This window comes from Gossypium arboreum, chromosome 1 (assembly GCF_025698485.1).
Source record: "Gossypium arboreum isolate Shixiya-1 chromosome 1, ASM2569848v2, whole genome shotgun sequence".
Taxonomy (NCBI): domain Eukaryota; kingdom Viridiplantae; phylum Streptophyta; class Magnoliopsida; order Malvales; family Malvaceae; genus Gossypium; species Gossypium arboreum.
In genome coordinates, this window is record NC_069070.1 from 102,398,837 (window position 1) to 102,467,237 (window position 68,401).

The following is a 68,401-nucleotide window of genomic DNA, read 5'->3' on the forward strand; positions in this document are numbered from 1 at the left end:
TTGCGCAAGGTAGCTCGTTTGTGGCTGACTATGAGACAAAGTTTGTGCGCCTTAGTCAGTATGCTTTTGAGATAGTTTTGACTTAGAAGGATCATTGTAAGAGGTTCTGCTCTGGGCTCAATCGTGAGATTAGGGTTTATTTAGTGGCCCAAAATACAAAGTTGTTTGATGAGCTTGTGGTGGGAATTTTTGGATCTTGTGCAAGGTAGCTTGTCTGTGGCTGACTATGAGGCAGAGTTTGTGTGCCTTTGTCAGTATACTCCTAAGATGGTTTTGACTGATAAGTATCGCTATAAGAGGTTTCGCTTTAGGCTCAATCGTGAGATTTGAGTTTATTTAGCGGCCTAAAATACAGAGTTGTTTGATGAGCCTGTGGAAAAAGCCAAGGTTGTAGAGGAGACTTTGGCTAAGCCAGCTCGTTTTATAGTGGCTAAGACTGGTAAGAGGGATTCTAATAGAGCTTCTAGATGTCCGCCCAAGAGGGGGCATGATAATTACGGCTTTGGTAGGGATGCGAGACGTGGGTCTCGACTGAATCAGTCCAAACAACAGAATAATGTTATGACTAGCACTGGTTGTTCTGAATGGCCGCTTTGTGCTCATTGTGATCGTAGGCATCTTGGAGAGTGCCGTAAGTTGACTGGTGGCTACTTTAAGTGTGGTCCAAAGGAACATTTTCTGAGCGATTGCCCAAATAAAGTAGAGGTTTTATAGACTCAGAGTTCAGCACCTGTTTCTACACCTATTAGAGGCTGAAGTTGTGGTAGAGGTAATGAGAGACTGGTTGGGCAGTGAATTTTTGCTCACACTGTTGCCTCACAGGTTGAGTCTGGTGGTCCCGCTTGGGTTTATGCTGTTAGGGAACCCGAGGATCAAGATCCAACTGATTTTATTGCAAGTACTTTCACTTTGCGATCTATCCTATTGTTTGCCTTAGTTGATTCTGGATCTACACATTCGTACATTTTGAGTGAATTAGTTAGTCAACTAGGGATTCCTGTAGGGATAATTTATTTGGACATGGCTGTAATTACTTATTTTGGAGATAGGGTTACTGTGAATAGTGTAATACCCCTACTCGTATTCATTGTCGGAATAGGGTACGAAGTATTATCGGAGTTTACGAATTAAAATTTTTTTTAACTCAATATAACCCCTTTATAGATATCTAACCTTCCTTGAAATTTTAAACCAAAAACAATCTACATCAACCAATCCAATTCAACATATTTTCAAGATAAATTCATGCATATTTATAAAATAACGTCATCACATACCCAAAACCAGGTTTGTTAACCATACTAATGGCTAACTTTACATTCATTTCACGTTAACATTTACTTTATTAGCTTATACATGCCATTGATTTTCAAAATAAAATTTCTTTATATACCGAAATCCTGAGGTTGATAGTATGATGTGTCTCCGACCAAATCCGACCTCCGAGCTCTAAACACTACAAAACAAGGAAAAAAGAAACGAGGTAAGCACTTTGTGCTTAGTAAGCTCATGTAACAAGAATTATACTTACCTAATATTTTCAATACAATATAATAAACATTCATATATCCATTCAATGCATCATTACCCTAATATGCACAAACTCAACATTCAAGTTAGTACAATAATTTCCATGTACCAATAATATATACCATGATTGATGAGCTCATCAATACCATGATTTCCATTTCCTTGTTATTTTTCCACATTTATCCCGTTGAATTTATCGAAATTTCGATGGATTTTTTAGAGGTACACTTTTAGTGTACAATTCCGGGTCCGTTAATTCATATTCATGCGCACATTTCCATTTCGAGAGCACACTCATGAACCTCAACCTTGCAAATGGATTACCGGTCGAGCTAAATCCTCGCAATATAAACTCATAGAGTATTGTCGGGATTACCAGTCCAGGCTAAATCCCCTACAACAAAAATTACTCTAATGAGCTTGGATCTGAATTACCAGTCCAGGCTAAATTCAGACCCTAATTCGGATTACCCGTCCGGGCTAAATCCATTTTACACATATTCTTCGGGAGGGCTATATCAAGATAGGATCACTCGTCCGGGCTAGATCCTTTTTACCGTCAATTCCTTTTCAGAGATCCATCAAATTTTCCTTTCATTCAACCGGGATTTCTTCCCATTTTATCAAATATATCAATGTTTCATTAATTTTCATACAATGAACATTCAAATCATATTCACATCAATAACATACAATCTCAAGCATTTAAGAATATAATTCAAGTTACACGAACTTACCTTGATACTTGTTTGTAAAAAAAATCTACTAATCCCGAACTTTTTCCTTTCCTCAATCTAGCTTCGTATTTTAATCTACTGGATCTAAATAAATAAATTTAATTATCAATTTAATACATTTCATGTTCATATGCAACATTCTCTATAATTCAACTATTATTATTTATAGTTTATTCAAAGCTATCTATTTGAGTCATAGTCACTAAATTATTTATAACTCGAGCTATGGAACTCCAAATTAAGATCTGTTAATTTTTCCTGAAACTATACTCATATATATTCTTACCATAAAATTTTCAGAATTTTTGGTTTAGCCAATAAGTACAGTTTATTCTTTATAGTAACCCCTTATTCTGTTGTCTGACAGTTCTGACCCTTCTTCACTAAAAATTAATTATCTATTCATACAGGATTCAAATAATGTTTTTGTTTATTTCTATTAAAAATAGACTCATTCAGGATTCTATACATATAAATTTAAGCCTATAATTATTTTTATTCAATTTGTTATGATTTTTCAAATACAGAACAAGGGAACCCAAATTCATTCTGACCTTGTCTCACAAAATTCATTATATCTCAAAATTTACAAATCCACTGCTTAAACTATTTCTTCTATCCGAAACTAGACGAAATAAGCTTTAATTACATATTTTTTTCATCTTCTAATTCGATTTATACAATTTATGGTGATTTTTCAAAATTAGTCTACTGCTGCTGTCTAAACTGTTTTTGTGCAAGCTGTTTATTTCCATTTTTCCTTTAAGCTTTTAATAAATGATAATTTCGTCCCTACTCAATTAGCCTCTCAATTGTGCTGATTTTTCTCAATTAACATTTTATTCTATCATCTTAAACTAGTTTAAAACCTTTAGGAATCAGAATTTCAGCAATAGACTTTAATTCTGAGCATTTTTACAATTAGGTCCTAAAAATTAATTTCTATTGAAATTACCTAGTAAAATCATATCATAAACAAATTAAAGCTTTAATTTCATTCTATTTCATCATAAACTTACAGCACTCAACCATGGTGACTTTCAATTTCATCCATGAAATCAAAAACTAATGAATTTAATAGTAGGACCTAGTTGTAAAAGTCTTTGAAACACAAAAATTACAAGAAAAAGGCAAGGATTAACTCACTTGGTGCAAAATTATGAAATACCAGCTTAGAGAACCTCCTATGGCGTTTTTAGCTGCTGGAATTGAAGAGAAATGAAGAGAAAACTAGATATTTCCTATTTAGTCCTAGCTTTATTTAGTTAATTTTGCAATATTCCAATTTTGCCCTTAATTTATCAATTTTCCTGCTGATTTCATGCCCTTGCCGTCCAGCCCAAATAAATTTTGGGTCTAATTTCCTTTTAAATCCTTTCTCATTAGACTCTTAAGCTATTTAATCATTCTAGCAACTTTTACACCTATTACAATTTAGTCTTTTTTATTTAATTGACTACCCAAACATTAAAATTTCCTAACAAAATTTTAATACCACATTACTAACATTTCATAAATATTTATAAAATTATTTTCGACTTAGTTTTACGAGATAGAGGTCTCGATACCTTGTTTTTACCCAATTACTTCAATAATTTCTTTTTCTAACTAACCACTAAATCGGTAAAATTTTTCTATCAATATTTTCATACGATTTTCCTATCATATCAATTTTCATGCAAAAATATTAAAATAAATTTCTCTTTAAATTAGATTTGTAGTTACGAAACCACTGTTCCGATAACTTTGAATTTAGGCCATTACAACTCTCCCCCCTTTAAGGATTTTCGTCCTCGAAAATCTTACCAGTAAAGAGATTTGGGTATTGTTTCCTCATTGCCTCCTCCGGTTCCCATGTCGCTTCCTCAATCCCGTGCTTTTGCCACAATACTTTCACCAAATTTATCTTCTTATTTCTAAGCTCTTTTGTCTCCCGTGCCAATATCTTGACCTGTTCTTCACTGTAAGTCATATCCGGTTGAATCTCCACTTCTGTCGGAGAAATAACATGTGAAGGATCTGATCGATATGGTCGTAACATAGATACATGAAAAACATTATGGATTCTATCAAGTTCCGGTGGTAATGCCAATCGATAAGCGACCGGTCCAATTCTTTATATGATTTCATATGGCCCGATAAATCTTGGACTCAGTTTACCCTTTCGACCGAATCAGAGAACTTTCTTCCAAGGAGACACTTTCAGGAATACTTTGTCACCGACTTGAAATTCAATCTCTTTTCGTTTAAGGTCGGCATATGATTTTTGACGATCGGAAGTTGCTTTTAGACTATCTCGAATAACCTTTACTTTTTCTTCTGTTTCCCGGATCAAATCAACCCCATGTATCTTCTTTTCACTAAGCTCTGTCCAATATAACGGTGTTCTACATTTTCTACCATACAAAGCTTCATACGGAGACATTTTAATACTAGACTGATAACTATTATTGTAACCAAATTCAATCAAAGGTAGATACCTCTCCCAATTACCTTCAAACTATAGTATACAACATCGAAGCATATCTTCCAATACTTGAATTACATGCTCAGATTGACCATCTGTCTGAGGATGAAATGCAGTGCTGAAATACAACTGTGTACCTAAGGCTTCTTGCAATTTGTCCCAGAAACGAGACGTAAATCGGGGATCTCTATCTGATATAATGGAGACAGGCACTCCATGTAGCCTGACAATCTCAGATATGTACAGTTCAGCTAGTTTATCTAAAGAATAATCCATACGTACTGGAATAAAGTGAGCTGACTTTGCCAATCGGTCAACAATCACCCAAATAGCATCTTTTTTCCTTGGAGACAAAGGTAACCCTGATACAAAATCCATAGTGATTCTTTCCCATTTCCATTCTGGTATAGTAATTGGTCAAGTAACTCAAGGTACCGATGTTCAACTTTAACTTGCTGACATATTAAACACCTTGATACAAACTCAGAGATATCACGTTTCATTCCCGACCACCAGTACATCTTTTTCAGATCATTATACATTTTATTACTCCCCAGATGTACAGACATAGTACCTCTGTGAGCCTCACGTAGAATCTTCTGTATAAGCTTTGAATTCTGAGGTACACATACCCTACCTCTGAATAATAAACAACCATCAAAATCAATCTGAAATTCAGAATCATTACCTGACTCACACTATGCCCGTTTAACCTGTAACTTTTCATCATTCTTCTGAGCTTCACATATTTGCTGTAAAAATGTCGGTTTAGCTTTCAATTCAGCTATGATTGAATCATCATCAGTCAGTGACAACCGGGTATTCATAGCTCTTAAAACAAACAGAGATTTTCGGCTCAAAGCATCAGCTACAACATTAGCCTTACCCGGATGGTAATCAATAATCAAATCATAGTCCTTTATCAGTTCAAGCCACTGCTATTGCCTCAAATTCAAATCTTTCTGTGTCATCAAATATTTCAAGTTTTTATGATCAGTATAAATATGACATTTCTCACCGTACAAGTAATGCCGCCATATCTTCAGCGTAAATACAATAGCAGCTAATTCAAGATAATGTACTGGGTAAATTCTTTCATGTGGTTTAAGTTGTCTTAAAGCATAGGCTATTACTTTACCTTCTTGCATTAAGACACAACCTAAACCATTTAATGAGGCATCACTATAAATAACAAATTCCTTACCCAATTCAGGCTACACTAATACAGGTGCTTTCGTTAGTAGATCTTTCAATCGGTTGAAACTCTGCTGACATTCATCAGTCCACTCGAACTTTACATCTTTTTGCAATAATCGAGTAATCGGAGAAGCTATCATAGAGAATCCCTGTACAAATCTCCGATAATAACCAGCTAAACCCAAGAAACTTTTAACTTCAGATACACTCTTTGGTGGATTCCAATTGACAATAGCTGAGATTTTACTTGGATCTACCCTGATGCCTTCGGCAGATACAATGTGTCCAAGAAAACCCACTTCTCGGAGCCAAAATTCACATTTACTGAATTTAGCATATAACTACTTCTCTCGCAGAATTTGCAACACAATTCTCAAATGTTCTGCATGTTCTTCTTCATCCCGAGAATAAACCAAAATATCATCAATGAATACTACTACAAATCTATCTAAGTACGGTCTGAATATCCGGTTCATCAAATCCATGAATACTGCAGGTGCATTAGTTAGCCCAAACGGCATAACCAGAAACTCATAATGCCCGTACCTGGTTCTAAAGGCTGTTTTTGGCACATCTGAATCCTTTATCCGTAACTGATAATAACCTGATCGAAGATCAATCTTTGAAAACACAGTAGCACCTTTCAGTTGATCAAATAAATCATCAATTCGGGGTAACGGGTACTTATTCTTTATGGTTACTTTATTAAGCTGCCGGTAGTCGATACACAATCTCAAAGACCCGTCTTTCTTTTTCACAAACAGAACCAGAGCACCCTAAGATGAATGACTCGGTCGGACAAAACCCCTGTCAACAAGTTATTACAACTGTGTCTTTAGCTCGTTTAATTCTGTAGGAGCCATCCGGTACGGAGCTATGGAGATTGGAGTAGTTCCCGGAATCAAATCTATAGAAAATTCCACTTCTCTTTCTAGTGGCAATCCTGGTAATTCCTCCGAAACACATCGGAAAATTCACATACCATTAAATCGCTCAGTATTTTTACTCGATACTTTGGTGTCAAGTACATAAGCCAAGTAAGCATCATACCCTTTTGACATACCTCAGGCGCCATTATCGAAATCACATCAAATAACCCCTCTGTCTGATCAGATTTAACCCGGAGCAACTCTCTATTCTGACATTTTAGCACAATATATTTTTGTCTACAATTTACTACTGCATCATGCTAGGTTAACCAATCCATGCCCAATATCACGTCATATTCATCAAATGGCAGTAACATCAAATCAACCGAGAAACAATAACCTCTTACCATCAGTGGACAATTTTTACAAATTTTATCCACCAACACAGACTGGCCCAGGGGGTTTGAGACTTTAACCACAAATTTAGTAGGTTCAACTGATAAATTTTTAACAATTGCAAGTTTAACACATATATATGAATACGTAGAACCAGGATCAATCAATGCAGTAATATCAGTATCAAGTAAAGAAAATGTACCAGTAATAATATCAGGTGCTGAGGCATCTTCTCTGGCACGGATGGCATATGTCCTAGCAGGTACTCGTACTTTAGACCTGCCTGCAATATCTTTCGTAGCTCCTCGGCTACCACTGACATTACCAGATGGTCGAGGTGGTCTACTTTTCAAAATTGGATTACTCGGCTTCGATATTTGTTCAGCTTCTTTTTCACCCCTTTCTGGACAATCTCTGAGGAAATGATCAAAAGAACCACATCGGTAACAAGCCCCGCTCTTTAATCGACATTCACCAAAATGAGCTTTATTATAGTACTGGCATCTCGGCTTAGGAGTGCCAACACTGCCAACACTGGTCATTGATGGAGTGGAAGGTCTTGGATTAATGCGTTGAAAACCTCGCTCTCTACCCGAATACCTAGTGGCTGAGATAGAATGATCCTGGTACTTCTTCAATTTCTTTGAAGCAGGAAACTGGATTTTCCCATCGGTCTTTTACTAAAAATTCGAGCTTCCCTCTCAGCCTATTTCTTTTCTTTGCTCAATTCTTCTACTTTATAAGCTCTCTCTGCCAATGTAGCAAACTCTCGAATTTCAAGAATTCCAATCAATATCTTAATGGCTTCATTCAACCCTTCTTCGAATCTTTTACACATTTCAGCTTCTGAATGTACCCATTCTCGAGCATATTTACTTAATCGAACAAATTCTCTTTCATACTCAGATACCGATCTATTGCCTTGTTTCAGCTCAAGAAATTCTTTTCTTTTCTGGTCAAGGAACTTCTGGCTGATATATTTCTTTTTAAATTCATTCTGAAAGAACTCCCATGTAATTTCTTCTTTCGGAACAACTGAAGCTTTAGTATTCCACCAATGATAAGCTGTGTCTTTTAGCAGTGAGACGGCACATTTCAGACATTCTTCTGGTGTGCAAGATAATTCCTCCAAAACCCGAGTAGTGTTTTCTAACCAGAATTCAGCCCGTTCAGAATCATCATCAACTGCTGCTCGAAATTCTTCGGCCCCATATTTTCTAATTTTATCTACTAGAGCTTTCCCTTTTCTGACAGATTCAGTACCTGTACCTTGTGGGATTTCGGGAACCGGTGGAGGAGCAGGAGGGGGAGCTTGAACTTGCTGCACTACAGGGTTAGTTCTTAAGTATTGACTAAACCATTTATTCATCATTTGAAAGAAGGCTGTTTTTGCCTCTTCCCCTCGACCTTCTATCTCGGGCCTTCTACTGCTAGTTTTTTCTCTTTATACTGAAGCCGGAGCATGACTCCCATCTTCCTCAGATTGAGCTCGATCGGTAGACATTTACTATAAGAAAAACACATTTTAAATGGTCAGGAGATATCACACTATCAATAATAATTTAAATGGCACGTATAGCTAATCCCGTATTTACTACATCGGTCTTAGAACTGGCTAAACCGTAGCTCTGATACCAATAAATGTAATACCCCTACCCGTATTTATTAGGAATAGGGTGCAGTATTATTAGGAGTTTCTGAATTAAATTTTTTAACTCAATATAACCCCTTTATAGATATCTAACCTTCCCTGAAATTTTAAACCAAAACAATCCACATCAACCAATCCAATTCAACATATTTTTAAGATAAATTCATGCATTTTTATAAAATAACGTAATCACATACCCAAAACCAGGTTTGTTAACCATACTAATGGCTAACTTTACATTCATTTCACGTTAACATTTACTTTTTTAGCTTATACATGCCATTGATTTCCAAAATAAAGTTTCTTTATATACCGAAATCCTGAGGTTGATAGCGTGATGTGTCTCTGACCAAATCTGACCTCCGAGCTCTTAACACTACAAAACAAGGAAAAAGGAAACGAGGTAAGCACTTTGTGCTTAGTAAGCTCATGTAACAAAAATTATACTTACCTAATATTTTCAATACAATATAATAAACATTCATATATCCATTCAATGCATCATTACCCTAATATGCACAAACTCAACATTCAAGTTAGTACAATAATTTCTATGTACCAATAATATATACCATGATTGATGAGCTCATCAATACCATGATTTCCATTTCCTTGTTATTTTTCCACATTTACCCCGTTGAATTTATCGAAATTTCGATGGATTTTTCAGAGCTACACTTTTAGTGTACAATTCTGGGTCCGTCAATTCATATTCATGTGCGCACATTTCCATTTCAGAGAGCACACTCTCGCGAACCTCAACCTTGCGGGATTACCGGTCCAGCTAAATCCCGCAATATAAACTCATAGAGTATTGTCGGGATTACCGGTCAAGGCTAAATCACAACGACAATTACTCTAATGAGCTTGGATCCAATTACAGTCCAAGCTAAATTGAGACCTAATTCGGATTACCCATCCGGCTAAATCCATTTTACACATATTCTTCTGGAGGGCTATATCAAGATAGGATCACTCGTCGGGCTAGATCCTTTTTACCGTCAATTCCTTTTCGAGATCCATCGAATTTTCCTTTCATTCAACCGGATTTCTTCCCATTTTATCAAATATATCAATGTTTCATTAATTTTCATACAATGAACATTCAAATCATATTCACATCAATAACATACAATCTCAAGCATTTAAGAATATAATTCAAGTTACGAACTTACCTTGATACTTGTTTGTAAAAAAATCTACTAATCCCGAACTTTTCCTTTCCTCGATCTAGCTTCAGATTTGAATCTTCGGATCTAAATAAATAAATTTAATTATCAATTTAATACATTTCATGTTCATATGCAACATTCTCTATAATTCAACTATTATTATTTATAGTTTATTCAAAGCTATCTATTTGAGTCATAGTCACTAAATTATTTATAACTCGAGCTATGGAACTCCAAATTAAGATCCGTTAATTTTTCCTGAAATTATACTCATATATATTCTTACCATAAAATTTTCAGAATTTTTGGTTTATCCAATAAGTACATTTTATTCTTTAAAGTAACCCTTGTTCTGCTGTCTGACAATTTTGACCCTTTTTCACTAAAAATTAATTATCTATTCATACAGGATTCAAATGATGTTCTTGTTTGTTTCTCTCAAAAATAGACTCATTCAGGATTCTATACATATAAATTTAAGCCCCTAATTAATGTTTTTCAATTTTTTATGATTTTTCAAATTCAGAACAGGGGAACCCAAATTCATTCTGACCTTGTCTCACAAAATTCATTATATATCAAAATTTAAAAATTAATTGCTTACACTATTTCTTCTATGAGAAACTATACTAAATAAGCTTTAATTCCATATTTTTTTCATCTGCTAATTCGATTTATACAATTTATGGTGATTTTTCAAAGTTAGTCTACTGCTACTGTCCAAACTGTTTTTGTGCAAGCTGTTTATTACCATTTTTCCCTTAAACTTTTAATAAATGATAATTTCGTCCCTACTCAATTAGCCTTTCAATTGAGCTGATTTTTCTCAATTAACATTTTATTCTATCATCTTAAACTAGTTTAAAACCTTTAGGAATGAGAATTTCAGCAATAGACTTTAATTCTAATAATTTTTACAATTAGGTCCTAAAAATTAATTTCTATTGAAATTACCTAATAAAATCATCTCATAAACAAATTAAAGCTTTAATTTCATTCTATTTCATCATAAACTTACAGCACTCAACCATGGTGACTTTCAATTTCATCCATGAAATCAAAAACTAATGAATTTAATAGTAGGACCTAGTTGTAAAAGTCTTTGAAACACAAAAATTACAAGAAAAAGGCAAGGATTAACTCACTTGGTGCAAAAATTATGAAATACCAGCTTATAGAACCCTCCTATGGCATTTTTATCTGCTGGAATTGAAGAGAAATGAAGAGAAATCTAGATATTTCCTATTTAGTCCTAGCTTTATTTAGTTAATTTTGCAATATTCCAATTTTTCCCTTAATTTATCAATTTTCCTGCTGATTTCATGCCCTTGCCGTCCAGCCCAAATAAATTTTGGGTCTAATTTCCTTTTAAATCCTTTCTCATTAGACTCTTAAGCTATTTAATCATTCTAGCAACTTTTACACCTATTACAATTTAGTCCTTTTTATTTAATTGACTACCCAAACATTAAAATTTCCTAACGAAATTTTAATACCACATTACTAACATTTCATAAATATTTATAAAATTATTTTCGACTTGGTTTTACAAGATAGAGGTCCCGATACCTTGTTTTTACCCAATTTCTTCAATAATTTCTTTTTCTAACTAACCACTAAATCGGTAAAATTTTTCTATCAATATTTTCATACGATTTTCCTATCATATCAATTTTCATGCAAAAATATTAAAAGAAATTCCTCTTTAAATCGAATTTGTGGTTACAAAACCACTGTTCCGATAACTTTGAATTTAGGCCATTACAAATACAGTTTACCATAGATGTCCCTTTATGATACAAGGGCGCGTTATCTCTGTTGGTCTTTTAAAATTTTCATTTTATAGGTCCGATGTTATTTTTGGCATAGGCTGGTTAACTGAGCATAAGGTTAAGGTAGATTTTGAGACTAGGCAAATTACCTTGAAAGATAGTGATGGTTTGAAAATAGTTGTAGTGGAGGAAAGACTGGGTTTTATGTCTAATATGGTTTCACCAATGAACGCTAAAAAGATTATGGGAAAAGGCTGTAAGGCTTACTTAGCCTACGTGATGAATTTAGTTAGTAAGGAGTTGAGAGTTCAAGATATTCATACTGTTAGAGATTTTCTTTATGTTTTTACTGAAGAGTTTTCTTGTTTGTCACTAGATCGCGAAGTTGAGTTTGGTATTGAGCTCTATACTGGTACTGCTCTAGTGTCTATTGCGCCCTATCGCATGGCACCAAAAGAGCTCAAGGAGTTAAAGATTCAATTGCAAAAGTTGTTAGATAGAAGATTTATTTGACCGAGAGTATCTCCGTGGGGTGCACCAGATTTGTTTGTAAAGAAAAATGATAGTACGATGATGATGTGTATTGATTATAGGCAGTTGAAGAAGTTAAATATTAAGAATAAGTATCCCTTGCCTCGAATTGATGACTTGTTTGATCAGTTTCGAGGTACCACGGTCTTATCAAAAATTGATTTAAGATCTGGGTATTAACAATTAAATGTGAAGGAGTCGAATGTGTTGAAAACTGCTTTTAGGACTCAGTATGGGCATTATGAATTTTTGGTAATACCGTTTGGATTAACTAATGCCCCTGCTACATTCATGGATTTAATGAACTGAGTATTCCATTCATACTTAGATCAGTTTGTGGTTGTCTTCATAGGTGACATTTTGGTGTATTCTCGTTCTAAGGAGGATCATAACGAGCACTTAAGGATTGTTCTACAGATTCTTTGAGACAAGCAATTGTTTGCAAAGTTAAGTAAATGTGAATGAAGTGGCATTATTAGTCATGTGGTTTCAGCAGAAAAGATTCGTGTGGATCCAAAGAAGATTGAGGAAATTTTAGAATGGAAGTCGCCTAAGAGTGTTACTGAAGTTCAGAATTTCTTAGGTTTAGTTGGTTACTACCATAGATTCGTTAAAGGGTTTTCTCTCATTACTGCACCCTTAACAAAACTACTTTAGAAGAATGTGGTGTTCGAATGGACTGATGAAAGGCAGAAGATTTTTTATCAACTTAAGGTAGTGTTGATGAATGCAGCTGTGTTGGTTCAACCGGAGCCTGGAAAAGTTGTTGTTTATGCTCCAAGGTAGTTGAAGACGCACGAATAGAACTATCCTACACATGATTTGGAGTTAGCTGCTGTGGTGTTTGCACTTAAGATTTGGTGTCATTATCTTTATGGAGAAAAGTGTGTAATTTACACTAATCATAAGAGTCTTAAGTACATCCTCTCCCAAAAGAAGCTGAATTTAAGTCAAAGGCATTGGATTGAACTTTTAAAGGACTATGATTGTGTGATTGAATATCACCCTGTTAAGGCGAATGTTGTTGCCGATGCTTTGAGTAGGAAGTCGATGAAGGAGTTGAGAGCTATGTTTGAGCGATTGAGTTTAGCTAGTGGTGGTGGTTTGTATGGTAAACTTCAAGTGAGGCCAACTTTGTTGCAGCAAATTAAGGAAAAACAACTGTTAGATGGAGATTTGTTGAAAAGGATTCGACAAGTGGAGCAAGTGTTAAGGGAGATTTTGATATTAATGCGGAATGTATTTTGAATTTTCGAGGTAGATTGTGTGTGCCACAAGATGTGGATTTAAGGCAAGTGATCCTTACCAAGGTGCATAGTAGCCCTTACGCTATGCATCCCGGTAGTAGTATAATGTATCACAATTTACGTGAAATTTATTGGTGGCCTGGGTTGAAGCATAACGTTACGAATTTTATGGCTCGGTGTTTGGTTTTTCAAAAGGTGAAAGCTGAACATCAATTTTCTTCAGGGTTGTTGCAACTTATTACGATTCTTGAATGGAATTGGGAAAAAATTATTACGAATTTTGTTTCGGGTTTGTCATTGACTCCGTCAAGGAAAGATTCAGTATGGGTTATAGTTGATCGGTTTTTAAGAGTGCGTATTTCGTAGCACTAAGAACCAATTATTCATTATAGAAGTTGGCAGAGTTGTATATTATTGAGATTGTTCATCTTTATGGGGTTTCAGTTTTGATTATTTCTGATAGGATCCGAGGTTTACTTCAAGGTTTTGGAAGAGTTTGCAAAAGGCTTTGGGATCAAAGCTTACTTTCAGTACGGCTTATCACCCTTGAGCTGATGGTCAATCTGAGAGGGTAATTCAAGTTCTATAAGGTATGTTGCGAAGTTGTGTGATTGAGTTTAGTGGTAGTTGGAAGTGATATCTACCCTTAGTAGAGTTTGCTTACAATAACAGTTTTCAAGCGAGTATTCGCATTGCACCGTTTGAGGCGTTGTATGGTAGGAAGTGTAGAAATCCTTTGTGTTGGATGGCGTTGGATGAAAAGTGAGTTGTTGGACTAGATTTAGTTTGAGAGACTGAAGAGAAAGTGAAGTTGATATGCGAGAGGTTGAAGAAAGCAATAGATAGGCATAAATCTTATGTGGATTTGAAATGTCGAGACATCGAGTTTCAAATTGGCAATAAAGGTGTTCTTGAAAGTTTCCCCTTGGAAGAAGGTTTTGAGGTTTGGAAAGAAGGGTAAGTTAAGTCCAAGGTATGTTAGACCAAATGAGGTTGTCGAGAGGGTTGGACCGGGAACGTATCCAATCAAATTTCCACCGTAAGTTGAGCAAATCAATGATGTTTTCCATGTGTCTATGCTTCAGAAGTATTGTTCGAATTTGTTGCATATTGTGCCAGTAGAAGAGATTGAGGTTCAAACTAATCTTACTTTTGATGAGGAACCAATAGAGATTTTAGATCATGAAATGAAAGTGTTACGAAACAAAAGAGTCCCATTGGTTAAAGTTTTGTGGTGCAACCACAAGGTGGAAGAGCCCACTTGGGAAATTGAGGAAGCGATGAGATGTTAATATCCGTATTTTTTTAGCTCAGGTAAATTTCGAGGACGAAATTCTTTTTAATAGGAGAGAGTTGTCACACCCCCAAAATAAGGCCTCAGAGTTTTAGGGGTCTTTTAGGAATTTTGGCCTATATGAGCTTGGAATTTTGAAAGGTTGGTACTCAATAATGTTTTCGGCAATAGTTTTCATAAAGTTATGTCAATTTTTGGAAACGAGTTTTAAAAGTCTTTAATTTTAGAAAAGGGACTGTTTCGTAAAAGAGTCAAATCTTAGAGAATTGATGTTACGGTTTAGCCAATTTTTGAAATTGAACCCATAAACCCTCCATTCCCAGTTTTGTTCACGATAGATTTCTTCCCCATTGTCGCACCTGCCATCCCTTACTCCTCTTTACTCTCTCAATTGATTTTTGACTTCTAAACTATAATACTTTGAATTTCTATCATTTCCAAGCATTAAACCTCTCTAAATCTTTAAGAAATTACCCAAAAAGTCACCAATTCCATCATCTTCTCCATTTGTGGGTTTCCAGATTTGCATTGAAAACTCGTTATTCCTCTTATTAAATGTAACCATTCGCATTCTCATTAGTTTTTAATGTTATTGGGTCCTTGAAACTGAGTTTTTAGCCATTAAAATGTATGTTTTGATTAAAAGCCAAAAATCGGGTCTTTAATGGTGAATTTCGAGTTTGTGGATAAAAACTTGGTTTTTTAGTGTTGTAGTTTTAACCTAATTAGAAGCTTTCTAAAGTAACTTTGAATTTTCGTCAAGCATTTCTCAGGTTTTAATGAATTTTCTTGTAATGGCCAAAACTTGTCAAAAAATTTTGATATCTTAAAATGCGTAGTTTGGTGAAGTTTAAAGGTTGGGAATTAGTCGTAGATGAATATGTAAATGAATGGAATCTGTTTCATACGAAAAGACTAGACATGAACTGTCACACCCAAAAATAGGGCCTAGGAGTTTTATGGGTATTTTAGGAATTTTATCCTTAAAGTGTTTGGAATTTTGCGACATGGTTTATTAGTATTTTTTTTTTACTATGGTTATTAGAAAATTAAATCAATTTCTAAAAATGAGTTTTAAATACCTTTAATTTTTAAAATATGACTGATTTGCAAAAAAGTCAAAACTTTGAGTCTTTATTAAGCAATTAAACCAAATTTTAAAATTCAACCTAATACCTCCCCCACCTACATATATTTCACGTTAACTCTTCCCCTCCTATTCTTGTTGCAGTCCCTTTGTTTTCTCCCACCCTCTCTATTCGATTTTTTATTCCGAACTCTAGTCTTTTGATTTCTATCATCCTTAAAACATTAAACCTCCATAATACTTCAAGAAAAACACCCAAAAACAGCATAGATTCCTCCATTGTCAAGCTTGTGGGTTTGTTCCGGTTTTTGATCAAACACTTGGTTTTTAGTCAACTAAGGTAACGATTCATCTTCCTATTAGTTTTAAATGTTATTTAATCTTTAAAACCAACTTTTTATCCAATAAATTGCATGTTTTAAATAAAAGCCAAAAATTGGGTTGTTAATGGTGGATTTCGAGATTTTACATAAAAACATAGTTTCAAAGTGTTTTTCAACTTATTTTAACATGATTGGAAGGTTTCTAAACTTACTTTTAAGTTTCGTTAAAGAATTCTTATGTTTTAATGAATTTTAAAAAAAATAGCCATAAAACATGTCAAAAAATTTGATACTATGATTTGAGTATTTTATTGTATTTTAAAGGTTGAGAATTAGTCGTAGGTGAATTATAAGATGAACGGATTTAGTTTTAGGTTAAAAGATTGAATATGGACCAAGATATTTAAGTTTTAAGTTGGCTATGTTAAAGGTTTCAGTTACATGAGAACTTAGTTTAGGCTTATGTTTTGTATGCTTGTAATGAGTCCTTGACTGATTTTTAGATGTATTTTTGTGTGAATTTTTTGTTTTGAAGTTTCAAATTCGATAAAACCTTCTACGAGTAGAGATAAAGGCAAGGAAAAGCTAGTTTGAGCTTTCTGCTTTTTCGGCGAAAGTGTAATTAGTGAGTTGTTTGGAATTATTACTTGTGGACATGATTCAATGCATTATTTGGGAATTTAGTAGTTGCCTAAGCCTCTACACCAAATTTTGAGTGTAAGCTTTCTCATACCAATGTTATCTTGTGAACATAGTGCTTATGTGTTTGTGAATATGTGAATTAAGAGGAGATGCTATTACACGCGATATGTGGTTATGATAACTATTGTAAAAGTGAAAATATGTACATGTTATGTATATGTTAAATGTTAGTGACAATGTTTTGCTAAAGATGCAAATATGCAATGATTATGCACGAATAATCGGTAAGTGATATGTGTTTGACTTCGGATATTTTAGCCTTGTGATCTTGAAACCGTTGGATATAGTTGGTATGCCATAAGATTGTGAGTAATCACCTATATGTACAGTGATTTTGGGCATTGAGGCCCTGAGACATGTTGAAGGGATAAGGGAATGTAGGCTAAGCTCCATTCAATGGGACATGTGAGGGGAAATAAGGAGAGTGTTAGCTTTATGTTTCATTTTTGGGACATGTTTGACTCTATGAGTCTATGTTTGGTGTATTGGAGATCTGTGTATCCGATGAGTGATAATAGAGTTCACTTTTATGTTTTATACCTCAAGTGCCAAATTATCTTAAAATATATATATGTAATGTGATGTACGCCTAAATGTGTATATGACCATTATGCAATTTATCTATAAACCTGTTTTTTAATATTGTGATATATGCTTGAATATTAGGTGATTATATGTGTAATAGGATATATGCTTAAAAGTGAATATGTTTACCATGTAAAAGAACTAATAATAATGCACGAGTAAGTACATTATGAAACTAACATTGGAACTGTTAATGTTATATAGTTGTTTCGTTAATGCTTGATGAACTGTTTGCATGGTAGTTTTTCTAAGCATTCGCTGAGCTTGTTAAGCTCACCCAGTCCCTTCTTTAACCATTGCAGATTAGTTGTGTGCCGGTGTGAGCGATGTGGTTCCTAGAGGTGATCCAAGCAAGACTTTTGCATTATTTCATAGGTGTTCTATATTTATTTATGTTTTGAGGAATTAGGCAATGTGGTAGACTCGTTACAGCCCTGTTGACTTCTAGACATTATGCTGGTTTTTGGTTTGATTTATAAGGATTACATGTTATTGTGATGCTTGGGTTCATGAACATGAGAATGGATTGACACTACTTGCTCGAACTGATAATTAGGCTGTTGAATGATTATATGTCGAAGTAATTGATGTATGATGTTTAGAAACTAAATTGGAATGGATTAATTACATATGTATGCTATATTTTTTATGTCTAGAGTAGAGGTATTGATAATCAGGTTTTAAAATCGGTACCTCTGTGTTTTGAAACGTGCAGGAAGTCAAAAATAGAGATTTGGTATTGATAGCTTTGCTCGAGTATCGATACTTGAGGTAAATTTATCAATTCTTCACGACAGGTACCGATAATTTTTGAGACTTTGATTTTTACTCGAGAAACAAAATACAAGTTTGGTATAGTTTTTTCAGGTGGTATCGATACCATTTAAAGAAAATATTGATACCTTTTGTGTCAATATCGATACCTACGGACCTGGTTTGAGACTTTTGCTGTATGGACCTTATGCATGTATTAATATGTTTATAAGACTATTTAATATAAGTTTAGTTCGTGATAAAGATAACTAGCTAGTATGATTGACATAAAAACAATGCGAATAGAAAACTGATGGATGTTTTGTTGGAATGAGCTTTTACTTGTTGGTTACGACATGAGAGGGTGGTGTGGCATCTTGATATTCGGGCTTGGCGACCAGGCCGGGTAAAAGTTTTGGTTAGAGAAGAGTACAGCTTAGGCTTGTGTTTGTGGTTGTGGCTATTTGAGGTGAATTTTTGACTAATTGTTGACTAAATATATGTGTGGTTTGTCTTGTTGAAGTGTCGGAGTCGATAGGACCTTCAATGAGTAAAGATAAGGGAAAAGGGAAGCTTGTCTAAGCTTTTGGTTTTTTGGAAAAAACGAATATTTTGGTGAGTGTTTTAGAATTGTTGCTCGTAGATGATTCGTTGTGTATTTGGGAATTTAGAGGTAGCCTAAACCCCTACCTTAAATTTCAAGTGTAAGTGTTCTCGAACTTGTGATTAAATGTAAGGTATGTTTGTTTGTGAATTTGTGAAAATGTGAAATCATGAACATATGAGATGATATGATATGTGCTATGAGTTTATGTTGACTGTTGTGGAAGTGAATATGAGAGTATATTATTCATGCCATGTGATCGTAAATACGAGGGCATGTTCTCATGCCTTATGACAGAGATTACATTATGTTAATAATACGAAAATACAGCGAATATGTATGGAAAATCGGCAAGTAAATGTGTGATATTAGTATGGACATTTTGTCCTTGTGACTTAATGAGACCGTTAGATATAGTTGGCATGCCATAGGATTGTGAATACTCACTTATTTTTTATTATGATATATTGGCGTTGAAATCCAAGGACAATGTTGGAGAGATAAAGGAATGTGAGCAAAGCTTCATTCATTGGGATATGCATGTGTGTAGTGTGAAAAAGATCCGTTTATTCGATGAGTGGTAATAGAATCCACTTTACATTTCATAATCTCAAGAGCCAAATTATCATACACTGTGACTAAATGTGATTGTATGTAATTATATGTGCTTTTATGTGATTGATGTGTGTCAAAATATATATGTGCCTAAACATTCATATAAATAATGTGTAAAAGAATGCATGAAATATGGCTAAATACGTGAATTATGGAACTTAGTTAATGACATTTTGGAAATATGTTGTATGTTGTTTGGTTGATGCATGACGACTTGTTTGCGTAGTGGTTGTTCTAAGCATTTATTGAGCTTGTTAATCCCACCCACTCCATTTTACCTTTTGCAGAGTAGTTGCGTCCTTGGTGTGAGTGGTGTGGCTGTCGAGGGATTGATCCAAGCCATTCTTTATTCATTATAGTAGGTGTTTTGCTTATTCTAGTTTTAGGATATTAAAAGGCAATGTGGTAGACATTTATATAGATTTGTTAAGATGTATTTGGGATTATTTGCATATTATGTATGTTTAGAAGCATGTGGACATTGATATGGTATTCGAACTATTGTTTTAGACATTTTGATGCTTATATGACTAGGTGAATGAAACGCGATGTTTAGGGATTGAGTTTGAAAGATTTAAATGCTCTTATATGCTAAAATTTTGTAACCTGAAGTAGAGGTATCAATATCAGGGCTTTTAAAATGATACCTCTGTATTTCAAAAGTGCAGAGAGTCAGAATTTCAATTTGGTATCGATACCTTGGCCCAAGTATCGATACTCGAGGTGTAATTATCAATACCTTACGAAAGGTACTGATAGTTTCTGATGTTTTAAAATTTGGCGAGAAATAGAATGCTAGTTTGGTATCGATTTTCCATGTGGTATCGATACCACTTAAAGGAAATATCAATACCATAGAGGTGGTATCGATACCTATGTAACACTCTTGGGAAAATTTGATAAGTGATCCTAATGCACGATTAATACCTATGTTATGCTATTTTCTGAATTCTTGGCATGGGTTATCAACAAAAAGTGAATGTATAGTTTATAATTCATGATAATGCTATGTTATTATTAATAAAAAAAAATAGATGCATGAGAAATAACATGTTGTTTTAGATGAACAAGTAGTAAGACAGTAGTGTGGCATCTCAATATTCGGCTTGGCATCCCGACTAGGTATAGGGTGTTTTAGGTGGACCCCCAGGTGATCGTTCACAAGTTGAATGTGCTCCTAGAGGTAAAACCAGTTAAGTAGAATATGAGGAAGTTAGCTTCGCAGGTGGTGGAAGCAGTAAGACAAGAGGTAGCTAAACTATTATCAGTAGGTTTTATTAAGGAGGTTGAGTATCCAAATTGGGTGTCGAATGTGGTTATGGTGAAAAAAACAAATGGAAAATGAAGAATGTGTATTGATTTCACTAACCTCAACAAGGTGTGTCCTAAGGATAGTTTCCTTTTACCTTCGATTGACCATTTAGTTGATGCCTCTGCAGGTCATAGGTTTATGAGTTTCATGGACGCTTTTTTAGGCTATAACTAGATTCTGTTGGATCATGGTGACCAGGAAAAGACAACTTTCATCACCGAAGAAGGGCTTTTCTATTATCGAGTTATACCTTTTAGTCTCAAGAACGCGGGAGCAACCTACCAAAGATTAGTGAATAGAATTTTCAAAACCAGATAGTGCACGGACTTAAGGTGTAACACCCTCTACCCGTATTCCGAGCCTAGAATAGGGTACGAGGCATTACCGAACTTAATATGATCAATCATGTAAAAATCAGCCATAAAATTTCTTCTAAATTAAAAACTTTCATACATATGTTTAACGTCCCTTATATGGGCCTACGGGGCCCAAAACATACATTCAGGGTGGTTCGGGACCAAAACGTAAACATATGAAACTTTTGCAACACTTAGAAAATTTTCACACTTTAGAGAGTCACACGCCCGTGTTTTCAACCCATGTAACTCTCTGTTTATAACTTCATCACCCTTGTCAGTCGTACACTTCATATAAATAACAAGAAACGTGTATGGGCTCAATTCTCATTAAATTTCTCATATATATACACAATTTCACGTTATGTAATCATACAACATATATCAGCCATATCTCTGTAATCTAAATATATTTTCATAACAACTTATCTTGATTTCATACTATTTCATATTTAAGCTTAAATAACCAAAGTATTTGAAATATCATCTTTATGCAAATAGTACACATGAGGTATATAATTCCATAATTATAAATAAACACATTTATCAAACATTTTCCATATTCATATATCAATGTCTCATGTCTCCATATATCAATAACCGTGATTTTCATGAATTTCGAGTTCAATTTCATTATTATTTGTCTCGTGTTCAATTTATTCCATGTCGGAACTTTATTCATTAAAACATTTGAATTATCAATAAATATGGACAGTACATTCAAGATGAACAATTATATAATCATAAATGAATTTATTTATCAACCAAGTTCTATACTCATATCTTATCAACTCGTACTTCCTTGTATCACATAATTCCATGTAACACTTACCAAACTTTGTCAAATTAGTGAACGTCTTACGGAATTGAGTAATTCGTTTTCTCAATGCCATAGTTCAACTATGGTCTTACACATCTTCACATAATGATGCCATAGCCCAGCTATGGTCTTACACATATTCACATATCGATGCCATAGCCCAGCTATGGTCTTACACGTAATGACATATCACATATCGATGCCATAGCCCGCTATGGTCTTACGAATCACATATCTCATCGATGCCATATCCGGATATGGTCTTATACGAAATCACTTGTCACTTGTAGCCGAAGCTACCACTATTCACTGATCAGGTAGCTGGAGCTACCATTTTTCACTGATCAGGTAGCCGGAGCTACCACTTTTCACTGATTAGGTAGCAGAAGCTACCACTTTTCACTTGTTATTTGTCCTTGATCAGATAAGTGTAGCCGAAGTTATCACTTATCACTTTCACTTGTCCTTGATCAGATAAGTGTAGCCGAAGCTATTACTGATCACTTTCATTTGTCCTTTATCAGATAAGTGTAGCCGAAGCTATCACTTATCACTTGTTGCCATGGTCCAACCATGGTCTTTTCCTTCAATTCATCTTGTCATTGAACTGAAATGCTCAATTTGATCATTTATTCAATTTTCATGCTTTTACATTATTCACGATTTTATCATCAATACATATGAAATAACACGTCATGAAATTCATAAAATTAACAAATAATCACTAAAATTTAGCCATATAAACTCACAAGTTCAATTTTTGTATTATAACGATAATCATAATTTCATAATAAATATTCCAAATAAAACATTATATCATTTCTAATCCAACACTTATCGATTATAATCGGGCATGTGATCAATTTATGCACGAGTCATTCATATATTTTTCCTCCTCCTCCTCCTCTCCATCCACATCCTTGGTATAGATAACACACTTGTAAGTAACCTTATCCATAATTTTCACTAATTACTTATGTGAATATTCAAGCTATGCACCCATGTCATAGTTACTAAATTATTTATATCTGAAGCTACGGAACTCCAACTTAAGATCCACTAATTTTCTATGAAACTAGACTCACATATCTTCTTACCATAAAAATTTCATAATTTTTGGTTGGGCCAATTAATACAGTTTATTCATTGAAGTCTCCCTTGTTCTGCTGTCTAACAGTTTCGACCCTTTTTCACTAAAAATTAATTATCTCCTCGTACAAGATTCGAATGATGTTCCTGTTTATTTCTCTTGAAAATAAACTCATTCAGGATTCTAAACATATAAATTTAAGCCCCTAATTATTTTTATCCAATTTTTGATGATTTTACAAAGTCAGAATAGGGGAACCTGAAATCATTCTGAACTTGTCTCACAAAATTTATCATCTTATGATTTACAATTCCATTGGTTACATAATTTATTCTATAAGAAACTAGAGTCAATAAGCTTTAATTTCATATTTTATTCATCCTCTAATTCCATTTCTAAAATTTTTGGTGATTTTTCAAAGTTAGACTACTGCTGCTGTCCAAAACAGTTTTAGTGCAAAATATTAATTTCCATTTTGCCCCAAATTTCACAATTCATACAATTCAGTCCTTACTCAATTAACCCTTCAATTAAGATAATTTTCTCAATTAATAATTTTCATAGACATTATAAGTTATTTCATAACTATTGAAATTCAGAATTTCCATATAAAACTCTAACTTCAAACTCTTTTACAATTAGGTCCCAAACATTCACTTTCTATTCAATTCTTTCAATAAAATCAGCATATAAACAATTTAAAGCCCTAATTCCATGACAAATAATCATATACTTCCATCACATATTCATAGCAACTTTCAATTTCTTTCATAGAATCAAAAACTAATGAATTCAACAAGTGGACCTAGTTGTAAAAGTCACAAAAACACAAAAATTTTAAGAAATAATCAAGAATTGAACTTACTTGAAGTAAAAATATGAAAAACCAGCTTAAGGGAACTCTTCCATGGCATTTTTACTGATGAGAATGCAGAAAAATAAAGAGAAATCTAGATAATTCCACTTTAGTCCTAGCTTTATTAAGTAAATTTTGCAATTTTCTAATTTTGCCCTTAATTCTCCTTATTTTCTTGCTGATTTCATGCCCTTTCCGTCCATCCCAAAGATACCTTGGGTCTATTTTCATTTTAAACCCTCTTTCTTTTATCATTTAAGCTATTTAATAATTTCCCATAATTTTGCATTTGATACAATTTAGTCCTTTTTGTTTAATTAACTATCAGAACTTTAAAATTTCTTGACGAAACTTTACTACTAACTTATTAACACTCCATAAATATTTATAAAAATATTTATGGCCCGATTTAAAATTCTCGAGGTCTCGATACCTTATTTTCGATTCTAATTATTTTAAAATTCATTTTTAGTACACTATTCACTATTTCAAAATTTTTCCTAACTTCACATTTAACTTATACTCACTAAATTAATAATATTTCCTACTAATTTTTTGGATTTAGTGATCTCGAATCACTGTTCCGACACCACTGAAAATTAGGCTGTTACATGAGGTCTATGTGGATGACATGTTGGTGAAAAGTGGATCTATGGAGGAGCATGTGTGAAACTTATTTGAGGCATTTGCAGTTTTGAAGGCCCACAACATGAAACTGGATCCTAAAAAGTGTGCTTTCGGTGTGCGAGCTAGCAGATTCTTAGGCTTCATGATTTCAGAAAGGGGAATAGAGGTAAACCCGGACAAGAACTATGCGATCTTGGAAATGCCTCCCCCACAAATAATAAAAGATATTCAGCGCCTCACAGGTAGAGTCGTGGCACTCAACTGGTTTATTTCCAAGATGCCAGACAAATGCCTCCCTTTCTTCAGGGCCTTAAGAACCTCTTTCTGATGGATTGAAGAATGTTAAGTAGCCTTTGAAAAACTGAAGTTGTACCTTACCTCCCCATTGATTCTGAATTAACCACAAGTGGGAGAAACCCTTTATCTATATCTGACTACCTCGGAGGAAAAATTTTTAGCAGTGTTAGTCAGAGTTAAGGATGTTCGTCAATTTCCAATGTATTACATCAACAAGGTACTCCAAAACGACAAATTAAGGTACTCAAAAATAGAAAAGTGTATCTTCACTTTAATTATTGCAACTCGCAAGTTGCATTCGTACTTTTAGGCTCATCCAGTTGTTGTCATGACTAATCAACCTATGAAGAAAGTATTATCCAAAGTTGATACCTCAGGAAGGGTAACAAAATAGAGTATCGAATTGGTTGAGTTTGGAGTACAGTTTGCTCCGAAAATAGCGATAAAAGAGGAGGTGTTTGCTGACTTCATGGTAAATGTTCTTTTGAGAAAACTGTTGACACAACAAGTAATATAGTTTGTAGCTTGAAATATTGGATAATGAATATCTTATAAAGTTAAACATGTATGTTATTTACAACTTCATGTGAACATTGGTAAACACCAGCAATTCAATCTATTATATCTATAATGACATATGATGAGCTTTGTGATTTGTTCTAAGATCTCTTTTTCACTTGTTGAACACAACATAATAGTTAGCCCACATCAAGAATGTGTACATATAGCTGATAGTTCGAAAGGCTAGCTAGTTTATGTTGACGGTTTCGCAGGGTCGAGAGCAGGTGTACTCTTAATTGATTCCAGTGGCAATGAATGGAAATATGTACTATCTTTTGGGTTTCAAACATCCAACAACACTGCAGAGTATGAAGCTTTGATATCGGGACTACAGATAGTACGCTAACTAGGGGTGAAGGATCTGGCCATCCACACAGATTCACAGTTGGTGGCAAAGTAAATAAATGGTGAGTATGATGTAAAGGGAGCGATGCTAAAAAAATATCATGCAATTGCAGCCCAATTGCTCGTAGGATTTAATAAAGTCCAGATTAAGCAGCTCCCAAGAAGTGACAACACGCATGCAGATGCTTTATCCAAATTAGTATCCTCTATTGTCATTGAGCAAAGAGGAAAAATCCTCCTCGAGCATAGGGATACCTCGAGCTATGATGTGCTACAAGTTCTATGCGTAGATCAAGAGGAAACTTGGATGACTCCCATAGTTCCAAGGCACATAACATAATCTAGAAAAAATAGAGCTCATAAAACTACAATGCAAAGTTACGAGGTATGTCATTATTGCAAACTAAAAATATCTAAAAAATTCCTACTGAGTGAATTAGATATCTGAACACTATGTAGATATTTGTCAATTTATTCAATTACACAATAGATTAAAATAATTTATTCAATTACATGATAGATTAAAACAATTTATTGTGTCCTGCAATTGCTAGGTATACCCTTTTAGAAGGTGTACTATATAGAAAAAGGTTTTCGTATCCATTGCTACGATGTCTATCACAACCTGAGGCTAAATATGTGACGCAAGAAGTTCATGAGGGTATTTTTAGTGATCATTTAGGTTGAAGACTACTTGCCCAGAAAATCTTCAGACAAGGATATTACTAGCCTATAATCCAAAAGAATACATATCAGTTGGTTCGCGCGTGCGACTCTTACCAGAGATATGCCAAGGTACAGCGGCAACCACTAGAGCCTCTTTAGGTTATGTCAAGCCCCTAACCATTCGCGTTCTGAGGAATAGACATCCTTTGTCCATTTCCAATAGCCATGGCATAGAAGAAGTTTATAGTAATGGTTGTAGATTATTTCACCAAGTGGATTGAAACTGAAGCTTTAGTAACCATTATAGAGAAACAAATGGAGTATTTCCTCTGGAAGTCAATTGTCTGCAGGTTTGAGATACCTCGTTTGATCCTTACAGACAATGGTACACAATTTTAGGGAAAATTCAAAAACTTTTGTACTAACCTTCAAATAGCTTTGGCTCAGAGTTTAGTTAAAACACTACAAATAAATGGGCAGGTAAAAGCGATGAACAAGAAAATTCTAACGACCCTAAAAAAGAAAGTTGGTATGGCCAAAGGCACTTGGTTGGAGGAGCTACCAGGAATTTTATGGGCTCTGCGAACTACACCCCATACTGTAGCAGGAGAAATAACTTTTTCCCTTGTTTATGGCACAGCGGCTGTAATCCCCTTTTAGATTGGCATAAGATCACATAGAACCCAGTATTTTGATGAAGAAGTCAATTAGGAAGTCATCAGGCTTAACCTTGATTTGATCTATGAATTCAGAGAAGCAGTAGAAATCAAGAATGCAGTGCATGCTCAACAAGTAGCTCGTTATTAAAACTCTAAGGTAAAAAACAAACAGTTCCAAGTAGGCGATCTTGTCTTAAGAAATACTGAGGCTAGTTTTCCAGCTTTGTAGCAAGGAAAAATAGCTCCGAATTGGGAAGGGTCATACAAGGTCATAGAAAAGATTGGCTATAGAGTGTACAAGCTAGCAAAGATAGAGGGCACGGTTCTACCATAAACATGGAATGCTCGCCACCTCAAAAAGTACTATGTGTAATTTTTCACTCTTTGAATAAAAATATTTTCCTCGCATACACTCGTCTTAGTATTATCCAAAGGTTTGTTAGTTTATGATCGCATCCTCTAAAAATAACTAGCAGACCTATATTCCTAGCTAATATTCTAAGAGCTCGCAGCTCCAACACAGCTACCGGACCTATGCTCCCAACTAATGTTATAAAGGTTTTTCAATTTATGATAGCAACCTCTAAAAACAGCTAGCGAACCTATGTTCCCAAATGATATTCTAATAGCTCGCAGAGTTAAGTCACAGCTCCAACACAGCCAGCGGACCTATGCTCCCAGCTAATGTTATAAAGGTTTACTAATTTATGATCACAACCTCTAAAAACAACTCTAAAATCTTGCAGGCTCAAGCTCGCAACTTCAACACATGTAGCAGACCTACGTTCCTAACTTACAGTATAAGAGTTCACAAATCCAAGCTCGTAGCTCTAATGCAGTTAATGACTCAAATTGTACTAAGTCATTTAAGGATTTTAGATAAAGCAGTTTGAAATTTACTCAAATTCAAAATTTACTTAAGTTCAAAACATGCTTAAGTTCAAAATTTCACTTAAGCCTAAAATTTCTTTAAGTTCAAAACATTCTTAAGTTCAAGGTTTGATTAAATGAAAATTTTGCTCGAGTTTGCAGAATGATAGAATGCCATAACACTAATAACTAAACTTTAATTTTTTTTCAAACTTCAAATTTTCTTATTCAGATCATAATAAGAGTAATACATATTTACAATCATTTAAGGCAAATCCTCTCCCCTTCAAGATCCCTAGTGATATCATCTTCCCTCTCTACAACTTCAATATTTTCAGTAAGCGTGGTGGTGATATTTTCATCATTAGGCATAACGATTGACTCAGGAGGGCCTTCATCAAGGTAAAAATCTTTTAAGTTCTTCCACTTGGATGCAAACTCATCCCAACCAACTCCCGAAGGGAAGCGACCATTAAAACAAGATTTATCCATATCTATCTCGTAAAGGGCGTCAAAGTCAACTTGGGGAGCATTGAAGGGTCCAACAACAACCTGAATATGCAGAAGAATGTTGGACTTGAGCTCAGAAGTGAGACTACTCAGGGTTTCTAAAGTCTCCTTCTTAAATTTTTCAAAGGCTTCTTTTTATTTTTGCTTTAACTCTCCATTGCAGCTTCATACTCTACACCGACTTGACTCACAGTTGCCTTGTACTCTTCAGCAATTCTCCTTAACTCAGCATCCAAGGCCTCATTTCTTTCTTTTTCAACCATAACCTTGCTATATAATTCATCATTTTTCACTTGTACAACCTCTAATTTCTCAGTAAGCTTTTCTTTTTGCTTATAAAGCACTTCATTTTCATCCCTTATTTTCAAGTATTACTCACGAATGCTCTAAATATTTTCTTCAAGCTCTTTCTAATTAGCCTCTGCCCCAACAACATTTTTGTCAAGGCCCAAACTAATCACAATAGCGTTGGCCAAGAGAGCTTGCAGAGAGGAATTGAGTTTCGATAAAGTAGACTTCTGCGAACTCTCTAATGACTCACTGGCACTTTCTGCCTTTTTACAACTTTTGACACAGAAGCTTTCCACTTTTCAATCATGTTTTGCAACTCTCTTTTGCTTGAATTCCCGCAGCCTGGGACCAGTTTTCGATCATCTTCAGTAGATGGCTCATCAGCGAGAGGTAGAGGAAGAAAAGAGATACAAAGATGAGCAAAATGAGGGGAACTGCCACGATAACAATAGGAGAACTTTCATGAGCCGTAGAATGTGAGCTTGCTGAGAAAGAAGTAGGAGTGGTGGCCATCACAACAGAAGGCCCAGCATGGTTTGCCCTCCTTTTGCAACGAGTCTCTAACCTGCCACTATATGTTTCCTCTTCGCTGTTGGTGACCATGTTAACATCCCCGATATCAATCTTGCGCTTCTTGCGCATATCCCTCAGAGCAGCTCAAAGGTTCATAGCTTCGTTAATTTCTCGTGATATGCTGGTAGTTTCCTCAAAATTGTTTCCTAAACTGAAAGTTGTGTCTGCACCACTAACAATTCCAATATCAATAGGAGCAGTTATCAAATTAATATTGGCATTGCTTTTTACTCGCGATAAGACCACTAGAATCTGGGGTCAACGCCTCATCCTATAGTAATTGTAAAAGAAGTTCTTGGATTCCTCTTTAAATTCCACCAGGATTAAACCTAAGTCATCGTAGGCATCTTTGGCTACATAAGGCCATGTCCGTCTTTCAAGGTTCACACCTTAGGCCTCAGCAACTTTCCTGTTGTCACCTCTTTTGTATCTATTAGGACTAAGGCCCTCCAAACAATATCAAAATATGTTCCTCACGGTTATAAGATCTTCGATAACCAATGAACTACCAGCACGAAGCCTTTCCAACTGGGCTAAACAACCATCTGTCCCAACGGTTCGCCTGAATAAACACATGTCCATACTCGGTGTGGACCACTCTGTAAGAAATCCAAATCCATTTACAAGCCTACATCTCACCTTGATATATTTTCCTCAGTTCGGCCGAAGATTAGCACATTTGTTCACAATTATGGTATTGCCTTTATCGCAAGGAGAAAAATAATAAAAACCTGATGCGCTCCCTCGATTTTGGATCTTTAATAGATGTAAGCTTTAGAACACTGCGAACTATGGTGCTTCGTTATGTCGGCAGCAATCAATAAAATAAACCATTGCAATCCGCCAAAAGAACCCGCAGAGTTGACCGCGAGCAATCTGGTAATCTTGAAGAAGATGACAGAAGAACAGATGTAAAGGCAAGTGGAACCCCACTTCCAGAGCATGGAGAGAGAGCATGTAGCACCCCAAACCCGGCCTAGATGTTATGACCAGATCCGACATGCCACATCGAAACATTCAAAACATTTTATATTGTTGATCCAAAAAAACTTACTTAGTGTTTTAAAAGATAATTTCATTATAGGTTAAAGTGAATAAAAGCTGTGCACCAGGTAGGAAACTGGAAAAGAGGTGGTGAATCCATCGGACTGCTTAAGTACCAAACTCCCTTCAGATCCAATCCTAGACATGCATACCGCCATTGCCACACCTTAACGTAATGGATATTTCATAGCTTCGTTAATTTCTCGTGTTATTTTGAAATCAATTGTTGTTTTTGAAAATGCGCCCTAAAGGTATCCAATTTCAAAAGTTAAAATAAGTAATACTTATCTTAGTAATACATATTAAAACCATCAAAAATAATTAAGCGGCCTTATTACATTTAAAAACCCAAAACTTCAAACGTAATAAAAGGATGTCCAGTTCACGGAAGAAAATCAAACTTTGAGCAGTGGCCACTCGAATTCCCTCATGACTCCAAGCCCACTATGGTTGGGGATTTCTGCGTGGATGAAAATAAAAGGGGTGAGTTTGGGGAAACTCAGTGTGTAAGGAAAACCCATTCAAAGCCCAAGTCAGCTCAAGCCTATTGGGCCTAAACCCATTCAGTAAGCAGTGGTCTTGGGCGAGCCCTTTTGATTACAATAAACCGGGCCTTAGCCCTTATTCAGATACCGGTATGGCCCATAGGCCCATTTCAAAATACATGCAACATCAATAACATATGCAAGCCCATTTGGGGAGACTACTCAACCCACCAACCACTACACTCCACCCGTACCAGCCATACACTCCATGTGGGAATAGCTCAACCCACCCAAACCCAACACTCCACGATTGCGACCTTCTTTGCTCGATTAACGATAAATTGAGGCAAAGCCTCCGATCGTGGACAAGCCACTTTCAATACTTCCTCCGTCAATATCCCATCCGTGCATCGATAATAACAACATGACATGCGATAAATAACAACGATTAAACATGCATTTAGGTCAATTTAACCACAGGGGTATTTGGTAATTTATCTCCTAGGGGTAAAACTATAAATTTTCCACTTTTAAAGGTATTTCAGTAATTTATCTATTTTAGGGTTTTCATGCATATTCCTACCTTTCACGTACTAACGAGAATCACGCATCGAGGGTTCTTACGAATTGGGCAGTTGGCCCATCATTCCAATTTTGGCCCATTAAGCCCAAAAATATCGAGGCACGAAATCATACACTTTGCAGTCCAAATTTTGCAGCTTACCAAAAACATTAATCGATTTACCTCACGAGCATTCGCTTTTTCGTAAATCTACAAAATACCGGTTTTCGGCATTTCGACTTTTCGACTTTTGCCGATCCAGACTAAGAAAGAGGTGCTAGTTACACACATTTGCGACGATATCTTTGAAATCCACACACGAACCGCCTACAATTGGATTACTAACACGTTAATCTAACTATTCAAATACAAACTACGTATTAACCCCTTACAATATTCGGCCAACCACACCTACAGATCATAGTAAGCTTATAAGACATCAATAAGCAACTCATTAACAAATTTTTGTCAATGTTTACCACATAATCAGAATTTTACTGCAAGCTGTCTTCCTGAGCAACAGTCACTAAATTATTTATAACTGGAGCTACGAAAATCCAAATCAAGTTCCGTTAATTTTTCCTGAAAATAGACTCATATATCTTCTATCCATAAAATTTTCAGAATTTTTGGTTTAGCCAATCAATACCAGATTTTTCTCAAAGTTTCCCATGTTTCACTGTTTGACTAATCTGACCACTCTTCATTACGAATCAAATTTCTCATTGTACAGAATTCAAAATATGTTCTTGTTTATTTCATTAGAAACTAGACTCAATAAGCTTTAATTACATAATTTATTCAGCTTCTAATTCATCTCCCACAATTTATGGTGATTTTCCAAAGTCACGTTACTGCTGCTGTCCCAAGCAGATTTATTACCAAATCACTCTTTCATACACCTATCTTGCATGCATGTTATTTAAACATGTATATCACCAATCAATCATCACATATCTATGATTTTTACTTAAGCATAATCTCCATTTCATCATTTTAAAGCATAACATGTTAGCCAATTTTTCCCTTTAGCATCTAAGGCACATGCATGCTCATTTGTTTGGCTCAACTTCACATATCTTCCATTTTTCATCAAAAGAACATGAAACAACAACCATTTCCTTCATTTTAATTAATGACCAAATGCTCACAACACAACTAAAAATCAAAATATACTTCAAGAGTTAAGGTAGAATCAAGAAGAACTCATGAACCTCAAAATAGAAGCAAGGTACCAAGAACTTACCTTCAATTTTCCTCCTCCTAATGACCGAATACTCAAGAGCTTTCTCCTCTCCTTTCTCTTCTCTAACTTTCAGCTATGATGAACAAAGATGGACAAAACTTTGTTCTTTTCACCCATTTTTCTTTTAATAAAACTTCATATTTTATCCATTTAATTCTTTAATACAAAAGACATGAAATTCTTATCATGAAACATTTACCTAACCCATTATCATGAAACATTTACCTAACCCATTATCATGGAACATTTACCTAACCTATTATCAATTTGTATCAATTTGTACCATAAATTATGGATATCAAGTGCACATTTTGTCTACAACAACATGATGGCTGGCCACTTCATGTAAAATGGGAGGTTTGTCATGCAAATCCTCCTATTTTGCACTCCTATTTATTTGGCCACTTCAATTTAGCCTATAGTATTTTCAAACATTTTCACATAGGTTCTATTTCATAATTTCACCCCTTTTTCTTATGGAACAAAAATTAACTAAAATTACCGGGTTCTATCTTAAGCTTGGGCCTTCTAGAGGCCCACTAACATAATTAAACCTATGCCAACATTCACAGGATTCCCAAAAATTGAGGCGTTACAGAGCAAAAAGCTGCCATCACGTATCACTAGGTCTATGAAACCCCTTAGGGATGAAAATTTCGTAAGAAAAATTGGGGATTTGAATCCCTTGTGCACTTAGAACTCGACTCATTTCTTCCTCTTTTGTAGCGTAAATGAAAAAATTGGTTTCTACAAGAACCTTCGAAACATGCTCTCGCGGTGGAAAATGATGAATTATTCGACCACTAGCACATCTTATTTTTTACATGTTTTTTATGTAGAAAGAAAAGAAAAAGATAGAAGATGTTACCTTGAAGAAAGTCTTAATCAAACCTGTTTGCAGAAAATGTTAAGATTATGAGTTTAGATTGTAAGTTTAGTGTTTCCAAAAACCCCCCTTTTAAATAAGTTTCTCTTCCTCGCGTTTTGACAGTTCAAATGACCGAAGAACACCAACAGCCAGATACAAACAGATGCAATCCACCTATACACGTAGCAAAGTTAACATCATGTCTCAGCAGTCACTGCATATTTAGCAAGGCTGTATAAATGTGAAGTGATATAGCCTTTCTTAGACCTAATAACGAAGACTAGATTGTTATGTACTTATGATCACCAACCCGAGAACTAGATAAAGTCTGAGTCGTCCACCTGAAGTTCGCAAAAGGAGCTCGCACATGCCACGGGGTGCTTGCAAGGGGAGCCTGTTGTCTCAATTCGCATATGCCCAATGAGTTCGCACGTAGGGGCACAAAGTCCAGTATGCAACCCAGAACAATACACGTGTCCTGCATGCATAGAGTCTACTAAGAACGTCAATTCCATGAACAGTAACCATGTATATAACTATTCGATTGTCCTATTTAATGAGACACAACGAAAAATTACTCAACAGTACTAAAAGCTTCTCCATAGTACTAACCCAGCTCCTAATACTCTTGGCACAACTCCTTGTACAACACTTGCCATTGAAATCCAAGTGTTTGGTTAGGCAAGTGTTCTCTACATTGCTATTTTGGATAGGGTAACTTCAGTGGAAATATTTTTATGGGTTAGTTTTGGGAAGTGGTGATGTTTGAAAATGATATAACTTGATAGATAATTTCGATCATGTTTCCTATTATTTTCTTCCATCATTTGTGTCATTTCTCTCATTTGTCTTCATCATATTCATTAAATCTTAGATATGGGAAGGGATAGAGTGTTTGACTTTCTAACATTCACTATGATTTTCAATAAAATTAAAAAAAAAAAAAGGTAGAAAATGTCTCATTACATGTAACTGCCTCTCCTTATTAGAGTTTCCAAAACATAAATGGTTATTTTGTTAAGGTAATTAAGCGTTATAAACTAAAAAAATTAGGTATCATGGAAAGATGATAAAGAGAAAGATCAAGGTAACTCCGAAGAACAAGTGCGGTTGTAGATGATAGTTGTGAAGATGATAAATGGCTAAGGATAGAGAACGTTGTGGTGGTTGTAGCGATTGTAAATGAGAAAATTATAAAAAGAATATAGAATGCTCAAGTTTGTCAAATTACCAAAAGGTCTCAAATGAAACATTTGAACCACTATTTGTAGCATTTCTAATATAGCTTTTATATATATATATAAATATATATATATATATATATATATATATATCATTTAAGTATAACTCACATACTCACTCACACATACAATTACATTATCACACAAGTTAAATTTGCGAATTGATCCCACATTTTGGAGATGGGATGGTCACCTTTGGCCAATTGGTACAATGTTAGGGTTCAACAATAAGAAAGATATCAAGTATGATGATGGTTGTAACCCATTTTAAGAGATTATAAGTTTAAGTGCAAGTTACACAATTGCTTTGATATATTTTTGGAAAGTGCATTCACTTCATCTATTGCACATTAGCGCAAGTGCATTATTAGCCCAACAAAGAGGGGAAATGAAGCACTTGCGTTTATGTTTGAAAATAGTATTGCTATAAATAGGTGTAATAAATTAAAGTAATTAGTGAGTAGTGTATTTATGTTTGAACAGATTTTTACTAATTGAGCACATAGATTGACTTTGAAATAGAGTTGAATCAATGTTGCTCTTAAAATACATCCGGCAAGGCAATGGCAGCCACCCTCCCTCTATCCCTCCTGTTGCAGTTGTATCATCGGATACCAAGCAAAATGGCCAAAAGTAAAAAGCAAATATATTTCATGGTTTTTTTTTTATGGGGGGTGTTATGGTTGGAGCACTGATGGGGAGTGGGGTCACCGGAGGTTGAATGGTGAGTTGGTGCCTCCATTCCATACGCCCCCCCTTTCTCTCTCTTTGGCAAATGAGATGGGATGACCACTGTACTCGTTTTGGGTCAACTTTTCCTATTTTTCCAACTCTTAATCTTATTTTTAATTTAATTTTAATTTAATTTTCTCCACTGGTTTCTTTCGTTTCTTCCTATTCCTATTTGTTCTTTTCTTCCCAGCAAAAGAAGAAACCCCATCATCAGCACTTTCAACATCAAGATCCAAACCCTAATTCAAATTCTTTCTAAACTCCCCCGATTTTAATCATTTCATGCAAGTCAAACACCTGATGGGAAGAATCCACTTCGCCCCTTTATTCCAACCTCAGTTGTGCTGCGATTTTTCGAACTAGAACTAGAGTTTTGTCAAACGCATCCTTCCTCTTCCTTTTTCGTCTCTCTTCAAAATTTAAAAAAGGGTATGATTCCTTTCTTACCTTCTTTCTTTCTTTAAATCAGCTCTGAGTTGCAGCTGCGGAAGTTGCTGCCTTTCTAATCTAAATTTTTCTCACTTTATATTTAGTTGGGGTTAAGTAGTTGCTACTTCTTTGATTTCCATTTTTTCTACTTAGATTCTAATCTAATTTCATTAAATTCATTGCTCAGTCGACTTACTTAATTTAGATTTGGAAATTGAGCTTTGGGATTTTGTGATGGGATTTTTTCCCCTATATATATGTACTCTGTAATGCTTTATTTCCATGTCTTAATTCTGATACAACCAATTCTAGATAAGCACTTAGTTTCTCCTAGTATCCTGCATCACCTTGGCAAGCTAATGGAGGGTTAATATTGGAATCGCGTTTTTCATACACTCTTTTTCCATATAAAAACTTAGTGTTGTTTATGGTCACTTTGTAGCTGCTTGAATTTGATTGAACCTTTGAGCTCTGATTTTGCTGTTTCTAATTGTACCCTGCCTGCCTTCTAAAGATTGTTAACTCATTGGTTATTCAGTTTGTTGTTGTCTCTGTTAATAGTGCAAGTGTCTAAGAAGGTGATTATTTGTTAAGCAATTTTGTATTTTGTGCGGTGACTATTTAAGTCAGATGGCTGGGAGCTGGGACGGAAGTTACGACCCTGGCAGTCAGTCAGACGATAGCCATCATTTTGAGAGACTGCACATAGAGCCCCTTTATGATGCATTTGTTTGCCCTTTGACAAAGCAAGTTATGCGTGACCCTGTGACTTTAGAAAATGGCCAAACATTTGAACGTGAAGCAATTGAAAAATGGTTCAAGGAATGCAGAGAAAGTGGAAGGAGGTTGGTTTGCCCATTGACCCAAAAAGAACTGAAAAGTGCGGATCTAAACCAGAGTATCGCTTTGCGGAACACCATTGAAGAGTGGACTACTAGGAATGAAGCAGCCCAGCTTGATATGGCTCGTAGATCATTAAATATGAACAGTTCAGAAGATGATGTTCTGCTGTCTCTGAGGTTTATCCAACGTATCTGCCAAAAGAACCGATCAAATAAGCATGTTGTACGCAATGCTGATCTGATACCTATGATTGTTGACATGTTAAAGAGCAGCAGCCGTAAAGTTCGGTGCAAAGCATTGGAGACACTCCTTGCAGTGGTCGAGGAAGATGAAGATAATAAGGTTGTTCTAGGTTTGATGTTTTCCTGTTGAGTGACAATGAGATCATTGTAGTGTATGCATCCAGGACTGGATTATTAACTATTGCATTATTTTTCAGGCAATACTGGCTGAGGGGGACACTGTGCGCACAATAGTTAAATTCTTGTCCCATGAACAGTCCAAGGAGAGGGAGGAGGCTGTCTCTTTGCTGTATGAACTTTCAAAATCTGAAGCCTTGTGCGAGAAGATTGGTTCTATTAATGGAGCAATTCTTATATTAGTTGGAATGACCAGCAGTAAATCTGAGAACATTTCAACTGTTGAGAAAGCTGATAAAACTCTAGAAAATCTGGAGAAGTGTGAGAACAATGTCCGACAGATGGCTGAAAATGGTAGACTGCAGCCTCTTTTGACCCAGATTCTTGAAGGTGCTTTCTCTTTCCTTGACATGTTTATGCTTTTGCTAACTTGCTGCCAGCATACTGGTCCTCCATTTTTTTTGGGGCGGAGTCATGTGCTATTGGTTTTGTCTTTGTTTCATTGAAAAATTTGATGCTCCCTTTTTTATTATATCCTGCAAACGTGCTCGTCAATACACTATTTTTCAGTTGAATGCAGATCATTTTATGTAACAATAATTGCCTTCTAGTGTTCATATATAGTCCTTGGTTCATTTGTCCTGACCCTGTAACTTGCTAGTTATTTCTTGCTGCTCACTCTGGGATGAAATATTTGAGCTGGAAGTATTTTATGTTTGACCTTTGACATCTGAAATTTTCATGCCAATCATTTACATTGCTATAGTTGATGTAAAATGATATTGCTGCAGGCCCACCTGAAACAAAGCATTCCATGGCTGCATATCTTGGTGACTTGGTTCTGAATAATGATGTGAAGGTACACGTTGCAAAAACTGTTGGTGAATCTCTAATCAATATCATGAAAAGTGGTAACATGCAATCAAGAGAAGCTGCTCTGAAGGCACTTAACCAGATTTCATCTTTTGATGCAAGCTCGAAGGTGTTGATTGAGGCAGGAATACTTCCTCCTCTTGTCAGAGACCTCTTCACTGTTGGTCAGCTTCCCATGCGACTTAAAGAAGTCTCTGCCACAATTCTGTCCAATGTTGTAAACTCAGGATATGATGTTGACTCCATTCCTATTGGGCCGGACCATCAGACTCTTGTTTCTGAAGACAATGTCCATAACTTACTTCATCTAATCAGCAACACTGGTCCACCAATCGAGTGCAAACTTCTTCAAGTTCTTGTTGGACTCACCAATTCTCCGACAACAGTTCTGAATGTTGTTGCTGCAATTAAAAGCTCTGGAGCTACTATCAGTTTGGTTCAGTTTATAGAGGTTCCACAGAAGGATTTGCGGATGGCATCCATAAAACTTCTCCAGAATCTCTCTCCTCACATGGGTCAGGAATTAGCAGATGCACTACGTGGAACAGTTGGTCAGCTCAGCGGCCTAATTAGAGTCATATCAGAAAATACAGGAATTTCTGAAGAACAGGCAGCAGCTGCTGGCCTCTTAGCTGAACTCCCAGAGAGGGATTTGGGCCTCACGAGGCAAATGCTAGATGAAGGTGCTTTTCAGTTGATCATCTCTAGAGTTGTTAAAATCAAGCAAGGAGATATTAGGGGCACTCGCTTCGTAACACCATTCCTTGAAGGACTTGTTCGGGTGCTTGCAAGGGTTACATTTGTCTTATCAGATGAGCCTGACGCTGTTGCTCTTTGCCGTGAGTATGGTCTTGCAGCGTTATTCATTGATTTGCTTCAGACCAATGGTATTGACAATGTCCAGATGGTTTCTGCCGCAGCTTTGGAGAACTTATCTCTAGAATCTAAAAATTTGACAAGATTGCCGGAGATGCCACCACCAGGAGTTTGTGCTACTATCTTTCCATGTTTCAGCAAACAGCCCGTTATAACAGGATTGTGTCGCGTCCACCGGGGGACATGTTCACTTAAAGAGAGCTTTTGTCTTTTGGAAGGACGGGCTGTACATAAGTTGGTTGCTCTCTTGGATCACACCAACGCAAAGGTGGTTGAAGCAGCACTTGCTGCACTTTCCACCTTGTTGGATGATGGTGTTGATATTGAGCAAGGTGTGTCCGTCTTGTGCGAGGCAGAGGGAATTAAGCCCATACTTGACGTGTTACTCGAGAAACAAACAGAGAATTTGAGGAGAAGAGCTGTTTGGGTTGTAGAGAGACTTTTAAGGAATGATGATATAGCCTATGAAGTTTCTGGAGATCAAAATGTGAGCACTGCACTTGTTGATGCCTTCCACCATGCCGACTACAGAACCCGACAGATTGCAGAGCGCGCCCTGAAGCATGTTGACAAGATCCCAAACTTCTCTGGAATTTTTCCAAACATGGGATAAGCTTCTTGTATTGCACGCTCCTCATGCATATTTGGGTGAGTAGCAACGTGTATGTAGTTTTTATCCTTTTGTCTCCCTACGTGGATAGTTTTGAAAGTAGATATATTGCTGTATATGTGGATGGATTTCCCACTTGTAGAGGGTTTCAAGAAATTGTTCATTTGTTCTTAATGATGCTATTTTCATTGACCTTCATTTCTTTATACGAACTACTATTGTTTTTGGCATTGAATGGTATAGACCTCTTTAGTTCTTTTATTGCCTTTTCATTTTTATTAACACTTCAGAGGACCCTTTTGTGGAATGAATGAATGAGTGAGGTTGGGATATCCTTTTTATTAGAAATTAGATAGAGGTAAGCTCTCCTCTAAGATTAGGGGTGTAATCGAGTCAAGCCGAGCTCCAGTACCGTCTAGTTCGAGCTCAAACTTGATATTCAGCTTGAGCTTGATTGAACATCTATTTTTATGCTCGAACTCAAGATATAATTGAACTACTCGAGTTCAAGCTCAATTAAGCTTGTTTACCAACTTCTATACTCAAGCTAATAATTAATATTAACATAATTTAATAATATAAAAATATGAATAAAAATCTTATCAAGTCAAGTATTTTTAAATTTGAATTCAGTTCGATCAATAGCTCGAGTTTAACTCAATAATGACTGAATCAAATTCAAACTTTTTTCAAGACAAACTCAAATAACTTCCGAGCACTAGTCATATATCTAAAATGAATGTCAGTGTTCATTCATTTAATGGACGTAGCAACGGTATTTTATATGTGATAAGCTCATTCAATCAATCCTTAAGTTCAGCATTGACATCATTCAATCAATCCTTAAATTTCTGAATTCAAGAATCGTGATGCTTTTTGATTCTCAATCTCCAAAAAAGCACATTTTTTCTATAATTAGAAATGAGAAATGATGCAACTTGATCTAAGAAAACATAAGGACAAGAACATTAATGAATGAACGGACAGAAATTTATTACAGATAATGCAACAGAAGCAAGATGAAAAATACATAATCAGTTTATGAACAATGGTGAAGAAATTACTAGCAAGGCTAAGTACTAGAGACTCAGATGTGGTGGTCGCCATTGTACAAATTGTGGAAATTCCAAGAAATAAATAAGAAAATTCACAGGTAGGAATGCATGAGCGAAATCCCCTAAAAGAGCAGCTCTCATCTCATGTTCTATAATTTTCTGGTTGAATTACAGTGCATTGCAGCAGAAGACATTATAGATGTAGCACCGCCATTGTCTTAGTCATGCAAGAAGAAGCATCTAATTCATGAGCCATGTGATTCCTAGAAATATGGCTCCAATTCATCTCCACATCAGACACATCACACACTGTGAAGAAATCCAAAACCTGACCAAATATTTTAAACATTTCAACTCCAAATATTAAGTTCCTGTCAGCAACAAAAACAGGGTTCCAGTCCATTGGAGCATCAGGGTGTACTGAGACCTCGGTCCATGTAAGATACATCAGATCTAGCTCCCACAATTTTCTCACGGCCTTGTTTCTCCGACCAATTTGCCCATCTCCCTCGCACCAAGAGACAGACAGCAGAAACAAGTGACCATTACAAGAAACAAGTTTTGGATAGTACTCATGAACGTGGGGAGGAAATGCAGAGGTTTGGATTCCAATCCAGAAACCTCTTTCTATGTCATAGCCCGCTAACTTGTCATTCTCAGAGCAAACGTAAAACATCCCATTACAAACAACACCAGCACAAACGACCCCAAAGTCTATAGGCAGCTTCTGGATTTCAGTCCATTTATTTGATAAAGAATCATAGATTTCACCAGAATTCAGTGGCTCATCCCAAGATCCAAGACCTCCAACAGCAATCAACACGAACCTTTTACAACCCTTCATATTTGCTTGTTCACTTCTTTGTCTAATAAACTTGTATGATCTTCTATTTGGTAATAATGAAGGCTCATTTTCATCAAAAGCATTTCTGCACTGACGTCTGAGTGAAAGCCTGTGAGGATCCTCGTAAACATCTGACACCCCACCAACTCGGGATCTGGGAAACTGCCTATCATGTCGATTCTGATGGCTTTGAATGACAGAAAAATCTGAACAGACCTCGGATATTCCTAAAATAGGCATTGATCTAGCAAACTTCATAGATGAAGCTTTACGCCATGATTTGGTGAGAGGGCTAAAGACTAACACACCTTTGTGTGTCTTGAATGAGCTCCTATCTACCCTCCCAAAGTTGGTTAAGCTTGAACAACCTCCAACAATATAAATATCATCCTGCATACTGGCAACTGAGAACATGAACCTTCCTCTGAGTATATCAGCACTGATCCTGTGCCATTGATCTTGAGACACGTCCAGTGCATGTATCTCCCCAGAGCAATAGCCATCCTTAACAGCACCAAAGATAAACAACCACGGTTTTTGACATGAACCTTCTCGTCTCATCTGTAAAAACCGAGGAGTTGTGGTCAAGTGTCTCCATTTCTTGCACACAAGCCGGGCATTCATAACACTGGTCAATGGTAGTCTCACCAAGCACATCTCTAGAATGTCATCAGGCAGAAAGATATGCATCCTGCTGTTTCGTACTGATTCCTCAAGATCTAAATCCTTTCTATTGTTTTTCTTCCAAAACTTCTCCCTCACACCATATGAGAAGCAATCGAAATTATTGTCCTCTATACCACAAATTGACTTGTACACCTTTCCTTCTTCACTGGCACTTGACCTTCTCCTATAACTTGGATCACCAAGCTCCTCACCTGTGTCAGCACCGACTTTGCAACCACCACCTCTACCATATAGAGTAAGACATTTCAAGGAAACCCCTCTCACCTTATCCTCTTCACCCCCTTCACCTCTATGATTTTTTTTCCTCAACTTCTGGCTAACACTCCTAACAAGTCGTTTAGACACAGTCAGCGTCTCAAAATCCTGGCGAAGCGCTTCCTCACTCACACTCTCAGCATACATTATGGTCTCCAACTCAGGGCATGCAAAGTTGCAGACACATTTCTATATTGCCGGCGGCATTTTGGTTAAGACTCTTGCATCTACAGAAAAACAGACTGATGAGATTGCAGCCACATACACACAGAACAGGAAAGAAATATTAACAGATAGCATTAGAACTATGAAATAGCAATGCTAAACAAGAAAGGGTGAAACCCTAGCCTGCCTAATACTGCTAATGAACATAATATCAGAGAACAGAGTCAAAATAGACAAATATCCAAATATTGAATACAAAGACAATAAACATTAGTTTGATTAGCAAGGACTTCTTAAAAGAATCAGAAAATAACGCAAAGGCAGATGAAAGCAAATTGAAATTAATGATGTAAAAAGAAAAACAAGAACAACGATGAATATCATTACATTAAGGTAGAATTTAGCTAAAATCAAAGTTTCTTTTCAGGAATAAATCGTCGTTTACAGATCCATAGACTCCATTTTCGAATTGGAAAGATTCATAGCCCTCATTTGAATCAGATCCTAATGAGATCGGCAGATTTCGTTTCCCATTACGTTTCAGAGTAAATAAATGGCACTAATCTAGTTTAACAAATGACTTAAAGGAGAGAGATTAATTCGTCATAAACCTAAATCTTAAACACACACACACACACACACACAAGATAAAAAAGAAGAAACTTACATTGCAGCAAACGAGGAATGGAGGATTGCGATCAAGAAAAATAATTAAGCAGAAAGGGATCGTTGATTAGAAACCCATGGAAATTTAATCGAAAAAAAAAAAGTGTTAGGTTGGTAAAGCGACTCAGCACTGAATGAAAAAAGCGACTCGTGAGCTCAGCTCAGCTCTAACTCAGCTATTCGCTTTACCCTTTTGCCATTATCTGCTGCCTCTCTCTATTTTAATTTTGTAAGCATATTATTCATCATCTTCCTATGAAGTTTCCATCCACGCCTTTCACAATGTTTATTGTTAAGGTGCAAGCCATATCACAGCCGTTGATCCATTGGGCACCAACTTCGAAGATGCGCATTAGTGGGCTCGGCTCTCGATGATCTCGCGGCTGTCAGGTTTCTCAAGGTAACAGACAGTAGTAATATTTTTGTTTCTTCTTTTCCTTTTTATTAATTAAATAAATCTTTAAAAAGTAAATCAAATTATCAAAGAATTTAAAATTGGTTGGATTGGGCTCGGTGTTTTAATTACAGCACGTTGGATGCACGCACACAGCTGTGGGTGAGGGTAAATGAGTGATATAGCGAAAAGCCCGGCGTGAGAGTGGCGGTCTATTTTATAGGGTAGTTACATGTGTGGACCCATGTTTCATCGTCCAATTTCCACCTTTGATTACAACATTTAAATTCTTTTTATTTTTAAATTAAAAAGTTATTTATTTTAATATATTAATACATTTTCTTGTAAATTCATTAGTTGAATTCAGGAACCCACTATAAATCAATTAATTTAATTTGATAATTTATATTGATTAATTGAATTTGTTAAATTTATAAACTTTATAATTAATTATGTGAACGAATGTAAAATAAAAAATGCATAAAAGCAATAATGCATGCACCTATTGTAACACTTATCGCCTAATTTGATTGTCAAGTTTGAGCTATGGGAATGCTATAGTTGTTGCCGGAGCAACTACCGTAGAAAACATTGTAGATAAATTAATTAAACATTCAAATATTCCACACATGCAGTCATTACATGCTAAACAAACATTTTCGAGACTCAATCGAGCTTATGAAAGCTCATTTACTAATCCGAACATGAAATAAGATCAAATTGCAAAGTTTTCAAAGTTTCAAAACAGGTATCGATACTCTTGCTAGGTACCAATACCATTTTGAGCTTTGATGTTTCAAAAAAATCAATTTAAAACCAAAAGTATTTATACCTGACTTAAAGTATCGACACTTTCTACAAGGTATTGATACTTTACCTTTTGTATCGATACCATTTTAAGGATCGAAGTTTGAAAAACTTGAAGAAAATCGCTAAGCATTAATACCTTTATCTAAGGTATCAATACCTCAATGCCAAATATGTCAAAACTTACATTTTGGTACTTATTTCATGCCCAAACCAACTCAAACTCAAATCGTGATTAAAAGCACACTAAAAACCTACAAAAAAACCAATTCAAAGCTTACCTGAGCACTTCATTTCAACTTCTCAATCGGTCAAACATTTATTTATCAATAAGGTACTTAAACCTATCAATTAAACTTTTGAAATTTTCAAACCATTCAAACTTGCAAATTCGTTCAATTCCATCATTTAAACATTCCATTTGACTTCCAAATTTTCCATTGAAGTACAACATATATAGCTTAACATATTACCAACATACACACACGTATATATAACCAATACCAATCCAAAATCAAGCATTATCCTAGGTTCATGTCCAACTATCATTCAAGGTAAACATATATATAACAACACCTATGTATATGCCACATAATCGAGCTTAAAACGAGCAAAAATCTATCGAGTCAATAGCAGGATAGTGTGAGCTTAAAAGTGATCTGACCGACACATTCCGCAAAGCGAAAACTATAGAAAAAGGAAAACAACTAGGTAAGCATTTCGAATACTTAGTAAGTCCATATGAAATTTACTTAACTTACATTAACATTACAACAATTTAGTAATTGAAACACATTGGTACAAACATGGCATCTTTTGGCAACCTTATACTTTCATGCACAATTCAATCACACAATTACTATGTTAGTTCATTTGCATATCAAAATATAATACCATAATCATATAGATATATAGTCATTTCATATTATAACATATACTATTAAACTATACTCAATTTATAAATATAACATTTCAATCCACGATCAATCGTTTCATTTCCATTTTTAATTATCGTTTTCATTTTTGTTTCGCCTGGATAACTATAGAAAATTAAACTCGGATACATGAGACTAATTTGCTTATATGATTTGACATATTGGGGCTGCTAACACTAGCTTCAGACCAGGGTTGCTCATACGAGCTTAGTTTGACGTTGCTGACACTAGCTTTAGAGAATCAACAACATATGTTGGATCTCAAGCCACTGTATTAATCCCTTATCAAACACCATTTTTCATTCTTTTCGATTGAACCATCCTTTTTTTTTTCGTTTTGGACCTTAATGGCATGTCATTCGTGTCTTAATCGTTTACTAAATTCACATGGGCACCATTATTGTTTCCGTGCCATTTCAAATATTGCAATATCATCATATACATGTCATTAAATAATATAACCATTTCACATTCATTCAATACATTGTATCTATTCATAATAACTATATTTTTCGTACTTTATGATTTAGTCATTTAGATTCCAACATTATCAAATTACAATTAACCTAAACTAATTGACATTATAACATAATTCAAACATAACACATATAACATAGTAAGTTCCACATGAACTTACCTGACAAAAACAACAACAAACGAAATGTCGAGGACTAATCTACAATTTTTCCTTTTCCTTGATTATCTTCTAATTGATTCAAATCTCGATCATATTTATCAATTTCAATTACCTTATAATATCCTATTACATGCATATGTCAATTCAATTTCATTTTTTGAATGTTTCCTAAAATTTTCATTTTATTCAATTTAGTCCCTAAAACCAAAATTGCAATATCTTTTAAATTTAAGCTTCAATTTCAAAATTGATCTTAAATTCATATTTTAAAATCCTATATTATCTATAATTATATAATTTTAACATCAATTTGAAAATTTATGCACTTTAGTCCCTATGTTCAAAAACTAGCAATTAAACTTTACAAAATAGTCAATTTTCATTTCTAAGCTTAGAAATCTAACAATTTAACACCAATTTCATCAAGCATTCATCAATGGTAACTTTTAAAAACTTCAACAATTTTACAAATTGATACAGGCTAACTAAATTAAACTTTCTAGACATTAAAACATAAAAATTACAATAACATAGTTCTCCATCTTTGTTTTCTTGAGATGATAAGAAATGCCTTTCATTTATTTTTAATTTATCTTAAATACATAGTTTAACATTTAATTAAACTTAAATATTTAACTAAATCTTAATTAATTTAATATTAAGCTTGATTAACAAAATTAGTGGATGACACTTATGCATCCACCGCCATTTGGCTATTAACAATTGGTTCAATTTCTCAATTTTTCATTGGATTAATTGAAAATCCATAACAATAAAATTTTACCACTTTTACTGTAACAGCCTGATTTAGACCCTAATAGGAACGGTAGTTTCGGGACCACGAATCCGAGTCAGAAAAATATTTAAATATTATTTCTTGTGTTTATTATATGTGAATTTGCATGTGTGAAAGTTTCGTTGAAAATTTGATTATTTGTATACTTAATTTAATAATAGAACTTAATCGCGTAAAATAAAAATTTAGTGGTTATTTGTGAAAGGGCCGAATAGTGGTTGTTCTTTTAATTTGGAGGTTTTAAGTTGCAAATTGCCCATGATATATTGTGATGGACTGTAAAAGACAACCATTATATGGTTTTGTTATTATTTTATAAAGGTTATATATGTAATTTGGTTAATAATGTCATAAAACATAAAACATAAAATAATCAAAAGCCATTGTTCATTCTTTGCATGACCGAATATAAAAAAAAAAAAAGAAATAAGAAATAAGGTTGCTTAGGTTCGGCCATTTTTGGAGCTTGATTCAAGGTAAGTTTTAGCTTGGTTTTTGATAATTTTTACGTTTTTGAGATCGTTGCTTCGAGTACTATTCGACCCATGCTTAAATTTCTGATTTTGATGCATATTTTGAGTTATGCCATTGATGAATATTTGTGTTTTGTGATGTTTGATGATGAAATATCAAAAATATGTTTTAGATTAACATGTTTTGTATTGGAGTTTTTGAAGATTTTGAGTAATTAGAACTAAATTGCAAAAATAATAAATTGAGGGAATAAAATGCAAAATAAATGAAATGTGTGTATTTATATGTGCTAGACAGACATTCGGCCTAAGCATATTGAATGTAAATTTTGTGTATTTTATGTTTTATGCAATTAGGACTAATTTGTAAAAGTATGAAATATTAAGGGTAAAATGATAATTTTCCCATTTATGTGTTGTTGGATTAAATTGAATGAAATTGTGTTTAAATGAGGTTAATTTGAAATTATATAGATCAAGAACAAAAGAAACCGGACTTGGATCGGGGAAAAGCAAAAATAGTCGAATAGCCGACTTATATCGTTCGTTGATATCCAAGGTAAGTCTTTAAGCAATTAAACATCATTTATATTGAATGTAACTTGGTTTAATATGCTGTTTTGGAATCTATATATTCATAAAAGAACTAGCTGAATGTGTTTAAGCATAGAAATATTGTATTTGACTTTAATTCAATTGAGTTATATCATTTGAAAGTCCGTATGATCGATATGAAATATCTAGAGTTTTTGTTATATGAATTGTGTACGAAACAGCTTTAAAATAGTGATATTCGGGCCTTGAGCCTAGCAAGCCTTGTGCTGGTGAATGTAATCGGGTTTTATGCCTAGCAGGCTTAATGCCGGTGAATAAAAATCAGACCTTGAGTCTAGCAGGCCTTGTGCCAGTGTGTGATTCAGGCTTATGCCTAGCAGGTTTTATACCGGTGATTTATTTTCAAGCCTATACATATAAGATTTCAAGCTGATTGGGAATTGAGCAAGTAAAATTGAGTTAAATGACCTTGCATATTCGGCCACATAGGTATGTACTTATGTGATGTTATATTGGAACTTGCATATTCGGCCTTATAGATATGTACATATGTGATATTATTCTTGATCTTGCATATTCGGCCAAATAAGTAGTGATGGTGTATGAAATTATATTTTGTTTTGTAAGCTTGTATAAATGTGTGGAAGTATTATTGAATATATAATGATATTGGTTTTGAAAGTTGAATGAAAATTTGCAAAATGTTAACCTTATAAAAATTCGGTTAAAGTGATAGTTATGTTAATCAGGTGTGGTTATGGATTGATTAAGTTAAAATTTAATATGACTTTGATATATTTTGAGTTGATATTTGCTTATGACTTACTAAGCTATAAAAGCTTACTCTGTGTATTTGTGTGTTTCTGTTTTATAGATTTTGGATTCGAGTTACGAGCTCGGGGATCGTCAGCCAAGTTTATCACACTATCGTCTGTCTTTGGTATTTAAATAAACAAACTTTCTAACCTATGGCATGTATAGGCTAGGTTATGTTTTGGAATATTGTATTTTGGTCTATGTATAATGGAAGCCATGCGAAAATGGCTTAATTTCTATGTTTGAGTTCGGTGTTAGTTAAATTGTAGTTTAAGTTTATTTTGATTATCATACCGTGTGCCATGGTTGATTATAGTTATGTGCTCATATTCAGAGATGGTATGGATGAAATGGTTATGTTATATATATATGATCTTGGCATGAGTTTATATCGAGAATGTATCCAAAATGTATGATGTTTGTGAAGCTTGTTATATGATTCAGTCATAAAGTATTAAATGATTAATTTGGAATGTGTTTTATATTAAAATAAGGTGTATGCAAAATTTGCTTATTATGTTTAGACTTGTTTGGATATTTTCTTAGATATAATGTTTAACAAATTATGTTTTGGTATTTTGGTGATGGAAGATTTGAATGTATATGTGTTTAAAGTAATATGTTTTGGTTATGAAAGATAATAAGTATAACATGTATTTAGTATAATAAATGTTAATGATGGAATTATGAAATGAAATATAAATAAAGTGATGGATGGTAATTTATTAGTTTAATAAATTCGGTTATTAAATGGTAAGTAATGAATGTGTTTTATGATTGTTTTAGTTGTTTGTTTTAGCTTTTGGCCTTTAACTTTAGGGTAGGTTATATATATATATATATATATATATATATATATATATGTCGATTATTAATACATTCGGCCATGTTATAAAATGTTCAAATTGTATGTGTAATTGTATATTAGATTAAAAGATATGATTTCATTTGGTTTTAATGTGAGTTCATACAAATGTTGATAATTGATTTGTTTGATATACGATTAACTAAATGGATATTGGCATATATTTGATGTATGCAGGGATGTGTTGTAATGGAATATTATTATTTATAAAAATGGCATTAAAGTGATTGATATAGAGAAACAAACTTTGAAAATTTTAAATATGTGAGCATTGTTTTATATATATACATATATGAGTTTGGTTTGAATTTGATATTTATGGAATATGATTATTTGATTTGATAAGTATTTAATGTTATGATGTTTTGGTGGCTTGAGATGTAAGAAAATTTAGTTTAATTGGTATTTATTTGGTAATACCTTGTAACCCATTCCAACAATGGATACGGGTTATGGGTGTTATATTTACAATTTAGTCTTTTTATTTTAATTAAATATCCAATTGACAAAATTAAATGGCCAAACTTAAATTAACATTAATACCTCAATCATCGAAAATGGGATTTCAAAACCGCCATTTTTGATCCCACTGAAAAATGAACTATCAAACCTATTAACGTCTTTTAATTGTTTTATTTGATTCCCACCACCTTCTTTGTTTTTTTAACATAATTCTCACTTTGTTTATTTGATGAAAATTTATGATATGAATTTTATAATAAGCTTACAACAATTATCTCTCTATAATAGTATGTTGTTATAGGTGTGTAACAACCACCTTTCCATAATAGACAAATTTTAGATAGACAAATGAGACTCTTATGGAAAAATTGACTATATATAATATATTACGTTGATATTATATATTGGTTGATTAGTCTTAGCTTATATAACATTATTTTATTGCAACAACTTAGAGACATAAGTTCGACTTCTTTAAGCGCTTGATATTTTTCAATTTAAAGGTAGGAGAGAAAGATTAAATTTAAGGTTAAGCGTCATTTAAAAAGAAAAAAAGATACAAATACAATTATAAACACAAACAATATAGATATGAATAACTACAAGACATAAATAAATTGATAATAAAAACATAAATATAAATATAAATTAAAATAAATCAAGATAAAATGCATACATAAAGAGAATTAATTAAAAACCTCACACATAAATTTACATATGATAAAACCGAATGTAAAATATTAAAATTATTCAAACTTCTTCCTAAAAACACACTTTATCATTAAGCTAGTATTTCATTAATTTATAAACTTGATTTCACAGAAAAATCTAAATGAAATTTAGCATGCAAGTAAAATCATTAGACATGCGCAATATCTCCTCCATATGTAAAATCCTCTAATTTCAACTTTTGAAAAAATTATTATCAACTATAATTAATATAAATAAAATTTAAATTGTCAATTGAATTTCAAGTTAAATAGTATTGATATTATTATTATTATAGAAGCAGTGGCGACAGGGCCTCGATTCCCTTTAAATTAAATTTTTTTCATATGATTTCTATAAAATTTTAAAAATTTAAATTAATAAAAATAAAATTACACTTTGCCCTTAAAAATATAAAAAATTGATTTAATTCTTTAAAATGATAAAGATGTAGTCTATTAAAATGTTAAAATTATATTTTTTCTTATAATAAAATTATAATTTAATTTCGCCCCTAATTTTTTTTCTAATTTTACCTCTATATAGAAGGACGTGAATTGAATTTGATAAGATGCATTTTTCCTCTATTTAAGTGATTTAAATTTGAATTGAGTTTGATTTTTACCACTTAAATATTTAAAATTTTGAATAACAAAATGATGGTGTTTTGAGGTTGGAATTTATTTTAAACATTTTGGAGTATGTTTAAATTTAAGCATGAGATTAAGTTCAAGTACATATAGTAGTTTATGTTTAGTTAATATTGATAGGATATTATTTGTCTTATATATCACATCAACAAATAATTTATTTATAAAATATTAAAAAATTATAAAAGTTCATGAATTTTTTTAAAAATATAAAGTACATAAGATCTGTCATGTGAGCTATTGTATTTAAAAATTTAACCTCTTAGTTAGTATTTTTTTAAAAATAACAATTAACTTATTTTTTAAAGGTTGAGGTCAATTTAGTTTAATAAAGAAAAATGACTAAATTGATAAAAGATATAAATATTAAGGGTTAATTTTATTATTGTGCCATTGAATTAAACCGATCAGTTTGCAATTTTTTTAAGTTGAATACTTGAATTTGAATAAAGTTCGGCTCGTAGGGGTGGGGTGGAATATAACTGACCAGGCAATAAGGCCTGTTGGTGGTTGTAAAGAAAAGGCCCGAACCCGGATCTAGCCTTAGCTCCTCAAAATAAGTAACTCAACTCAACGATCGCGGTTCCCGTGCAAAGGGAAAATTCGAGAACATTGAACAAAGGCCAGAGATGGCAGCTCCCATGTTGTGGCTCCTTTCCATCTTCTCCATTTTGTCCATCGCCGCTTGCATCGATGACAAGTGTGCCGCTTGCAATGCCGTCGCGGTAACAATAGAAACCTTTGATCAACATATGCTCTTTCACTCACAATCAAAACCACACCGATCCCATCCTTTTTCCTTTCCCCTCTTTATGAAATAAATTAGCTGATTTTTGTTTTCGTTCGATGATTTGCAGGCAGAGCTAGAGATACAATTATCGAAGGTAAGAAACCTTTAAATCAATGCCACTTTCTGCAAATTGAGCTGTAATTTGGTAATTAATACATTAATTTTTATATGTAGGAAAAACCCAGGAACCATTTGGATATGAGACATCGTTTGGACTCGAAAGGTCAACGCCAAGGAAAGGTTATTGATTACAGGTAATAATAATTTTCATGGGAAAACCAACATTGCAGATTTGCATGCGCTAGTTAGTCTCGAATAAACTCTTAATTTTAGAAATTGAATTAACGGAGCTTCCGGTCTTTCTTTTGGTGTTGGGCTTAGTGTTGAAGAATATTTTACGAACATCATGAGACAATAGCAATAAAAATAAGTGAAACATTAACAATGGTAATAAAAGGAAGCATTAGAATAAAGCAAAACATTGAACAATGAGCATAAACTTTTTAATAGGGAAATAGCACCAAAAAATTTTCGTCTGAAAATTGAGAAGAAAGTTGATAATGAACATTTTAACAATGACAAATAGTTGACATTTTGGATACCACCAACGGTTCAGCCCTGACGACAGTTGAAATTTGTACCAGTAGGTTTTTGCTAACAAGTATTTACCATTGCAGTAATATGAAATACTATTATTAATACTAACTTAACTAGCCTTAAAAAGAGTCCTAATGACATTCTTTAGCAAAATCTAACACAAAATGATAGCTTTTTTGCTATATTATGACTTAGGAGTAACATGTTTCAGAAGGGAATGTTTTACTAAAGCATGCCTAATTGATGGGTGCAGCATATTTGCTGCTGCTTAGTCCTTTGTGATTGATGAAAGATTGCAGGGATACCTCATGCACGGATGTTTACTTTTCATCAATGTTTTATTTTCCCCAGACCCTGTACAAGTGATAACTTTGCTAATTTTTTTGTCTTTTTCTATTTAGGATGAGTGAGCTTAGAGCTGTTGAGCTATTGGATGGACTTTGTGAAAAGATGCAAGATTACACTCTTGAAAAGGTAGCTCATACTTGCACTCTATTTCTTGCATTTATACATGGTAGAACACATCTTTAAACATGATATTATGTTTCCCTTGAAATTTCGGATATTTATTATATCTTGTAGCAACTGTGCCGTCAATATAATTATTATCATGTAGCATCAGATACTGAACTTGTGGCAGCATTGGCAAAACATGCAAATTTATAGGTTTCACTACTGTGTTCATATTCTCTGTTACCTGTTTTAGTTGATTATGCTTTATGACATGTTGTATTCAGGCATGCAAGTGCATATACCTTCATATCTGTTATATCTTCATATCTGTTTTTTACTTTGCAGTTAGATTCATTTCGACGTGAGTGGATCAAAGTGCATAATTGGGACATCCTCACCATTGGTACTGATCATTTTATTTTATTTTATTTTGGGAAGTGGCAAGTATAAATAATCTAATTATGGTTGTTGCACAATAAAACTGGCTGGTGAAGTCCTTGATCAATCATAAGCACTATCAGAGAGACTGACATCATATGTTTCTCTGCATATGTAATTAGTCCCCTAATCTGATTTTGTGCACAAAAATGCTAGGACTTGATCATTGATTCACACTTCTGCATATACTGTTAATATATATGAGGCAAATGTTGCCTATGCATGTGCATATGCCATCTCTCTGATGGTTTTGCTTGATATCTCTAGGATTTCTGTATTTCTTCCTAGCCATTCACCAAGCCATTGTTTCTTTACTTTCATAATACTGGCTGCCTCTATATTTATCGTGTTCTTAGAAATGCTGTTAATTTCTAGTTCTTTTTTGTTTCCAAAGTCCATCGTTTCCTAAGTTCTAAAGTATTTCCCTATTTCTGCATTTTAATTTATTGATAGATAAGCAAGAAGCTAAGGCATACTCAAAAGATATATCCTCTTATTGTGGACGGTGAGACTGCATGGAGCTTGCACTATTCTTTGTATTATGTCTCATTTATGAATTTCTATTTCTTCGCCAGTAGTTTGTTTGGTATAATATAATTTGTGAATGTCAGCTATAATAACCTAGTTTATATTTATTCTGGTATAGGTTACTGGAGGAAACTGAAGATGAGGTGAGTTTTCAAACCTGCTTGGGAGCTTAATGCATATCTGAAATATTGATTCTTACTTTGCTATCAAACCCATGCAGTTAACAGAATTGATAAAGAAAGGATCCGTTAAGCAAGGAGATGTAAGCAAAGTTCTATGTGAGGAATTGAGTGAGCACTGCAGCGGGGCAAGGTATCCTTGATTTTATTTGTTCTCTTTCCCCCCTTTCCAAGTAACTGGTTCTGACTCTATCCTAAAAGTCTATTTTATATAGATTTACAGTCTACTTTTGTTTTATATCTAAAAAAAAAAAACAGCCTACTTTTGTTGCACTTGCACAGACAATCTTTCGTAGGTGTCTGGTGTTCTGACATTGACACTTGCTTGTATGCAGTGATAGCGACTCCAATAATGATGAACTATAACTATTGTGGTTCAGCTGGAGAAGAGATATTATGGAAAAAAAGTTTCCATGTTTGCTGCAGTATTGAAATGCGACTGTTTAATTTAGACTTCTTTCTGTAACTTGAAACAAAATTTTGCTCTATGGACCATAATGAGACTTATTTCCGTAACTTGAAACCAAGTTTCGCTCTTTGGACCATGTTTTTGCTGTTTCCAACTTCTAAATTCAAGTCACTTTCTTGCCTTGTTTTTGGTTCTTTGAAGTAAAACCTCTTGGATTCTTCTCGTTAATAGCTTAATAAATTGGTAGTGTATTACTTTTCCTTCTCCTTGTTGGATAGTTTGACACGAAAGCTTAATTTGTAATTGCTGCTGAATTTTGATATCCAGTAAAAAGAACCACACTGCAATGGTGTTGCTGTTTTTCCAATTGCACAGAGGGTATACTGAGCCTTTAAGACTTGAGATGACACCATGACAGTATACTGAGCCTTTAAGACTTGAGATGACACCGTGACAATCATGACCTAAAGTTCTTCGAGACTTGACTCAGCTGCTGTTTAGCTACTGCTGCCTGCATAATTGCGGATTCCTTGGCTTGGTGAACTCTGGGATGGTAGTTACGGAAAATCTTCCAACGTAAAAAACTAGGCATGGTACCCGGATAGCTATCTAACCATTAATGGTCAATGATATTAAATTATTTGATTTAGTGAAAGACTGCTAGAACATATCTCTCAAGACTCAGTTTATTTACAGAGGAGTAAGCAGATGAAGAAAGAAAGAAAGGAAGAACAATGAATCCTGCAAATCGGAGCTACATCATGAGTTATCTCAGGTATACAGGATTTAAAAACTCAAAAAGAATGATATTTTACATGACAAGGATGTCCCTGGATGAAGGATGAATGTTAGCCATGGTGTGAAGGGGGCAGCTGCAGCTACTCGGTAGAAAAATGCCACGACCATTTCGCCCTCCAATGCGTTCATGCACAAATCTCGTTCAACCCTCTCTTGTTTCATCAGTTACAGTCCAGCACACCCTTTAGTAGATTCAGCCCTTCTGATGATATGCTCCTCCGAACACGGGATTGTGGTATTTCTATTCGTGGGGGAGGCTCAGCAGAGAAACAAACCACAATCACTGTTAAATTATCACACGTGTTGCGCTTCAATGCCTCCCTGACAAGTTCTCTTGAGCATCTTTCAGGATCATTATGAAGCATCAGCTCTTTCCTCGCCATAGTCACAGCACACTGGCTGCTCATAACATCCCACAACCCATCACAGCCCATTATCAAGAATTCATCCTCATCACTAAGGTCTGTCTCCTGCAGCTCTGGCTCTGCGCTTAAAGGACAGGCAGATCCTTTTGGCCCCTTCATGTGCCAGTCTCCAAGTGCGCGTGCCACAGATAATTGCCCATTCAGGTAGCCATCATAAATAACTCCACCAAGTTTCTCAATTCTTAGTCTTTCAGATGTGCAATTAGGTTTGTGGTCCTTGGACATTTCAATTGCTCTACCTCGCCTTCCCAGCACAGCTCGACAATCTCCAGCATTTGCAATTATCAAGGTCCTTTGAAAAGATAACTAATATTAGAGTTTAGAGGTACCCAATTCCTGGCTTTCAGAATACAGAACAGTAAAGACTACTAAGAAGACCTTGAGTTCAGGTTTGACTAATGCATAATATATCCTGATAACACATTATTTCCAGTTTCAACGCAGCATCAATCACTGAATGCACAGGATTTCAGATCATCTTAAATCAAAACAAAGGCTGCTAGAAGAGGATTTAAGGAAATAACGTCAAAATGGAATATTACCATTGCAGAAAAGTGGGTCACTCACCTTCCGAAAATAAGTGCAGTTAATGCAGTGGTGCCAGAGGATATATCAAGAGAACTAGCATCTGCAAATGCATAATCAGCTTTCAGAAAAGCACTCTTGATTGCCTTCGCCACACAAATTGGAAAATGAGAGTCTTCAACTATAAATTTAAGGATATTCTCCCTAATAAATATGGCCGCATCTGTTCCTCCATGACCGTCAAAAACCTGTTCACACGTATTGGCAAGGTTCAATTCACAAGTATGGCCAATAAAGATTCCCAAACCACCTTCATGCTAATTGTATATGGAATAGAACTGACATGTTTAGACACCTTAAACCTAGAAATTAAGTAGCAAGTTATAATGAGGCAGCAGATCTAAGGGAAAAAGGATCTTGTAATGTTCAAAAACTTGCTGGATTGCTACTCTAAACCAGGCTGCAGTTCACAATATTAGAGACAACTATGTGCTGGTTTCTACATCTTTTTCCTTTTGGCCTGGATAATATCTTCAGGACCCGTTTTCTTAGAACATGCTTCAAACACCACATTGAAACCTTGTCAACACTAACCACACAAAGGTAGATATATTATATTATCTCAGTAGAAGCTATAGCAGGACACGAGTTTTTAACTACAGACAAGCAATCAAGACAGATAGTCAGAAGGAAGTGCATTAACAAAATTTGCTATTTCTAATGAAAATTAAGATGGTTCACCAAGATTACTTATTAACCACATCTGGCAGGTCATATATGGTAGATTCAAATAATCATACCCCATAGAAAGCTCCTGGAGAAGGGACCTTTGTAGTTGTCTCGAGATGTCCAATAAGATCATCTATGCAAATGTGTTCATCTTCCATATACTGTTTGGGTCCTATTTCAGCACAGCTTCCTGATCGCAAGACCGGCAAAAACTCAGTCTTTTCATCAGAAGATGACTTGTGGACTACAATACCAACATCCAATTCCTAGAGAAGAGAAAAGTAGTTAGTAAAAGCAATTCAGGAAACTACTTTTATAGCATCAAATAAAACAATGCAAAGCCTTTCTCAAGGTGATGATTTTCAACAAAATATGAACAGGATAATAGTTATTCTCTCTAAAAGTGTCAAAAGCCAAAAGGTTATGCAGCACAAATGCAGGTGACAAGAACATATATCATCAGAATCACAAATGTTTCAGAGTTTTCATTTTAAACTAATAACTAAGCTGCATTCAGATTTTATGCTAATGTAGAAAGTCCTTAAAGCTCAGGCTCCTCAGTTCATAATGATGAAAAGAAGGGTCAGATTAGAAAGGAATTAAACATACCAAATTAGCCTCAGCAATCAGCCTCCCTGAACTCACACAATGTTGCATAATGGAAAGGTGGCGCGGAGGTTTCCCGAGAGTGACTTGTTTTTCATTATCCAATTTTTCATTATCCATGTCTGGTAAATTATCGTTAGTATAACCACCTTCTATGATTGCAAATGGAGGTGAAAAATCCATACGGGCAGCCATATTCCTTTCCCAACCATAAATCAAAGACCTCGGAGAACACTTTCAAGTTAAACAAAAATAAGCCAAACCCCTTTATATAAATTTATTGGAGTAACTTCTGCCAAAACAACCAAATTCTATAGCAACTTCTCAGATATGTGCCGAATAAAAGATTGAATATTCAAAAACTATCCCAACTTATATTTTCTTGAGACAAAATCAAAGGTCCAGGGATAAACAAAATAGCTAATAAAAAATCACCTAAGCAATCAAAAAATCTGAGAAAACCAGTTGATTGTGGAAAGCTGTGAAAATTTCTAAAATATCCGAATCGAAGTCAACTCCCAGATCAAACTACCCTTACGCAGATAGCATCAAAACAAGAAAAATCCCAACTTAATATGATACCAATCCCTTAATTACCTTTGATGAAGGTATCCAGCAAACCATCCAAAAATTGGGTTATTTTTTTTTTATAATAACTTGAAGCAGTTGGGGTAATTTTATGTTTCCAAAAGAACCCCAGATCATAACTCCAAAAACTCCCACCCAATCGAGGAAAACAACATCAGAATATTCATTCAAGGTAACAAAAAAATTAAAAAAAAAACAGATGATTAGAGCAATAAACAAGAAGCTCCAAGGATTGGAGTAAAGCTGAAAAGAAAAAAAAAAGCAAAGAAACTCTCACAAAGGGTAGAAAATGATGATGCTTTGGTGCTTTGTCTTTGGTAATTTGTAAGATGATGATGATGATCCAAGAGAAAGAAAACCCTGAAACAGACAGAGACAGAGAGGTAGAGAGAGAGAGAGAAGCAAAAGGCGTCGAAAAGAGAGAATTGGACGATGAAAAAGAAAGTTAATAAAATTAAAATTATAAATCAAAAGGAAAAAAGTTGTTGTTGTTCCTTGTTGCTATGTGGTTGGCCACCGGCGATTCCAGGTAATCAGCTGGATCTTGTAAGCTGTCGCGGGCCGAGGATGTTGTTAATCCACGTGGCTTTCAATTATTGGTGGGAACTATAGGTTGACCAGATGGGTTTCATTCTAGTTAGTTGCCGCCAGTGCTTCCCAGCCGTTGGATCTCTCTCTGTCTTGCCTTTTTAACGCCTCTTACAGCTCTGTGGTTAGGTTCGTTAACGTCCGTTAATTAATGGAGCCTCGGACTTGACGTGGCTGCCTTTCATTGGTAAAAACTTCTAATTTCGGCTAAGATACTATTACATATATATATATATATATACACCACTAAAACTCTTTTCTTTTTCTATTTAATGATTAATTATATTATGTATATGTGCTCTTTTGGGGTTCATTTAGTATGTATATATTTGTTTATGTGATGGTATTATGTGTATCTTATTAATTATTTTTTTCATTTTATAAATTTATTAAGAGATAGATGTTAGGTTATGAGTTTTAAAATTATTTTATATTTAGAATGAGGATGGAATACTCAATTACTAGTTAAGAAGGAGATAATATGTAGTGTCTTAAGGCAAAACAAAGAGCAAGCAAGCTCGGTATTCATACCCATAATTATGTACAGTACTATATGCCATTGTTGATTATCCAACTCTTAATTTTATTTCAACTTATACTAAATGGATAATAAGTATTAGATATTGTGTTGTGACTGTGCATGATTATAATATTACTTAAATGGTAATTATAAATGATGGGTTTCTTAAATCTTAAGCCTCATCCATCCAATTTTTTTTTTTTAAACTTTATTCCTTACTTCATTTCAGCCAATCAAATCAGGGTATCCCCGCCCTCCATTTTCCATTCTGATCATGCAATGTAATGCACGTGATGTTGCCTGCATTCCCCCATAGCCATAGCTACTGTAGGTGGAAGTACCGAGTTCTCATTCTTTGATTTGGCTTTTCGGGCTGCTGATGAGTTTATATCATCTGCCTCTTTTTAATTTATTATTGCTAGCTAAATATAATATGCTATTCTTGATGGCTTATTTTGCTATACATATGTATATATATATTAATTTTATTATTGGTTTTGATTGATCCAGGAATCCGATTCTGATTTCCACTACGTTCCTTTGCCTTCATATATATATATTCTTTCTTTTATCTGTCACCTTGATGATGTTCTAGCATGCATATGTTCTAGGTATAATCATATATTATATATACCTTCCGATCAATATATAGAAATACAATGAAGCACTGAGGTTAGTAAGTAGATAAGGTTGAACTGATGGTGTTCTTCTTAACCGTAATAAACATGGCTTTTCCATTATTTGTGGGAAGGTATCATGTCCCTCAAGGTTTTATTCTTTGATTTTGCGCAGTGTTTAGAAGAAAGACTAAAAGCATCTCTTGATGCTTGAACAAGCAAAACCATGACAGTGAAGAGTTTCGCGCATTGCATCTTAGAGAACTGCTTTTTGTTTGTTCTATAAGTAGAGCTAGGTATCTTCTGAATTTATTAATGGGATACATCTGGGCACTGACCAACTTGATTTGTAGTTAACTGATATGAATGCACCCGTACTGTGTAATGGATGAAGCATTGAATGATAAAGTTGCAGAATCCTAGAGCTGAAGGTGGACTTGGGGTTCTTTGGCATAAAGTTGGCCAATTCTTTCACCATGGGTTGAGAGTTGTATTCTAAAGTGTGCTTGAATGTCCTTTTTTTCCCAGTCAGTTATGGCATGTGCCTTTGCAGCCTTGCGATGGTACAAGTTCTTTGGAGTTAATTGAAAAGCATTACGTTTATAGCAGTAGCAGCATCAAGGGTGGCTTTGCCTTTGTAATTCTAACCATTGTCTTTTCTTACAGCACTACATAAAACGAAGCAAAATCTTTGCTTACTTTGGATAAATATTAAAAACATTTTTACTTACAGCAAGAACCATATCCTGATATGAAATAATTTGCAACTTGTTTGAGATCCTTGCATGAGGGAACAAGACATATGAAGTGAATTTGGATATAATTTTTGTGTTTAATCCGGTATATATTTTATCTTTCGAAGTTTTAAGTTATGATCGGTTTACTTTCCAATTTTAAAGCTTGGAATTAACATTGGGCTGTATTTAAAGGGTAATTTTAGGCCTTAAATTGTTGTTTTTATTGTGGGGCCAATATCTAATTATATTAACACGTCACATTACTAATCACACTTCAGTAATTTTGTTTATCTCTTGCTTGGAATAATATTTCTCTATAAAAATAATAATTATGAACCAACCTTTTTTAAGAATAATGTGTTAACTCTAAGAATGTTCAGCAAAAGATATTCCATATCATACTACTTTATTGAAGTAGAAGATATGAAAATAAGCCTAAAATATTATAAGTTGTTGAATCAAATATAGAGATTTTTTGTGACATTGAGTGCTTCTCATTTCCTTAGTCACATGATGAACTTTCCATTCACTCTTTACAATTACCAATAACTTGAAATTATTGGGTTATATGATGACTTCAAGTTAAAAGAAATTTTCAAGTCTTTGACAAAGAAGGCATACACTTGGTATGTTTACCTTACTCCCAATTCCGTTGAGTTGCAAAGCCAAAAGGATGTTACTTTGATTGATTCGGGACGAAAGCATCGGAAATTTAGAGAATATCTCATAGAGTACATACATCGCTTCAAAGAGAGCTTATTAGACATCCAAGACTCCCCATAATGAGAAGGAGTGGTGAAAGTATGCATCCAACGAATGCTTGACGAGTATAGGGTGCAGTTGGAGAATAGTTAATTGGTTGAAGCTTCTAAAAGAATCAATAATACAACTTAAAGGCAAAGAATAGTTAATTGCTTCACCAAGAGAAATACTCTTGTAGAGAACGCAATTCATCAGGGCCTAATTTGCGTCCAATAATAGAGAATGTAAAAATAGGGTAGAATAAAGATGTTAATTCTCCATTGTTTCTAGTTTCATTAGACAAATTTATTAAGAATCATTCTCGAAGGGTTTTCTCATGATGGATTATAGTGATGGTAATAGATCTGAGATGATGATGAGAAGGACAGGCCATCTAAGACTTGATTTTTTGTGCATTAGTGATGTGGTGGGTAGAGGTGTCCATGAGTTGAGGCCGACCAAATTCTTTGGCCCGATTGGTAGGCTTGACCCAAAAAATGGGTTTATATTTTTGTCTAAGCATGGCTCGGATTATATATGCTAAACCTAAGCCTAACCCATTTTTTTAAAATTTATTTTATTATATAAAATAAATTTTAAAAATATAGTATATCAAATACACTACAAACATGAAAATAAATATTTTTCGAAAAATTTAAAATATATTAAAAAATATTTATACTAAAAAAAAGACATCCGAGTTATACATGCAGTGTGACAGACTGCAATTCGCATCAGATTCACTCACCAAGGGTGCTCGGTATAGACATTGCTTTTACAATTTAAATCATTTGTTTTGAATTATTTCATAATATTTTCATGGTTATTTTAAATAACATAATTCAATCTTTTGTTTTTCCCTTTGATAGGATCGACACTATGGTACATACCATAAAAATTACAAGCTAAGTTCCAATAATGTTCCTTGAAGGCTACAAACTACAAAATTAAGAGCTTGAATAGTTATGAAAATGGAAATAAATAGAAACAATAGCTTTCATATTTAGTCTCACCATTGAAAAACATGAAATCCAATAATTGGATGGTAAAAAGTTGAGGAAGAGAAAACAAAGGGAAATATTAGAATCTCATAATGGGTCTCAAATTAGTAACAAAATTAACAATAAAATAAATATTTTACAATATACAAACAAAATTAAAAGTGATGCGGAACATTAAAAATAATAGCAGAACAACAGAAATAATACCCAAAATAGCACCAAAAACAACCTGTAAAATGTAATCAACCAATCAAAATACTTATATATCAAACAATCAACGTATTTGATTGTATATAACAAGTTGTAAATTCTAAGCAAAATTATATACCTAGAAAGGAATCAAAGAATCATCATCTTCAACATCATCATTATTCTCATCATTCTTGAAATCAATTTCTAATATGAAATAAGAATAAATAGTTAGATAACCAAATTGGTAAAATGTTATAAAATTATAACAATAAAACAAGAATAATAATTGCCCGTTGAAAACCCCTTAGCTTACATCCAGTCATAAAAATAAACAACAACTTGAACTATTTTTGGTTTAAGGGAACTATTCAAAGTATGATAACTTTCTTCCCCATGCTAAAAGCCGACTCGGAAGCTACAGTCGCTATTGGAATTGCCAAAAGATCACAAGCCAAAAATGAAAGCTACAGTCAAATTGAACTTTTGCTCCAATAATCCAATACATCTATTTGACTATTCAACTTAAGCTCTGGTTTTTCCAAATAAATGTTCGATTGTGACTTTTTAATCTTAGTACTAGATTCACTTAAGTAATGTTTATAATCATCACTCTCATCATAATCTCCTTCCAGCCATATTAACATTGAGTTGATGCATACTAGAATCAATAAGATAATTATCTGAAACACCGGAACTCCTGACTAAAGAGGAAGACGTGGATTTGGAGTTCTTAACATACTCATCAAACAAGAGTTTAAGATTGCTAATAATAGTTTGCACAAAGTCTGAAGCATGAGTCCCAATAGATTGTAGTAAAGCAATACTGCACATAATTTAACTTGTAGCGAGGATTTAAAATTGTAGCGCATGACAATATCAAAGAATACTCAACCCAATATTTATTAAATTTCTCTTGCATTTGCATAACCATTAAAGTTAAAAAAATAATGAGGGCCTTTAACTATATCAATTAAGACCTTGTAAACTTTTCAAACCCCTCTAAAATAAAGATTAGTTGTTGGATAATTAGAACAAAAAAAAACACAAATCACATTATAAAAAACTTTCAAAAATTTACAAACAATAGCAACATTGCTCCACTCCTCATCAGAAAGTACAAATATTTGATAATTTTTATCTCGTTGGCCCCAATAATCTAACACATCTTTATAGTAAAGAGTATATTCAAGCATCAAATATGTAGAATTCCATCTCACACACACATCTTGATACAACTTTTCGATCACATTCAAATGAAAGCTTTTGACGGCTATATCATAAAATCTTTTCCTACGAATTCCTGACTTTTTTATGTACTTAATTCCATTTCGAATCTTATCAACAACATCATCAGCAAGTTCCAAACCAACTTTAGCTATAATGTTCAATATATGTGCACATCTAACTTGAAAAAAAAAAACCATCACACAAAAGAGCTCGATTCGCATGAAAACAATTTTTAAGACTAGAAACCATAACATCGTTATAATAAGCATTATCCAAAATGGTGCTAAAAATTTTCTTGTCTATACCCCACTAAGATTAACATAAAATAAGTTCATCTGCTATGTTCAGACCATCATATGAAGAAAATAAAGCTCTAAACTAGGATTCTCTTTTGTAGCTTCCAATCTTTGTCAACCCAATGAAGAATACTGCAAATGTATTCATCATTAGTATGTTCAAAGTTTATCAAAAGTTAGACAAATTAAACCAGATGTTTTAGCCAACTATTCTTTAACATTATCTCTTTCTTTTGCATAATACATTAGGACATCCCTAGTAGCTGTTTGTCTACTTATATTCTTAAAACTAAGATTAGCAATACTCATTATGTATCTAAGTCACGGTTCTTCAACTGTCCTAAATGAATGCTTGCCATACATAAGAAAAGTAGAAACAACTCGACGACACTTATCAGCATCAAATGTGTAAGCTTTTATAGATGAATCCCGTCCTAAGGATGATTGAATGGCTATGGTGTAATAAGTGATGTCTTTATTAAATGTTTTCCAATAACTATTTAGATGATGTCTTAAATGAGAGGTTCCACTAGAAGATTTAGCAGGAAAGATACGCATACAGGGATTACATGGTGCCTTCAATTCGTCATTGTTCTCACATTCAAGCTTCGTCATTTCATCCCATACCTTTGAAGTAGTAGACTTTTGACGTTTGAGAGCACTTTCATATTCATTAAACCCATCATCCACAATTATGTTTGAACTAGCCATTGTCATAAAAATTCAAGTCTTGAAATCGTAAAAACTCAATTAATATATAAAAAAATAAAAAAATAATAGAATCAAATTTTAAATACATTTATTGTTGACTATGACAGCATGATTTCACAGCTTTCTAAAGTACAAGAACTAATGATCATTCATTTTCGTAGGCACACATATTTAACATCCCAAATTTGAACACAAAATAATATATTTCAGTGGTTGGTGCATAATATATTTCAATGCCTGCAATCCAATATGAACTCATGCTTTTATTTTTTAGTATGAATGCAACATATTAATTGAATAATCAAAATATTATTTAAAAGGTTTGAAAATGTAAATACGTGAAAGTAAGCATGAATTTCATTTAAAATCCGATCTTGAACACCTATCAAACATTGGCCAACTTGCGAAGCTGGGTTTATAGGAAGAAGAGATGGCAAATAGGCTGGTAAATTCATATGAACACCATCAACCAACACATAATAATTTTTCTCAATTGCATATAACCAAGACCCTAACATAAGGATGCCCTTAAAGAAAGAATAAAGGCAAATTCATCTTGGTAGGTGAACTTGAATCTCAAACATCATCACCAATTTGACGCCGAAGATCTCAACACCATCAACGAATACATAATAAATCTTCTCAATTGCATAGGATTTAAAACTAAATAATAACTCACCTTATTACTATCATAATCATCTCACTATTTCAATTATAAAATACCCCATACGATGTGTGATAAATATAAAAAAATCACTAATAATACAAAATATATGAAAAATGAAATTTATAAAAAAAAGTTGTTCAATAGTAATGATTGTATGTAATATTATAAATTACCTATTTATAATAAGTTAATGTATATAGTAATAAATTAATTTAATTAGTCTAAAAATAATAAAATAATAAAATATAATTTCAACATTAATATTTAATCAAATTACAATTTTCATCCTTCTACAATACTTGAAATCATATTATTGTGAATTTGCACATTGACATCCTCATTTTATCAGGTTTGGAAAACAAATATATTGAAGCAAACCAAAATCGGTTTGGAAAACATATTAAGAAAAATAAAAGAACAAAATATATTAATTGTGGAAGCAATAGTGGAAGCAGTGGAAGTATGGTGCATATATACTGAGCAAACCAATAGGAATACAACGATGACGAATGAAGGCTAGAGCGAAAAATGCGATAGAGAAAGCAACAGTGGTGAACGTCAATGATAGAGAAAGCAATAGGAAGATGGACAACGCAAGTTGCAACACTAATAGGGTGGAGCGGGACAGGTAGAATGACGGATGAGCAGTGGTGCTAGAGGTTATTGGTGGAAATGGTGAGCGACACTAGGGGTTTTCTTTTTACGAACTGATAGTCGAGAAAGAGAATTAGGGACTGGGAGTCTGGGAATAAGGTTAAAAAATTCGGGTCTGGTCAAGCCTGGTTGAGAAAACCTTGCTCGAAACACAACTCATTTTTTAAACGGGCTTTGTTCTTAAGTCCAAACCCATTTTTCGAGCATATACTTTTGCTCAAACCCTCCTACATTTCGGGTAGGCCTTCGATCCGGGGCCAATGGATAGGTCTAGCAATGGGTTTCTTGGGGCTTTTAGCATTTTTTTATTAGTGTCCATTATCAGTTGATTTGATAATGGCAGGGTTAGGATGCAAAATTTAGTGGTTTAATCAAGTTGATACATCTCTGGTTTGTTTTTGAATTATTCTAGTGTTGCAATTACTGTCAGTTTGTCCTTCTCTTTTTTTTTTATATTTTTCTATAGACATGACATTTTTGCATTAGTTTGCAATGATTTAGTTATCGTTTGTTCTATGTGTCATGTCTTCATATTATTATTACAGTTAATGGTTCCTATCAATAATAGTTGTAATACCCTAAAATTTTGGTTTCCAAGAAATGAAAAGTATTTTAAAGGTGGATTAAGTATTTGGAGAGAAACTATAAATAATGAAATTTAGTAAGGACTAAATTGTAAATTTTTAAAAGTAATTATAAATTTTCTATTTTGCAAAAAGGGGCGAAAATTTAAGAAATATTTTTTATGAATGTGACTTGGAGATTTATTGATATGTGGAGTTGGAAAATTCATATATATGGACTAGATTGAATAAAGTGAAAAAGTACAATGATTAAAGTGTAATTTTCTCATTTTGTGGAGGAGGGAGCTAAATGCAAAATTTTCGTTTTTAATGATATTTGGAAACATAATGATGATGTTAAAACACCTAAGCTCATGAGCTGTAAAGTTTTAAGGAAAAAATGTGGTAATTATGGATGAAAAGTGGAGGAATTAAATTGGTTGGTGAAATAAGGATTAAATTGAAAGAAAAGAAAAATGTAGAGATTTCTAGAGGAGAGATAAAGTGGGATGGAAGCAACTTGGATAATAAAAATAAAAGGGAAAGAAAGAAAGGAAAACAAAATTTTTTTTCTTGATATTCTATCTTAAAACCATAGCCTAATGTCATATCCTAAAGTGTTATGGGATCATTTTCTACCATGGAAATCAATTAATTGAAGGAAAAAGGAAAGGAAAACATAAGAAAGTGAAGAAAAAGGTTGAGTTCAAGTGAAAAAAAGAAGGTAAATACTTAATTGAATCCAAGCTTGTTTATTTTATTTTTAACATTTGAGTATCTAAAATTTTAATAAATAAGATATGATTATGAATATTGAATTTGGTATTGAATATGTAAATAAAGGTATGGTAGTAGTGTAAGAAATGATAAAGTGATAATTTAGTGATTAGTACATTTCTTGAAATTAAGGATTAAATTATAAATAGTAAAAATTTATGTATTTGTCATAAATTGATAAGTGAATAGTTGTAGTGTAGTGAAATTACTATAGAGAGGACTAAATTGAAAAGTGTATAGAAGGTGTTAGGTGAAACCAATATTGTAATTAAACACTTAAATGAAGTATTATGTGATAGTAATGAAGTGTAAAGTGGTATAATGATTATTGAATTTTCATGAATTTAAGGACTAAATTGTAAAATATTCAAAAGTTATCATGTGTGCTAAAATAGCAAGTGTTATAAGAAAGTAAAGTGCTTAATGATAGTGAATTGAAATCTAAAGTGCCAAGTGTTGTCAATATATGTTATGCTTGTATTTTTATGAATTGTGGATAAAGTGTATGTGAAATAAAAATGTAGTGAATGTGTTTATGTGATTCGAAGTGAATAACTAATATGATACAAAGTGATAAATGTGTGATATATCAAGTATGTTATATGAAAGCGATACGTAAATAAATGCCTTAGTGAACTTAGAAGAAATATAATATATGATAATGAAATGATTTTGGAGTTGAGAGAGGTTAGGGGTTCAAATGGGAACTAGGTTGGTGATACGAGGATTTGAATGGGATTAG

General features: G+C 34.1%; 4 protein-coding genes and 1 long non-coding RNA gene across 7 annotated transcripts; 3 read left to right on the forward strand and 2 right to left on the reverse strand.

The window, feature by feature from the left end:
* Positions 1-35,194: 35,194 nt before the first annotated feature.
* Positions 35,195-39,768, forward strand: LOC108482969 (U-box domain-containing protein 44). 2 transcript variants are annotated; one of them, XM_017786100.2, is made up of 4 exons: positions 35,195-35,972; positions 36,599-37,157; positions 37,255-37,564; positions 37,966-39,768. In XM_017786100.2, the coding sequence occupies exons 2-4, from the start codon at positions 36,603-36,605 to the stop codon at positions 39,534-39,536; spliced, it is 2,436 nt and encodes an 811-aa protein (XP_017641589.1). In that variant the 5' UTR covers positions 35,195-35,972; positions 36,599-36,602; the 3' UTR covers positions 39,537-39,768. The 2 variants fall into 2 exon arrangements, with proteins under 2 accessions (XP_017641589.1, XP_017641590.1); XM_017786101.2 differs by having other exon boundaries at positions 36,603-37,157.
* A 733-nt stretch (positions 39,769-40,501) lies between these two features.
* On the reverse strand, positions 40,502-43,619 carry LOC108482970 (F-box/kelch-repeat protein At5g42350-like). The gene is made up of 2 exons (XM_017786102.2): positions 43,207-43,619; positions 40,502-42,601 (listed from the first exon to the last, which is right to left on the reverse strand). Exon 2 carries the CDS (start codon positions 42,519-42,521, stop codon positions 40,782-40,784), a length of 1,740 nt encoding a protein of 579 aa, XP_017641591.1. The 5' UTR covers positions 42,522-42,601; positions 43,207-43,619; the 3' UTR covers positions 40,502-40,781.
* A 3,502-nt stretch (positions 43,620-47,121) lies between these two features.
* Positions 47,122-48,969, forward strand: LOC108482797 (uncharacterized). The gene is made up of 3 exons (XR_001870944.2): positions 47,122-47,250; positions 47,722-47,806; positions 48,677-48,969. It is a non-coding gene; the product is annotated as an uncharacterized LOC108482797 (long non-coding RNA).
* Positions 48,970-51,760: 2,791 nt separating this feature from the next.
* Positions 51,761-54,903, forward strand: LOC108483164 (uncharacterized). Its single transcript, XM_017786399.2, has 9 exons — positions 51,761-52,028; positions 52,161-52,187; positions 52,268-52,347; positions 53,092-53,164; positions 53,489-53,546; positions 54,035-54,086; positions 54,228-54,252; positions 54,330-54,421; positions 54,624-54,903. Exons 1-9 carry the CDS (start codon positions 51,933-51,935, stop codon positions 54,652-54,654), a joined length of 534 nt encoding a protein of 177 aa, XP_017641888.1. The 5' UTR covers positions 51,761-51,932; the 3' UTR covers positions 54,655-54,903.
* Positions 54,904-55,313: 410 nt separating this feature from the next.
* LOC108483163 (probable protein phosphatase 2C 27) lies at positions 55,314-59,029 on the reverse strand. 2 transcript variants are annotated; one of them, XM_053029712.1, is made up of 4 exons: positions 58,646-59,029; positions 57,246-57,440; positions 56,488-56,693; positions 55,314-56,212 (listed from the first exon to the last, which is right to left on the reverse strand). In XM_053029712.1, the coding sequence occupies exons 2-4, from the start codon at positions 57,330-57,332 to the stop codon at positions 55,657-55,659; spliced, it is 849 nt and encodes a 282-aa protein (XP_052885672.1). In that variant the 5' UTR covers positions 57,333-57,440; positions 58,646-59,029; the 3' UTR covers positions 55,314-55,656. The 2 variants fall into 2 exon arrangements, with proteins under 2 accessions (XP_052885672.1, XP_017641886.1); XM_017786397.2 differs by having other exon boundaries at positions 57,784-59,029.
* Between the last annotated feature and the right edge of the window lie 9,372 nt (positions 59,030-68,401).

Bases quoted from the DNA above. Each gene is read 5' to 3' on its own strand.
- LOC108482969 (XM_017786100.2), top strand. From the start codon at position 36,603: ATGGCTGGGAGCTGGGACGGAAGTTACGACCCTGGCAGTCAGTCAGAC. The intron at 37,158-37,254 runs GTTGTTCTAGGT...ATTATTTTTCAG, and splicing joins AGGAAGATGAAGATAATAAG to GCAATACTGGCTGAGGGGGA. The intron at 37,565-37,965 runs GTGCTTTCTCTT...ATATTGCTGCAG, and splicing joins TTTGACCCAGATTCTTGAAG to GCCCACCTGAAACAAAGCAT.
- LOC108482970 (XM_017786102.2), bottom strand. From the start codon at position 42,521: ATGTATGCTGAGAGTGTGAGTGAGGAAGCGCTTCGCCAGGATTTTGAG.
- LOC108483164 (XM_017786399.2), top strand. From the start codon at position 51,933: ATGGCAGCTCCCATGTTGTGGCTCCTTTCCATCTTCTCCATTTTGTCC. The intron at 54,087-54,227 runs GTGAGACTGCAT...ATTCTGGTATAG, and splicing joins ATATCCTCTTATTGTGGACG to GTTACTGGAGGAAACTGAAG. The intron at 54,422-54,623 runs GTATCCTTGATT...GCTTGTATGCAG, and splicing joins GAGCACTGCAGCGGGGCAAG to TGATAGCGACTCCAATAATG.
- LOC108483163 (XM_017786397.2), bottom strand. From the start codon at position 57,975: ATGGCTGCCCGTATGGATTTTTCACCTCCATTTGCAATCATAGAAGGT. The intron at 57,441-57,783 runs GTATGTTTAATT...TCTCTTCTCTAG, and splicing joins TGATTGCTGAGGCTAATTTG to GAATTGGATGTTGGTATTGT. The intron at 56,213-56,487 runs GTGAGTGACCCA...ATCTTTTCAAAG, and splicing joins ACTGCACTTATTTTCGGAAG to GACCTTGATAATTGCAAATG.